The following is a 72,089-nucleotide window of genomic DNA, read 5'->3' as shown; positions in this document are numbered from 1 at the left end:
CGTACCATACAAAGTTAGAAGTAAAATCAAGTTCAACAAAGCCAGGTTGTTTTGAAAATAGGAGACAACTCCTTCAGCAACTAACTTTATACTCCTGGAAGACAAGGGATCTGTTTGATAAATAAAATAGGTACAGAAATATGGGAAGTATTTCTAGGTGATGGCTAGGTGTGGCCATCACCTATCCTTTCAAATTTGGGTATTCCGTTAAAGGAATCCGGCGGTCGTGGATCCTGTCCGATGCCTGTGTGGCGGGGGGCCATGGCACGACCCTCAGTGACATCAGGGGTGAGCTTATAGTTGTATTAGCATCAACAGGCTCCACCTTCTGGTGAATAAACCTCCTTTGGGCTCACCCCTCTCCGAGTGGGTGGAGTCAATCTGTCGTGGTCCAATGCCTAAGCCAATACCTTCTCACTTGCTGTAATCAATAAAGTTGTGGCCTTTTCTTGCCCATTAACCTTATACTCTGTGTCTGTGTGTCTTCATTCCACAAAGCGAGGATCGGGTCCTCGAACCACAATATCTTTGTCCCGATCTGCCGGGAAAAACCTTATTTGGCTTCTTCTTGGAGTTGTGGATGTCCAACATTTTGCTCAGCATCAGTTGGCGAGGTCTGCTGTATAAATCTAAGATACTGTGGTCCATTGAATCAGGCATTTCTTGATTGCAGGCACACAAACGGGCTTGAAATGGAATGTACACACTTCATATTACATCCTATTGTAACATAATGCAACATCGATGTGCCAAAGCTGACATTATGTACAAGGTAATCTATATGGGATGTGGCACATTTTTTTTTAAGAATTACAGGGTCTAGTAAAACAGAAATGCTACATTCTTAGCAAAATGTTTCCACTTCCATCTTCTTCCGTTGTCATAACAATGACGCTGTTTGCAAGGTGGCAGTTATAGAGCTTTGGGGATGGATGCTGAGAAAGCTGTTGTGAGTTTGCTAACAATGGGTAGCTTTCTCTGATTGCCAGGTGATGGTTAGGAGATGCTGGCAATCAGAGAAAGCTACCCATTGTTAGCAAACACAGAATGGCTTGCTAAAGCTATCAACAAGCCTCCTGTCACAGCATTTCGCCAGCTTCCCGATCTATTAGTGAGGGCTGCATTTAAGCCATCTATCAGCCATCCAGGATCTCATCCTTGTTATTCCAAGTGCTGTATCGCCTTTGTCAATCTCGTGGAGACGGCTACCTTCAAAAGCAACGGCTACCTTCAAAAGCACCAGGTTGAGTAGTCCTTTCTTTCTCACTGTACTCAGAACAATGGTAGAATTTTGAGTAAAGCACGGGTAGAGGACACAGAAATTATTAGTTTTTTTAAAGAAGCAAACCAGTTTTAACCGAGAAATAGCAGAGATGGGTATAACACATCCCAACTCCCTCCTCAAACTTTGTTTTAAACTGAAATTTCCTCTCTGCTCACTCTACTGAAACCTCTGTTATTGTTTAAAATCACCAATTTTCCCTTTTCTGTTTTCCTTCTTCTTTATTCAAACTTCTGCTGCTGTTTAAAAGTTCAGTTTTCCTCTCAGTATCTCTCCCTTCTTGCTTTAGTCAGATTTCTGCTGTTGTTTAAAACTGCCGTTTTCCTCTGTGTGTTTCTGCCCATCTACCTCCTCTTTTGCTTCCCTCCCCAAGTTCTCCAATGTGAGATGCACAATGATAGGCTTGCATATAAAAAAGGTAAAGGGACCCCTGACCATTCGGTCCAGTTGTGACCAACTCTGGGGTTGCAGCGATCATCTCGCTTTATTGGCCAAGGGAGCTGGCGTACAGCTTCTGGGTCATGTGGCCAACATGACTAAGCCGCTTCTGGCGAACCAGAGCAGCGCACAGAAATGCTGTTTACCTTCCCTCCGGAGCGGTACCTATTTATCTACTTGCACTTCGATGTGCTTTTGAACTGCTAGGTTGGCAGGAGCAGGGACCGAGCAACGGGAGCTCACCCCGTTGTGGGGATTCGAACTGCCGACCTTCTGATCGGCAAGTCCTAGGCTCTGTGGTTTAACCCGCAGCACCACCTATTAGGCTTACATATTTGTTGTTGTTGTTTAGTCATTTAGTCGTGTCCGACCTTTCGTGACCCCATGGACCAGAGCACGCCAGGCACTCCTGTCTTCCACTGCCTCCCGCAGTTTGGTCAGACTCATGTTTGTAGCTTCGAGAACACCGTCCAACCATCTCGTCCTCTGTCGCCCCCTTCTCCTTGTGTCCTCAATCTTTCCCAACATCAGGGTCTTTTCCAGGGAGTCTTCTCTTGTCATGAGGTGGCCAAAGTATTGGAGCCTCAGCTTCACGATCTGTCCTTCCAGTGAGCACTCAGGGCTGATTTCCTTCGGAATGGATACGTTTGATCTTCTTGCAGTCCATGGGACTCTCAAGAGTCTCCTCCAGCACCATAATTCAAAAGCATCAATTCTTTGGCGATCAGCCTTCTTTATGGTCCAGCTCTCACTTCCATACATCACTACTGGGAAAACCATGGCTTTAACTATACGGACCTTTGTTGGCAAGGTGATGTCTCTGCTTTTTAAGATGCTGTCTAAGTTTGCCCTTGCCGTTCTCCCAAGGAGCAGGCGTCTTTTAATTTCATGACTGCTGTCACCATCTGTAGTGATCATGGAGCCCAAGAAAGTAAAATCTCTCACGACCTCCATTTCTTCCCCTTCTATTTGCCAGGAGGTGATGGGACCAGTGGCCATGAGCTTCGTTTTTTTGATGTTGAGCTTCAGACCATATTTACGTTCTCCTCTTTCACCCTCATTAAAAGGTTCTTTAATTCCTCCTCACTTTCTGCCATCAAGGTTGTGTCATCTGCATATCTGAGGTTGTTGATATTTCTTCCGGTGATCTTAATTCCAGCTTGGGATTCATCCAGCCCAGCCTTTCACATGAAGAATTCTGCATATAAGTTAAATAAGCAGGGGGACAATATACAGCCTTGTCGTACTCCTTTCCCAATTTTGAAACAATCAGTTGTTCCATATCCAGTTCTAACTGTAGCTTCTTGTCCCACATAGAGATTTCTCAGGAGACAGATGAGGTGATCAGGCACTCCCATTTCTTTAAGAACTTGCCATAGTTTGCTGTGGTCGACACAGTCAAAGCCTTTTGCATAGTCAATGAAGCAGAAGTAGATGTCTTTCTGGAACTTTCTAGCTTTCTCCATAATCCAGCGCATGTTTGCAATTTGGTCTCTGGTTCCTCTGCCCCTTCGAAATCCAGCTTGCACTTCTGGGAGTTCTCGATCCACATACTGCTTAAGCCTGCCTTGAATAATTTTAAGCATAACCTTGCTAGCGTGTGAAATGAGTGCAATTGTGCGGTAGTTGGAGCATTCTTTGGCACTGCCCTTCTTTGGAATTGGGATGTAGACTGATCTTCTCCAATCCTCTGGCCACTGCTGAGTTTTCCAAACTTGCTGGCATATTGAGTGTAGCACCTTAACAGCATCATCTTTTAAAATTTTAAATAGTTCAGCTGGAATACCTTCACTTCCACTGGCCTTGTTATTAGCAGTGCTTTCTAAGGCCCATTTGACTTCACTCTCCAGGATGTCTGGCTCAGGGTCAGCAACCACACTACCTGGGGTGTACGAGCCATCCATTTTTTTCTGGTATACTTCCTCTGTGTATTCTTGCCACCTCTTCTTGATGTCTTCTGCTTCTGTTAGGTCCTTTCCACTTTTGTCTTTTATTATGGTAATCTTTGTACGAAATGTTCCTTTCATATCTCCAATTTTCTTGAACAGATCGCTGGTTTTTTCCATTCTATTGTTTTCCTCTATTTCTTTGCATTGCTCGTTTAAGAAGGCCTTCTTGTCTGTCCTTGCTATTCTTTGGAAATCTGCATTCAATTTCCTATATCTTTCACTATCTCCCTCGCACTTTGCTTGCCTTCTCCCCCCCGCTATTTGTAAGGCCTCGTTGGACAGCCACTTTGCTTTCTTGCATTTCCTTTTTGTTGGGATGGTTTTAGTTGCTGCCTCCTGTATAATGTTACGAACCTCCATCCATAGTTCTTCAGGCACTCTGTCCACCAAATCTAAATCCTTAAACCTGTTCCTCACTTCCACTGTGTATTCATAAGGGATTTGACTTAGATTGTATCTTACCGGCCCAGTGGTTTTTCCTACTTTCTTCAGTTTAAGCTTCAATTTTGCTATAAGAAGCTGATGATCTGGACCACAGTCAGCTCCAGGTCTTGTTTTTGCTGACTGTATAGAGCTTCTCTATCTTTGGCTGCAGAGAATATAATCAATCTGATTTCGATGCTGCCCATCTGGTGATGTCCATGTGTAGAGTCGTCTCTTGTGTTGTTGGAAAAGAGTGTTTGTGATGACCAGCTTGTTCTCTTGGCAGAACTCTATTAGCTTTTGCCCTGCTTCATTTTGAACTCCAAGGCCAAACTTGCCAGTTGTTCCTTTTATCTCTTGACTCCCTACTTTAGCATTCCAATCCCCTATAATGAGAAGAACATCCTTCTTTGGTGTCATTTCTATAAGGTGTTGTAAGTCTTCATAGAATTGGTCAATTTCAGTCTCTTCAGCACCAGTGGTTGGTGCATAAACTTGGATTACTGTGATGTTAAAAGGTCTGCCTTGGATTCGTATCGAGATCATTCTATCATTTTTGAGTTTGCATCCCAGTACAGCTTTCGCCACTCTTTTGTTGACTATGAGGGCCACTCCATTTCTTTTACAGGATTCTTGCCCACAGTAGTAGATATGATGGTTATCTGAACTGAATTCGCCGATTCCCGTCCATTTTAGCTCACTGATGCCCAGGATGTCAATATTTATTCTTGCCATCTCATTTTTGACTACATCCAGCTTACCAAGGTTCATGGTTCTTACATTCCAGGTTCCTATGCAATATTTTTCTTTACAGCATTGGACTTTCCTTTCACTTCCAGGCATATCCACAACTGAGCGTCCTTTCGGCTTTGGCCCAGCCGCTTCATCAGCTCTGGATCTACTTGTACTTGTCCTCCACTCTTCCTCAGTAGCATGTTGGACACCTTCCGACCTGAGAGGCTCATCTTCCAGCGTCATAACTTTTATATGCCTGTTGTCTTTGTCCATGGAATTTTCTTGGCAGGGATACTGGAGTGGCTTGCCGGTTCCTGCTCCAGGTGGATCACGTTTGGTCAAAACTCTCCACCATGACCTGTCCATCTTGGGTGGCCTTGCACGGCATAGCTCGTAGCTTCTCTGAGTTATTCAAGCCCCTTCGCCACGGCAAGGCAGTGATCCATGAAGGGGAGGCTTACATATACACTCATATATATTCACTGTTGTTCCAGTAGAAGCTGTTCATTGGTATTTGCATTAATTTAAAATGTGACATGTGCACATAGACTTGGCACCATTAATGTTCTATTCCAAATGAATAAGATTAATAAGGAAACAGAAATAAGATATATGAGCCATCTTGGTGCCCTGAAAGCGGGGACTCGTTCCATTATTTGTTTGGCATCTATTCAGTGCACAACTTTGTTCTGTATTTCTAATGGCCTGCATTAACTTGGCTTTAATCAGCATTAGTTTATACCATTAATCATCTGGTTTGCCTGATTTAATCCAAATTAATTAAATACTTTTCTCTGATGGAGAAGACACTAAGGATGCCAGCCTCAACACTTTCCTCTTGTAAATCTTTCCTGTGTCCTTAAAGAAATTCATTTACATTATTTATCAGCTAAACCTTTGTCACTTTGTACTGAGACCTGATTTTTCTAAAGATAACTTTATTCAATATGCATTCAGCTTGAACAACTTGGGTATTCCAAGAAGGAATAATCTGAAATTGTTTTCATAGTGCCACATAATGGGTTAGCAGGAAAACAGCACTTCTCTCTCTCTCTCTCTCTCTCTCTCTCTCTCTCTCTCTAATTTTACAACTAAAATCAATTGTGTCTGCTGTCTAGATCAGTACTTATTTGAAGGTTACTTTTTGTGTTTCATGAGCAGTGTCACAGAAGAGCATTCAGATGAAAGATTGCAAAATGTCTGGGGGGGAAGCGGGCGCTGTAGATATTTGTTGTTCTGCACAACATGCATAAAAAGTAAGAAAATACTATAATAAGAAACTAGGGGAAATGCAGTGAAACATTGTGATAGCATTCATCTTCTCTGCTAAGTCCCTGTGTGTGGTGTAGTGGTTAAGAGTGGTGGTCTTGTAATCTGGTGAACCGGGTTCGCGTCCCCGCTCCTCCACATGCAGCTGCTGGGTGACCTTGGGCTAGTCACACTTCTCTCTGAAGTCTCTCAGCCCCACTCACCTCACAGAGTGTTTGTTGTGGGGGAGGAAGAGAAAGGAGATTGTTAGCCGCTTTGAGACTCCTTAGGGTAGTGATAAAGTGGGATATCAAACAAACAACACTTCTGCAATGATTTCTGAAACCACTATGTATATCCATCTCCTCCCACTGATCAGAATTGGATAGGAAACCTTCCTTATAGTGGAGCCTTTGGAGAGTTGCTGAAGACTTTGGGGTGTTGCCTTATCACATTTTCCCCTTACTAAGCAGCTGTAGGCTAACACATCCTTTGGCTTTTTGCTTCTGTCTTCCAAATGTGACCTTTATAGGTCTCAGCTAATCCAAGTCACCCCTCATTGACTTTCAATCTCAGAATCATTGGATGATATGAGATTTCTATCTAGGTCTTGGGAGACTGCCAGGTCATAGCATCCCGCATGGGCACATGCTACAAAAGTATAGTGACCTATTAGGTCAGGCATAGCCAACCTTTTGAGGCCTTGGAGCACGTATGTCTTGGAGCATGAAATGCCTTCATGCATTTAGGCTTGAAAAAAAAGAAGCGTGTTCTGTGTATTTCAACTCTAATGGGGGGTGGGAGTGATCTTCATGGAGAATGGGGTGGAGGAGGCAAAAGTTAACGTTCCCTCCCAGCTGTAATCTCCAGGATAACAAATAGGCTTTTAAAAACCTTCTCTTGAAGCCAACAGAAAGGTTTTTCCCAAGCATTTTCCACAACATCTGGAGGTCGCCAGCTTGAGGAACAGTGGTGTCAGGAGTGTGTGCAGGAGCCAGGCCCTGTGACCGGTAGGGCTTCGCAGGACTGGGGCTTTCCTAAGTTTGTTCTGAAGAGGCAAGGCACGGCTGCACAAGTGGTAACTCACAGCACCTGGTGGCAAGAGCCGGGAAGGGACATAAGGTCAGCATTTCCATTTGGCTCTTTGCCACAGCGACACGCTTCCTGCCTTACTGCATTTGGCTTCTTGACTCCTTGCTTCTGGATCCTTGGACCCTTGGCTTCTTGACTCCTTGATTCCTGATCCTCGGACCCTTGGCTTCCTGACTCCTGGCTTCCTGACTCCCGTTCCTGCTCCCACCCCACCATCTTGCCCATGGTCCCGACGTCCTCAGCAGGGACTTCGACCACCCATAAACCTGACAAGTGGTCTAACTGAACTCACCAAGTAGTGGAGGGGTGCTTTGAAGGGTGTGTGTGTCTCAAATCACTTCCATGCCACATGCAGGCTTCAAGAAAGCTTCCTGTGGGCTATGGTGCAAAGGCTTCCTTCAATTCTCCAGGATAGTAATTTGATTGAAGGTGGTTGGGGGGGACCACATTTTTTGCAGAAATGGAAAGGTTTTATTCCGAGCCTTACTGCAGTGGGCTGGTGATTCAAGGTGTGTGTGTCCCAGCTGGGGAGAGAATGGTTAATTGGAAAGCTTTTCTCCCATCTAATTTCAGCTAGGGGAGGAGAGGGAGAATAGGATGGGCCTCAAGTAAGGTCTTGCTACATTGGTCATCCCAATGTTAGACTTCTCCCTGATTTTGTGATTCCTTGGAGGAATCAAGAATCAAGCAGTTGTGGTGGGCTATTGATGTGCATGTCTGTGCATGTTCACTGTGATAGTTCTCAGGCCCTGTGAGCCTGACACAGGTCATCTTCATCTCTTTGTCCTGATTTCCTTCTGATTCCCCTACCCTCGGTCCTCTTGTAGAGCACGGTTTCCCGAGACTGGAACATCTCCAACATTTAATTTCCCTCATTGCATCTGGACTGATTGATAACATTACAAGCTTGAAAGCTGATTTAAGTATTATGGCCTTAAAGTGGAGGATGCTGAGAAACACATAAATGTGCTGGTGCTCCATATGGCAAGCATACAATTTAAAGGGCTCTCTAAATCCACACAGTGCCTGCCTGCAGCATGATGTGGACACCACCTTGAATATAGAGCAATGGCCTCCAGAATCAACTATGCATCAGTGCACAAGATACGTTCAAACACTGCACCTGTAAAAAGTGGGGCAGACATAGGCAAATGCTTTTTTGTGCTTTCCAAACTGAGTATATTTCAGTTGCCCCTGAGATGGAAGAGGAGTGTGATTCAGGTTGCGTTTATAGGAAAACCTACCTTGACTAGTCTTCCCCAAAAGTTGGCCGAAGATGGTAGTAACAAATGACCACTTTTGATGCTAAATTCAAGTTTGTACTTTAGCAAAAGTAAAATTACTTTTTTCAGTGGTGGTGGAAGAATGAATGTGTACCTTATCCTTCTGCCATCAAACAGATTATCAGATACAGGAAGTGAGTGCTCCATCTTAATATTTGATTGTCAATTCTAATTACTCCTGTCTCCTTCATCTAAGTGCTTGAATCAGGTGTTCGCACAGTTAGACATTCATATGGAGTGCCTGTTTCAGATGAGATGTCATGTGCATGATTGACGAGTCAGGATGGATGAATCTGTCAATTTTGGTTTCTCACAGTTACTCATTTTAAATCTTAAGTCCATATCTCTGCATTTCTACATCAGTTAGTGATTTTCTTTTTTAAAAAAAATGTATGAGACTTCACCAGCATTTTAGTGTGCATGTCTAATAATATGCACACTGTGTGTGCAATTGCTCCTAGTATACATATTTCTGCAAGCAGCTTTCCCTAATTAAAAATAGTTTGAATAAGATTTTCACAAATATAGGCATTTTTATACGTACTTTCCATGAATGTACACATTTCTGTACCCACTATGTAGTTGGCGAAATGCACCACAAAATTCAGGGAGGGGTGAATTCCCAAGGGTACTGTATTTCAGTTTGTGTACTGTTTCAAAAGAGCAAATCAGATTGTTTCACATTAAAAGGTGAACTGAAATCAACTTTCTTTCCCGTCCCTAATAATGACTGAGGGTGTGCTTGCATGGAGATGGGCATGTACACACATGGTGAAGAGGAACTCTGTCTTAGCTGGCATATAAGACAGGTTTTTAAAGAAGGGGGGGGGGGGAATGCAATTTTGCAGATGATAAGAACCAAAGACCCTTCCAAATGGATTTGCTTTTTAAAGTGACACACAGCCTGCAATCATCCTTTGTCTTTCTAGGGCTGCATTCATGTATCAACCAAAGGGCTCTGAAGCAAATAATAATTTCAGGGATTACAAAATCCGGCCTCGAACAATTCTGTATAATTACAACGTGGGCTGGTTTTCTGATATATAAAGGTATCTTTAGGGGGGAGGGGGAGAGCTACTATCTCATTTATTATTGGTGTCCTACCTTTTCACAGAATTCACTGAGGCAGAGTGTGGGATGGGTTGCAGGAGGAATGGGGATGTGTGAGAACAATCATCAGGCCTGAAAGGCATCTTCAGTTTTTGATTAAGTGGCAAAGCTATTTCGAAGAAATCTATATGAGGATTTGCCATTAGGAGTCTACCTAGATGCCATTTCAGCTTTTCTGTGAAGCTAGAAATCTGGAAGAGTTCATCACTCTCTCTCTAAATCAGAGGTTCCTCAAAGGGATAACAGAAATATAGACCTCCCCCCTCCTTCCAAAATAAAACTGTGACAGTTCTTGCTATAGTCCTCTAAAGACATGGTGAGCTTTTATTACATTGCCAATAGGAGTTTCATTTCCACATAAATGCCAAAATAAGGATAGAAACGTTTTGTGCAAAGCTCCATCAATCAGTTCAAGGGTGGGGAGGATAAATCGTGTCTGGCCAGATGCTCTGCTCAAATCAAGATGAATTTCAGTAAAAGTAGGAGGCCTTTGGGGGTGATGGAAGAGGGAAATACCAAAAAGATAGTATCTTGGACTGCAAGAGGTATTGACATTTCCCCTCTTTTATTACTTAGTTGCACTTTAGAATTGTCCAGGCTGGAGGCTGATGGTACACTTTTTTATTGGGGTGTGTGTGTGTGTGTGTGTGTGTGTGTGTTTATATCTCATTTTCTTAAGTAATGGCAAGATTCCCCTTGGTACATATCTTTTTATTACTTGAGCCAAAATGTTCCACATTCTTTTCAAAGTCCAGGCTGCCCAATTTGTGGCCTGTCATGCAAAACATAGGACACAACCGTATATAGTAGACCACTAATGCCTAGTTTTTGTTGTCCGCCTGGGACTGCAATGTATGGGTGAATCGTAGGATTGTAGAGTTGGAACGGATCTTGAGAGTCATCTATTCCAATCCCCTACAATGCAAGACACTCAACTAAAGCATCCATGACTATTGGCCGTCCAACTTTTGCTTTGAAACCTCCAGTGAAGGTTCACTGGAGTCCACCAGCTTCTGAGGGAATGTATTCCACTGTCGAACAGCTCTTAGTGTCTGAAAGTTATTACTGATGTTTAGTCAGAATCTCCTTTCTTATAACTTGAATCCATTGGTTTGGGTCCTAGCCTCCAGAGAGAATATTTGCCTCATCTTTCCTGTGACAGCCCTTTAGATATTTGAAAATAGCTATCACATCTCAGTCTCTTCTTATCCATACCCAACTACCCAATTCCTCATAAGGATTGTTTCCACACCTTTGCCACCCTCCTCTGCACGCATTCTACCTTGTCAATATCCTTAAATTGTGGTGCCAAGAACTGAACACAGTACTCATCTGACCAAGGCAGATCATTGCTATAATTTCCCTTGATCAGAAACTATAGCCTCAAATACCATTCACCTTTTTTTGCTGCTGCATCACACTGTTGACTCGTGTAAAGCTTGTGGTCTAAAGAGACCTCTAGATCCTTTTCACATGTGCTGTGAGCCATCTGTTTGTCCTTATATTTGTGCAGTTGGTCCTTCCTGCCTAAGTGCATTTGTCTAAGAGACATTTGTCTCTATTGAAATTCATTTTGTTATTTTGGGCCCAGTTCTCCAATCTGCTAAAGTCATCTTGAATCATGAGTCCTCATTTTGTGTCATTAGCTACCCTTCCCAACTTGATGTTATCTGCAAATTTGATGAGCATCCCTTCAATTTCTTCATCCAAGTTGTTTATAAAGACTTTGAACAACAATGGGCTCAAGACAGAGCCTTGTGGTATGCCATTTGTCACTTTTCCCCCAGGGTGAAGAAGAACAATTAGTGAGCAATCCTTGGATTAAGTCAGCCAACCAGCTACAAATCCACCTAAAAGTACCCTTGTCCTGCCCACATTTTACCAGCTTCTGCCCAATGATATCATGAGGGACTTTGTAAAAAGCTTTACTGAATTCAAGATACACTATGTCCACAGCATACCCCTGATTCACCGGGAGTTGCTGGTGATGTTCTACCATTCACCACTCATCAGCCATTCATGGGAAGTTGTGATTAGGGATAGGTTGATCTATCAGTTTTGGTTCTCTGAGATTTTCATTTTTACCTCTTCAATTTTCCACATTTCCATGTTTGCCATTTTTTTAAAAAATTCCTCATGAAAACCACAGGCATTTTCAATGTGGATTTTTCATAATACACACAGTTTTGTATGAAATTATGTGTAACATACACATCTTTGAAAAGCATATTTTTCCTCATATTTCTATTTTCTTTAATATAATGCATTTCTGTACATTTCATTCACTAATATAAGCATTTTTATGTGCACTTTATCTCAGCATAGGGATTTTTGTACATACTGCTTAGCTGGAGAAAAACACTGCAAATATGGAGAAGTTCAAAAATTTGAAGGACACGTTTCATTTTACATATTGTTTGAGAAAATGTGAATCAGGTATCTTGTTGTTGTTTAATCATTTAGTTGTGTCTGACTCTTCTTGACCCCATGGACCAGAGCACACCAGGCACTCTTGTCTTCCACTGCCTCCCGCAGTTTGGTCAAACTCATGCTAGTAGCTTCGAGAACACTGTCCAATCATCTCGTCCTCTGTCGTCCTCTTCTCCTTTCCCAACATCAGGGTCTTTTCCAGGGAGTCTTCTCTTCTCATGAGGTGGCCAAAGTACTGGAGCCTCAGCTTCACCATTTGTCCTTCCAGTGAGCACTCCGGGCTGATTTCCTTAAGAATGGATAGGTATATTCACCTTTAAATGAATTCAACTGAATTGACTGTCTCCCTCATTCCTAGTCATGACTGCATTCCAACTTCCACTTAGTAGAAGAGGACAACCATTCTAACAGACATTGAGGTACATAAGACACAGCTTAGTATTATATGAGCTTGTGCTTGCTTCCAACATGTGCTCCCTGGTGTTGCCCTTGCTCTGGTGTGAGGATTATAAGATCAGTATGGGGCACATAGATGAGTAATGTGGCTTCTGTAAAGGCTGAAAGAATTTTCAGTAATGCGGGTGTCAAATAAGATGGCTTGCAGTTATTTTTGTCGATGTTAATTGTAACTGATTTGATTTCAGCCTCTCTTGGTAATGAGGGCACAACACACAAATGAGCTGCAGTTCTAGCAATCAAGGATCATCTTTGATTTACATTTGTCTGGGATTTAGCAAAGCTTAAGTAGAGACAACTAGTGCAAAATGTCTTCAAGATGTCATGCTCTGAATCTGAAATCTGCTCCTTTGTAAATTAACTTCGTTTCTTACTAAATCACCATGTGGTTTGTATTTTTATATTTCACAAATATTGAAAGCTTGTAAAATGAGGGAAATCTCATAATGTAACTAATGTGGCAATTCCACCAATATTGTTGTGTTTATTGCCTTCATTTTTATTTAGCTCAACTTTTGTTGGCATAATGGGAAGACAAAAGCGTTCATAAGCAGATGCAATGGTGCAACAATTTTCTTTCCCCGTTCTGGAATCAATTTAGTCATGCAGTTTTGATCATAGTTCATTGGGACAATTTGCTAATGAAGTGGAGAACAGTCGGCTAATGAAGAAATCATGCACTTAGACTTACCATTTCCATAAACACATAATTATTGTGGCAAAAGGAGTGCTGGAAATACGGTGCATAATGTATTATCCCTTCTAAGCATTATGACATATGTTGGATGGTTTTGATTGGACTTTACTTTTCAGAATATCCCCCCCCCCCTTTTGTCAAGCCTACTGTTTCTGGGAGATGTGGGGTCAGCATGTGGGGGAGTCCCTGGTCCTGAATGGAGTAACTGTGCCCCTGAAGGACTAGGTGTGCAGCCTGGGAGTCATTTGGACTCACAGCTGTCTATGGAGGCACAGATTAATTCTGTGTCCAAGGTGGCTGTCTACAAGCTCCATTTGGTACACTGGCTGAGACCCTACCTGTCTGCACACTGTCTCTCCAGAGTGGTATATGCCCTGTTTATCTCCCATGTTCAGACTACTGCAACACACTCTACATGGGGCTACCTTTGAAGGTGACTCAAAAACTACAACTAATCCAGAATGTAGGAGCTAGACTGCTGACTGGGAGCGGCCACTGGGACCGTATAACACCAGTCCTGAAAGACCTACATTGGCTCCCAGTACGTTTCCAAGCACAATTCAAAGTGTTGGTGCTGTCCTTTAAATCAAAAAATGATCTTGGGCCTGTATACCTGATGGAGCGTCTCCACCCCCATCATTCAGCCTGGACATGGAGATTTAGCTCCAAGGGCCTTCTGGAGGTTCCCACAATGTGAAAAGTGAGGTTACAGGGAACCAGGTAGAGGGCCTTCTCAGTACTGGCACCCGACCTGTGGAATGCCCTCTCATCAGATGTCAAGGAGATACAACCTTTAGAAAACATCTGAAGGCAGGTCTGTATAGGAAAGTTATAATAACAATAGCAATTTATTTATACCCTGCCCATCTGGCTGGCTTTCCCCAGCCACTGTGGGAGGCTCCCAACAAAATATTAAAAACATGATAAAATTTTAAACATTAAAAGCTTCCCTAAACTTGGCTGCCTTCAGATGTCTTCTAAAAGTCAGATAGTTGTTTATTTCCTTGACATCTGGTGGGAGGGTTTTTCACATGGTGGGCACCCTGTTTAGTCTTACTGTGTTTTAATTTGTTGGAAGCCATCCAGAGTGGCTGGGGCAACCTAATAAGACAGGCGGGGTACTATTACTACTACTAATAATAATAATAATTACTAAAACACCACTCTATAAACCTTCTAGCTGGAATAGCCCACTAGTTGGAAACCAATTGTCTAGAAGTTACTTTGTAAACAATCCTAACCACATCTACTCAGAATCAAGTCCTATTGAATTGAAAGGTTGAGCATTTTGTTTGGATATATAAGCTATCCAAATTCAGAGATAATTATGAAGTGAGAATGCTTTGCTGTCCTTTTAGCTCATCTATCAAATGCAGGTGTTGAATTCATTCAGAGTACAGTGCTGGAAGGTTCGTCATGTTGCCATAGTCCGATGTGCTATTTGACAAGCAGAGCAGAAGATACTGCAGGAAGGAAAAGCAGTGTCATATATTCAGACTGAGTTCTTGGTAATCTGGAATGCATCTACTCAGTCATTAAAATTCCTTGATTTCTGCAGAGCCACAGCTGAATATTTCACAGCATGCAAATGTTATATTCAGTATTTTATTAGAGACAAGAAGAATGGGACTTGGCTGGCAATTCTCTGTTTTCACTTACCTGGGGCTAAGCCAGGTAACTGACTTACTTATGAGTAAAATTGTGAATGATTGAATGATTGACCATGTTTTGAAACATTTTTAATACTGATATTGACTCTTATTTCTTTGAGTTTGTCAACTCCAGTTACTATGAATCAACCCACCAAGCACGTCCTACTTCACACAGACTGGAGTAATAGTAAAATAATGAAAATAATGAAATATTCACTTTTGAGGTGTCTAGATTTCCATTTGAATTTGTTCCCCTCCTCAGTTGCACATACTAGAAAATATGTTCCTCCTTTAAACGAGACACTATTGGTATCCTAGTTCTAGGCATTAAGAAATTATTAAAATGTCCTTGTTAGTTTGTCTGTTTGTTTATTTGATTAGTTTTCTCCCAAATGGTGCTCAAGGCAGCAAAATAAAAATAAAATTATTCAGTGCATACCACCTGCCCTGAGAATTAGAATTCTCTCTCTTGCAAATGTGAGCCTACAGGATGTTGCATCATGGTGTGTCTTCTGTTCCAGTTTCCATCCAACTACTTTTTTCACTCCCCACCCCCTTGCTACTTGTGCAGGAGTTCCAATCATGCACAACCACAATATGTGAGGATCCAATCTCAGGGATAGGGCTAAAAGTGTGTTCCCACCCCAGTCTGTACTGGAGTATGCCCAACATTAGGGATGTGGGTAGTGCTGTGGTCTAAACCACTGAGCCTCTTGGGCTTGATGATCAGAAGGTCAGCAGTTCAAATTCCCATGATGGGGTGAGCTTCCATTGCTCTGTCCCAACTTCTGCCAACCTAGAAGTTTGAAAGCATGCCAGTGCAAGTAGATAAATAGGTACCACTGTGGCAGGAAGGTAAACTGTGTCTCCATGCGCTCTGCTTTCTATCACAGTGTTCTGTTGCACCAGAAGTGGTTTTGTCATGCTGGCCACATGACCTGGAAAGCTGTCTGTGGACAAACGCCTGCTCCCTTGGTCTGAAAGTGAGATGAGCGCCGCAACCCCATAGTTGCCTTTGACTGAACTTTGCCATCCAAAGGTTATTTACTTTTTAACAGTGCTCCCCCCCCCTTTTAAAAATGTTTAGGGATACTCTCATTTTCCTCATTTCAAACATCTATTGGTAGACATTAGATTTAGTGGAGATTATTTCAACACAATATACTGTGGTTTGGTTGTTGCAAACTCCTATCTGTCTCTGTCCTTCAGTTGGAAAAAAAATAATACATGTCTATGTCTCTGGCTTATACTCTGATTCTCAAAGCATCATGCCAGAGCAAGTAGTACAAGGGTCTGTGCATCCTGCTTGAATGTATTCCCTTAATTGTAATCAGCAATGAAGAAGTATCCTGCATACATCCTGTTTGACAGTATCCCCTTAATGCCTGTAGATTACTGCTGTTACTAACAGGGGATGGCAAAATTAAATCGGAGCAGTCTTTATTCTTGTTTTATACAGTCTCGTGCGGATGGGACTAGGGGGAGAGAAGGCAGATGGTAGAGGTCAACCAAGGTTGAAGAATGAAGGGAAATAGAGAAGAGGGAATTGCCAAAGACTCCAGAGTATAGGCAACTGAGAGAATGAAAGAGGAGTTAATGGAAGAACAAGATGGCAAAGATTACAATCTGATTGCATGCAATTTAGGGTAATGCTAACAAATGTCCCCAAGTACAAGGGGAGAATTAAACATGGCATTAGATATGTTGCCACGGAAATTGGCAACTGCATCAAGTTCTCCTCCCCTCATCTCTCCAGAATATTTAGGCAGGCATGGCAGTTGCAAGCAATAATGGAGAGGAAGTACATGATGATAAGTAGAGTTGGGTAAGTCTACAGAAACATTATGGAGAGAAACAGAAGTATACTCTTTCACCAGTCATGGGCTTCTGAGCAGCCCTCACCCACCGCCACCAACATTATGGAGAAGAACTGACTGCTCTTCAAAAGAACCAACAACGAGAACTGGCCCTCAGGATGTTCTAAGAGTTCCAATTGAATTGTAGAGAAGAAATTGATGACCTTTTGAAATGGGTTAAACCGTGGGTAGGCAAACTAAGGCCTGGGGGCCAGATCCAGCCCAATCACCTTCTAAATCCAGCCCGTGGGCAGTTCGGGAATCAGTGTGTTTTTACATAAGTAGAATGTGTGCTTTTATTTAAAATGCATCTCCGGGTTATTTGTGGGGCATAGGAATTCGTTCATTCCCCCCCGAAATATAGTCAGGCCCCCCTACAAGGTCTGAGGGACAGTGGACCAGCCCCCTGCTGAAAAGGTTTGCTGACCCCTGGGTTAAACAATGAACTTGTGGAGATATGTAGGTTTGGGCATAAAAGGGGTCTATGATTAATAGAATAATTAAAAAATAATTATAAACAGGCAGATCCCTGAAGTGTAGGAAATGCTTTTTGCCTAATAGAATTTGCATATTGCTATTTTAGTATCCCCTTTACTAATTTACTAATTTACTTTACTAGTATCCCCTAGTCCCTTTACTAGGGACGCAGGTGGCACTGTGGGTTAAACCACAGAGCCTAGGACTTGCTGATCAGGAGGTCGGCTGTTCGAATCCCAGCGACGGGGTGAGCTCCCGTTGCTCGGTCCCAGCTCCTGTCAACCTAGCAGTTCGAAAGCACATCAAAGTGCAAGTAGATAAATAGGTACCGTTCTGACGGGAAGGTAAACAACATTTCCGTGCTCTGCTCTGGTTCGCCAGAGGCAGCTTAGTCAGGCTGGCCACATGACCCGGAAGCTGTACGCCAGCTCCCTCGGCCAATAAAGCGAGATGAGCGCCGCAACCCCAGAGTCGACCACGACTGGACCTAGTGGTCAGGGGTCCCTTTACCTTTACCTTACTTTAGTATTGATTTTTTTCCCTTTCTTTCGCTTTTAAATGCCATGTCAATTCCGACTGCCTTTGCAACCAATTACTTTGCCAAGGAAAAGGAAACAGAATTATGACCCAGCAGGATTCTAGATTTGTTCCAGGGAGCTCCAATTGTTGATCTGTTGATCTATACCTGAAATTTTGCAGGGGAAGTAGCAGCTGCCAGCCTCAGCCACTGTGAGCTCAACTCTGAGATAAGGGGAAGATTGTCAAATAAATTGAGAGAAATATCACTGAACCAGCAATGGTAGGCCCTGGAACATTTTGGAAAATATTGTCCCTTCCAAAATCACTCTGCTTCCAGCATATGTGCAAATATAAAGTCATCCCCTTACTTCAAATGGAAAATTCACATTTTAAGAGCTTTCAGCTCAGATCTCTTATGGTGATCACCTTGTGTTCCTGGATGAACAAAAAGGCAGACCATTCATTTTATTTATAAATAAATGAATAAAATATTCACTTACAAGAAATCATGCTAAGAAATGGGGAAGTCCACGAAGACTCAAACTAGGAACTTATTCACATTAACCCTTTCACAAATACCCATCCAAAAGCAAGCCAATAGGAGGATGGTGGGTGTCAGCAATATCACATTTATCACATCAAGAAATGTTCCACATGTGCAGCTATCAAGATGGCTAACTTCCTTTCCTATAAATAATACTAATTTTAATCATAATTTTCTTATTTGTATCCTCCCCTTCTGACTGGGTTGCCAGTCAGAATCAGGAAAGTCTTTATTATTGTCTTTCTCTTGGTAATGGACAAGGAAAGACAAATATCATCTTCCCTAATCTAGTGCTCCTTTCAAATGGTGGAGTTTGTTGGTTGGCTGGCTGGTTTTTTGTGTGTATCCCAGTCCATCCACTTTACATACACAGAGTTAAATGCTCATAGAGGGCCCCATTTGAGCAGGGAGCTTGCTCGCTTCATCCCAGAGTGGTTGGGGCAACCTAGTCAGATGGATGGCATATTATTATTATTATTATTATTATTATCATCATCATCATCATCATCATCATCCTCATCATCAGAAAAGGGGGGGGGGGTTGATAGCTGTAATGGTTCTAGGGGTTGCTCGTGCGTAAGCTTGTCCCAATGTCTGGCTGGGTTGCCTGAGTGAACCTTTCCTGTCCGGGCAGCCACTCACCCATGACCGTCTCAATCGCTGGCAGAATCTGTCAGTGGGCGTTTACTAAACTTCTTCCAGCAAAGAAGTTCTTTGACGCCCAGTCTCCGCCTACCTTCCCTGTGCGGAAGCCTTCTGCGCAAGCAGGGCGTGGGCAGCGGAGGACCCCTTCTCTCCCCGCTGGTCCCCGGCAAGGAGTCATGGGATCGCCTCGCCGATTCCCCCATCTCCCCCCCTTCTCCACTGGAGCTACGCTGATTCCCTCCCCCAGAAGATGGGCTGCCCCTCCCACTCCCAGGACGCTCTTTGGGATCCCTTCAGAGCTTGCTCTCTCCCTCGGACACTGATGGCAGTTCCCTGACAATATATTAGGATGGCTTATCAAAACAGCCATCTATATTTTGCATTCCATTAATCTAGCCTTTAGAAAGTCCAGCAGCACCATTCTCTTTCTGTGATTTGAAAGCCATTTTACATCACTATTAATAAATTGCTCATTTCACAAGACCAGGGCAGTCGTGGCGGGGGGACTGGATGGGACTGTAGAGACAGAGTCATATTGTACAGTGCATGACTAGAAGTTTGAGTGAGAGTGAGATCAGCAAGTGCAGAGCAACTCTGAAAGGAGACAAAAACAAAACAACCCCAAACCAAACCAGAACTAATATCCAACTCCTTGCAGTACCCATGTGGTGTTCTCATGCCACTCACTCTAATAATGTGCCAAGAGAAGGCTCAGATGCACAAAAACGGAGGGGGAAAACTTTCCATATGACTTCTATTTAACTTTTGCAGAAAGTGAATCAAATCCAACTCTTAGATCCTCATGCATGAGGATTCTATTTAAATCGCTGATATCCATTCATGTGTCTCTCGGGGCAGAATTTCCTGTAGTCGCGAGGATTCTGCAATATCCCAGAGGCTTTAAAATGCCTTATTTCCTACCTGCATGCTGGGAGCCTTCAGTCACTTTCAATCTGATCACAGTGTTTCAACTGATATGGCTGTGATGCATAGATATTCCCATTAACTAGGTGAACTACAGCCTGGCTAGAAGCTACGCTGTCCCGGGCATTCACTTTCATTTATTCCTGTTAGGCAGCATCCTTAGTTTCATCTGGAAAAGCTACATTTGTAGGAACGGCAGATTTGGGTACTTTCACATTTCATGAGCTTGGCTCTGTGATTCTCGGTGTCAGCTTAATAAGGAATAAATTCAATAAACAAGAAGTTTGTTTCTAAAAAGGAAAGGAAAACATGAAGCAAAATAAGTGTGTGGTTAGATCCAACCTTAACATGGGGGGGGGGGGTGTCTGATAATATCCCCTGAGTTTGGCTTAGGGCAGGAGGAGATGGAGTTTACTGCTGGCATAAAGGTGGCATCTGACGATAAGGTGACAGACTCCTTTTGTATCACACAGAGCATCTTTCACCATAAAGCCCCAGGCAGGTTTCAGCAATTTAAAAACCCCATATTAAAAACAGTTTAAAAAACAAAAATTACATCATGATTAGGGCGATGAAGACTCATTTTGCGGGAAGCTGTTAAATGTGGGGTTTTCAGTGCCTAACATTGCATTGGGCCTTTCACTGGTGTTTGGTGCCACTTTGGAGTGAATCGGACGGTGTCAGATTTTCGGCAAAATCCTGCAGGGTTAGGGTGCTGAGGGCTCATTTTCTGATTTGCCGTGGGGTTTTCACCACAAACATTGCAGGGAGGCTTCTGCTAGTGTTTGACATCGCTGTAGAGTGAAAGGGATGACGTCAGATTTTCAGCGAAACTGTGACCCTGCAGGTTAGGGCACCCGAGAGTTCATTTTCTTTGGCACCATGAAATGTGGGGTTTTCATGGCCAAATGCTGCATGGGGACTTTTGCTAGTGTTTGGTGCTGCTTTGGAGGGGGGGGGGGAGTATCACCACAACTGGGAACTACAATTAGGGGAAGATGTGGCTATCTTAACAGGCTCAGCTACACTCACCCTTTTTACTAAAGCTCAGCCTACACCTACATCTAGATTGTGCCTCCTCAAAAATTGTGTGCCCAGGGCCATGTTCCTCCTGGCACCCCCATGCCATGCCCCTGCTGCAGATACTCGGATTGTGGCCTCAATTAAGAAAGTTACATGCACACAGAGAGACAAACCATTTTCAGAATTTTCTTTTTCAGCAAATTGTTCCCATGTAGGAGGATTTCAGATTTAGTTGAATCATTTTGTTACAGACATGGAAGGTTTGCAGCATAATAACTCTCTCTCTCTCTCTCTCTCTCTCTCTCTCTCACACACACACACACACACACTTTGAATAATTTTCCATAGGATATAGCAAATTATACCACCCAAGGAATCCTGGGAACTGTATTTTGCTAAGAGTGCTTGGAATTTTAGCTCTGCCAGAACTAAACTGCAGTTCCCAGCCTAGGAGCCAGCTCTGAGGGGCTGGGGTCCCTTTGCCCCCATTAACATAATGAGGGGGCTGGTCCCCCCCCCCAGACTTTGCTATTCAAATGGCATGCCTGCACCGCGTCTTGTGATCAATTATGCTTGGTGCGACTTACATGGTTCCCTCCCAATATTTTATTCAAGCTGGCATGCATGGTTCCCAGCATTCACTGAAGGAAGTCATGTGCTTTAAATATGCTTTAAATTTATGGTGCATACACAGCCGCCATCTGAATTGCATGCTCCGTGGAGAATAGCCTCTGAAAAAGAATTAAAATTACAGACCCTCCAAGTGTCCCTGTTTTCCAGGGACAGTTCCAATTTTACAGAAGCCATCCCAGTTTCTGATTTGATCCCACAATGTCCACTTTTCCTTAGGACATCCCTATTTTCATTGGAGAAATGTTGGAGGGTATGGAGTTATCTGATCCCCGAGACATCTGAAGGCAGCCCTGTGTAGGGAAGTTTTACAAAAAATATTTAATGCTTTGTTGTGTTTTTATGCAGTATATGTTAGAAGCCGTCCAGAGTAGCTGGGGCAACCCAATCAGATGGGTGGGGTAGTAAAATATTACGGAATAGGATGTCCTTATTTTTATCATAGAAATGTTTGAGGGTATGAAATTAGCCACTCCTGATGCTGATGTTTCAGTTATTATTCAGAGTCACTTGCATATTATTAACTGCCAAATTCCTTCCGCACAATTATCTGTGTAAGGTTGTTCTACCATACTGCTGTGTCATAAATGGTAGCTAGGCTTCTTCTGAAGCAGAATCATGCTCAGGCTGGAGCAGAGAACGGAAACAGCAGAACACCAACCGACAACAAAAAGCTGAGCACAGCAGTGTGTTCTAAGTTGAGTGCCGTGTTCAGAGGGAAAGACAAAGTTGTTTGATCCTTCTGTTAAAGGGTGAAAATATAATGGTCTGACAGCACGGGAAAGGTGATAGCCAGGTTTTGCTAACATGCACTTGAACAGCAGGAGCAGCTTTTCCAAACCTTCCTTCTGTAAAGGGTCATTAAGAGAAAGCAGCTTTGATCAGCCACTCAGCAGAGAGGAGCTATTCTGAAATGTATTTTTTTTAATTTTGTGAAGAGGGGAGTTTGAGGCTGTGTATCCATCGAAGTGCCACATTTGATGCAACGTGCAATTGACCAAGGCGTTGAGAGTCGTTCGCTGTTTTTCTTCTCTGAGATGTACAAAAAATGCTTTGTTTTCAAGAGCTTTCCTGGATTTATGCTAGTTAAGCTCCTCAAGATGGGATGAAAGGGGGAAAAAAATACCCTGTTCCAATAGATTTGCAAGGTGAGCCTGACCTAGTACTTTAGAGTGCAGCGTTCAGACAATGCAATTTCAATTTATTCTGCCTAGGGTCCCCTTTCTGGTAGTTTCAAAGAACACATTGATATTCTAGATAAAAAGTCATGGGAATTGCCAATTTTTCTGCTGTTGTACACTGAATGTATCTCTGTTTTCACCACGAATCCCATGTGTGGGAAAGCTGTTGCCAGGAGCTTAAAGCAGTAGTGTAAAATACAGTTCTTTGAGAACACATCCTCTGTATCTGCTTTTCAAAACTTTTTCTGGTGCAGCTAAGAAGTAGAGGATAAGCAAAATATATAATTCAACATGCAGTTCTCCTCTGTATGCCCCAACAGAACTTGTGCAGGTTAATTTGGCTCACGGACATTAATTTTAAAGAAGACTGCTGACTTCTTGTTCTGGGAAGCACCATACCCAATAAAACCATTGGCATGGTAGCTCACAGGGGTTTTTTTTACTCTCCTTTTGCTTTCATACCTCAGGTTTGATTTATTATTTTTATTTTTATTATTTAATTTATATACCACTGAACATATTTAAAATATCTCTAAGAAGTGTACAAAAACTGAAGGCAGAGGATCAGAGCCATGCTGGATTTCTGCTGGAACCCAAGGCTTCAGCTGTGGGAGAAGTAAGACCCTCTTGAGGTGTTAATGCTGTGAACCTCTCCATCATAAGCTCAGGTTGTATATATGCATAAATGAGGCATATATCATAAGTCTCCACAGTACCTCACTCCAAAGGAAATACAAAGCCTGGGTGAGTTTCTGAGACCCCTGGAAACTCATAGCACTCAGAGATTGGTGTGGCATGCAACAGAAGCAACAACAGACAACTGAAACAAAATGTTACAAAAATACTCAGTTACATATAAAAGTGTTGCATTAATACAAAGCTATTAATATACTAAGGAAGTCAGACTATCCTCCACCAGGGCCAGGGCCTTTTCAATGATGGCTCCAACCTGGTGGAATGCTCTGTCCCATGAGATTTTATTGTTATTCATGTTTTTATTCCTTCTTCCCCTGCTGCTGCAGTATATATTTGGAACAGTGGTTTGCAGAGGGGCATAGTTCAGAAGGCAGAAGCTGAGAAATACTGGATGGGGAACAGCTAGCGGAAGAAACACTGGAAGAGATAGAGTTAACAGACTCACAGTCATTGGACAGCATTCCTCCACTCAGCCAAAGGTCAAGAAGGGGGGAGGAGAGAGGGTACAAATTCAGATTACAAGATGCAAGAGTGACGTAGATTAATAGGGACGAAAGGGCACCGCCATTTCTAGGAAATGTGTCATTTGTTTTCTCACTGTGATTATTAAAGATGGTAAGATGTTCCTTTCTTTGATACTGCCACGGGAGGAGGAAGCTGATTCGCCGAAGCCTGACACACACCCTTTCAGCCTCCAACTTCTCTCCAAACAAACTCACAGCTTACCCAGAAAAGTCTCGCAATGAGAAGAGTTCCTGGAATCAGTGGGCATCACCCTAGCACCTCTCTTTAGACTTGCTTTTTGTGGTCAGGCCTCTTCCTCAAATTGCTCTTCCTCATTTGCTGTGTCCCATCAACTGCACTCTCCACACCCAGTTTGAAGTGCATCAGGTTTGTTGAGTTTCCAAGGGCACCCAGAAGATGGGAAAAGGTCCTCCTCTACTCCCAACTCTTTCTTCACCCTCTGTCCTCTCCTCCTCCAGCTGATTTCCATGGAAGGATAGAAGGTAAAAAGAATATTGGAATGGCCATGGTTCAGTGACTGAGCATCTGTTTTGCATGAGAAAGGCACAAGGTTCAATCCTAGCATATCCAAAATAACACTTGGGGAGGGAGGACCCCACATCTGAACCCTGGACAGTAGCTGCCAGCCAGTATTTGCAATACTAAGCAAGATGGTGGTTATATCATCATAATAGTAGTAGCAGTAAAAATAGCAATGTTAGTATAATTGCAGTAGTAGCAGTTATGGGGTGTTGTGAGAGGGGTAGTATTTCAGGTGGGGTACACATCATGCTCTTTGGGGGGTAGTTTGTCACTTTTGGTCCTCACCCTGCGCTCAGCTCTCACAGGTGCCTCCCAGAAGCTATCAGCACGTGGCAGTGGCCCACACTGGGAAATGGCTTCAACTGGCTAGCTAAACAATGGGATTCAAACCCTTGTTGAGCTAGGAACTTCCCTTGAATGGGGAAACAGGCTACAGAAGATTGAGTGGACAAGACCAATAGTGGGTCCAATGGTCAAGAAGACAGTTTCCACATGTGCTGTAGAGGGAAGTGAGGGGAAGACGGGGCCCATCAATCTGGGAAGGTAGCCTATCTAGAAGAAGGAAAACTCTGAACCTAGACCTCTGCTGCCTTCCAGGATATCTTCGGGAGAAGAAAGGTAAACAGATGGATGCCTACAACAGCAAGTGTCCAGCTCAGACACTGAGGTCCAGCTCTGAGGGCCACCGGGCGGTTCCCTCACTGTGAGACGTGAAGCTACAAGGAACCAGACTGAGTGCCTTCTCCGTAGTGGTGCCCACCCAGTGGAATGCCCTCCCATCAGATGACAAACACATAAACAACTATTTGACTTTGAGAAGACATCTGAAGGCAGCCCTTTTAAAGGAAGTTTTCAGTGGTTGATGTTTTACTGTGTTTTGAACATTTCATTGGAAGCTGCCCAGAGTGGCTGGTGCAACCCAGTCCGATGGGCAGAATGATGATGATAATAATAAGAATAATAATAATAATAATAATAATAATAAATGTACTATGTTGCTTATGTGGGCGGTTGAGGATTGCATTCTAAAGGTTTTCCTGTTGCTCTAATCAGAGGTTCACCTTGCATGTTAAATCAACATGCTAGAGGGAGAGGGAGGAAAAGCACGCTACCTATGCCATCCCACTGCCCTCCACAAATTGCATGGCCATCATCTGTAGGAGGACGCCTGCTCTGCTCATGTTGATTTCCTGTGTGATGTAGACCATGAATTGTGTGTGTTTCTTTTAAACAATTCATGCTTTGTTACAGAACACTACATGCAGATAATCTGTGTTTAAGTAGGTGATGAGGTAATTGATTTGAATGGGGTGGGGAGAGGCTTCATTAAGAGAGCTAGGGCTTTATTAACGCTTCATTCAGGGAGGGGGAAAATCTTCATTTGAATTCATTTTCAAACAAAGAATAGATTGGATAATATCTACAGCAACTCTTATCGGTCTTGCTTTAATGCAAGTTAAGCTCTTTGGCAAATGAAACCTTTCCAAGCAAATAGGGCAGAATAACTCTCAATCTTTCTCTCTGCTCAATTCTTCTGAGCCAATGGTTCGAGACAAATGTAGGCAAGCCACAAACTTTGCACGCCTGCTTTACATAATTGACACTCAGAAAGTTTTGTGTTGCCACTTTTGTATGTCGATGGACGAAAGCTCCGAGCAGAGCGGAGCAAATTATCATTTCTGACAGACAATGATTTCTGAGGTTTCTGTTTTCCTGTAATCAAGATGCTGCTGATAAGGAACATGAAAATTATCGTTCCAAACATCACAATGCAGAATTGAACAGTTGGTATTTTCTGGAGAGCATTTAAAAAATTTTCTGTTGCTTTGGCAGGGCATTGTAGCATGAAAGAGAATGAAAGATGGGGGAGGAGGGACTTGTAGGATTTGCACTAGTCTGAATGTGTGCAGAGTTAATGATAATTCTTTGTCAAAAGATTGTCTGTGATTTTGTACACCTGATGTGAAAACCACATCTTTGTCAATACAGGTAAGTGTATGGAATAGGGAGTACATTTGAGAATATTACCATCAGATTGATGGCAAAAGCAGCAAATGGATGTGCAAAGTGACGTGCAGTGAAACTAATTCTGGAAAATGTGGATCTGATGCACAATGATTCACATTTCCCTTGAATTACTTAGAGAGAAATCTCTGCCTTTGATTTGGGACTATGATTAAGCCAATGGTGGATAATTATACATGAACTACACAACATAGTTCAGCTCTTCCTTGTTGAAACCATGTATCTGCTTTTGCAAACATGTGCCTTCAATACGTGACAATATGTGTAGACATAGCATGGCAGGTGCAGGGAGACACATGGTGTGAAGATTCTTACTTATGTGGTTAAGTTTAAACGTCATAGCTAGAAGATGGTTGAGGTGAAGTGATATGCCTCTGGGATTTCCTTTATAATGATCATTATTCCAACACTAAGGCTGAATTCAGACCATGCTTTATTCCATTTTCCTGATATCTCCTTACCTGATAATTTTCACATTTTATGTGGTCCTTCACACAACATAAAAGCCATTTCTGGAAATCTAGTGGAATTTTGTGGAAGTTTAGTGCTCATTTCTGTGTTAACAGCTTCCATAAAAAAGTCTGTTTGCAACCCCACCAACCAGGAAAATGGCGGGACCTTGGTGTTGTAATTTCCCTACCAGTTTAATGGATAATGGCACGTGATGAAATTTAGGGTGCTTTTCCAGCGTCTTGTTCCTTCCCATTATTTTCATGGGTGAGTCATGGGGGAACAGAAGGACATATGAGTATGAAGGGTGGCAAACTGTCTGATATGGTGTGATGTTGTCAGGATGCTGTCAGCAGCTCCCAGCTGGTTGCCCAGGAAAGTATAAAGACAGGGAAGGTTTCTTACCGTCCTTTTTTATTCAGTATTTACAGAGAGAGTTTATAGAACCCAGCCTCTTGGATAATGGCATTGTCCCGAGTAAATCTCCACCCCCGTCTCTCCCACTTCCTCATTCGGCACTTCTATGGGTGCTGCTATGTGCCCTCTGTCTTTGAGCTCTTTGCTCTCCTACTTTCAAGGATCGCCGGGTTCTGGGAGAGGGTGGGTCTGGAATGCTTTCTAAAGGCACTGTGTCCATCAGCTGTCACTCCACTTTTGCCTCCTTCTCCTCCTCTCCCATTATTTCCCAACTTTTCCCCTCTTCTGCCTCTGAGCTGTGACCTCCCTCAAACCCTGTTGTAAATCTGAACTGTCTTCCTCTTCTCTGGAAGCGTTGGGCTGGGGAGGTGGTCTCCACTATTCCTCCTCTGCCCGGTCCATGACAGATGTTGTGTCACACCATACCCATGAGTGTGAATGAAATTCAGTGTGGTGTAGTGGTATATCAATCAAAATGCCACAGTTCAAAAACAAAGCAGATGATGCAGTGTAAAAGGCATGTTAGAACTGGGACAGAAGCCAGGAAAACTAATAATTCCCATGCCTGCATGCAGCCTAAGTTGTGTTTGTGATACATTTGGTTTCTTTCTATTAAATCACAACAAATAAGAATGATAAACAGTGGGGTGGATCCAGAATAACAGAGTAATCCAAACTCCCTCTTCTGCAGTTCTGTGACACTACCACCACATCCACAGCCTAGACACTCACGGTAGCCATGGTGGAAAATGGAGCAGCAGGCAGATTGGAACCAGTGCTGGCTGATGCCACCTGTGAGAATGGCTTGAGATCCAGTGAATCCTGAGGTGGCTCAGTCTCACCTGTTTTGGGACATTCTGTCAGGCTTAGCCGGTAGAGATGCCACTGGTAGACCTTCAACTCATCCACACATTCAGTGGGTAGAAGGAAGAGGTGTGAACCAACAGTGTGGTACTTGTGTCATTGTGTCAGGGACTGGGCAAAGCAGGAATAGTGGAGACCGCCTTCGCAGCCCGACGCTTCCAGAGAAGAGGAAGACCATTCAGATTTACAACAGGGTTTGAGGAAGGTCACAGCTTAGAGGCAGTTGAGCTGGGAAAGTTGGGAAATAATGGGAGAGGAGAAGGAAGAGGAAGCACCGGGGGGGGGGGTGACAGCTGATGGACCCTGTGTCTGTAGAAAGCATTCCAGATGACATCCCCCCAGAACCCAGCGAGCCTTGAAAGTAAGAGAGCAAAGAGCTCAAAGACAGAGGGCACATAGCAGCACCCGTAGGAGAGACAATGCGAATGATGAATGAGGAAGTGGGAGAGACTGCGGGGGGGGGGGGAGAGATTCACTTGGGACAATGGCATTATCCAAGCTGGGTTCTGTGGCTTCTCTCTGTAAATACTTAATAAAAAACGGACAGTAAGAACATTCGTTGTTTTTGTACATTCCTGGGCAACTGGCCATGGGAGTTGCTGGCAGCAGCCTGACACAATGTGACTTAAGTAAGTTATGACTTCTCTGTGAGCTAAGTGGATAAAGTGTTGTCTCAGGATAAGGTAGCCTCCTATGTTTTTATGTCCACCCCTAATCACGACTTATTATAACCACTCTGAATATCTTGGAGAAAGGTCTGTCATGCCTCTTACTGGTGGCACAGAATCCAAAAGAGCTTGTCAAGAATTTTGCAATGGTTGCTTCAGTCAATAATTGCTTCTTTTCAATATTAAGCTAGGTGTCCCCCTTCCAACATGGCCTCTATTTATCTGGGACCATTTCCTTTCCCTTATATTAAATCCATAACTGCTGTTGTTTTCTGCCGTAATGGTTTTCTTGGGACTGTGACAGATTGCCCTGGTGAAGATTGTTCTGCCTACAAGGCTGTCAATTATAGATTTCAAGGAATAAAATAAAATGTTTCCAAAAGCTGAATAGAGCCTGGCTACATTAACAAAGCATTGCTGGGGAACAGTTGCATGCAAAAACAGAGTTTGATATAGAAATAGCCGGTTATAAATCTTTGCCGTGTTATGGGGCCAAGCAGTCTGTTCCTGCTATCTTTAAAGCACTTTAAATTTACAAACATCATTTTTTAGTAAAGTTTGTGATCTTATTTCATGCTTTCCGAACTGTGATTCACACCCCATATGAAATCATGCCTTCAGCATCTAGGTCAAATTCTGAGAAATTCAGCATCAAGATGTACCAGCAGAGGGTGTGGGAAAAGGTTTCAAACTTTCATGCTTTTCTCCCAGACGTTATCTGTTCAAGTCTGTGGGATGAGAGATAAAATAAACAAACAAACTGAACAAGAGTCACGAAAAGGGGGCTTTTAATGTGAATCCAGCTACTGTCTTGACCCAAAGTGAATTGAAATAAGACAGTATTTAAAACCCATGCCAAAGTTAACAGGGTAGGAGTCAAATGTTCTTCTTGTAGGAGGAGGTATCAGAGATATGGGGCCACCACTGTCTTGTGTGCCTGCCTACCTGGTTGAACTTAACTGTGCATTCTGATAGCTTTGAATGAGGGCATTTTTATTGCCAGAAATCTCATTCAGAAAATATAGGAGACTTGGGAAAGGTACTGAAGTATAAGGTTGGATGGCAGGAATTGTCAGTTTGCATTTCTTAGTGCAAGAAGTATTGATCTGGTGTGTAGAGATCTTTCCTATTCTGCTTAATTCAAGAGGTTTCTGGAAGCTTCTCTGTGTGAAAGAAACAAGCAGAAGGTTGATGATGTTTGGGTTATTCCTTCAGAGAAGTTGAGTACAGCTGGCTTAAACTGGTTCTCTTATCTCTTCTGTCAAGGTTATGCTGACTATAATAAGAGGCCAGAAGGAGCCTGGGTTTCACTTTCACTTTCTGTCTCTCTTCCTTCTGGTATGCTTAGTGTTAAGGTTTAGACTTATTATAAGTTACTGCAAGTTTAAGTTAAGTCTGCTGCAACTGAATTTCTTATGGACAGTGCCAATCCTGAATGTATTGGATTTGTGACCATTGTGCTCATTTGCCTTCAGTAGCAGTAAAGCTCTGCTGGATGAAATATAATTGCCTCTGATCTTTTTTTTTGGGGGGGGGGGAATCGTGCAACGTATTTAAGTTTTTACTCTGCAAACTATACATTGGAATCTGCTCTGGATCAATATTGAGTAGAATTTCAATGACAGGTATATGATTAAATATGGTGACATTAAAACTGGTTCTATAACATAAGATAGTCACAGTATCCAAAATATGTTCCATTCTGGTTTTTCATGGGATGGGACAGATGGGACAGAAGCTTAGCCCATCCCACTTCTATGTATTTTGTTTTAAATATGGAAAATCATTTACAAATCAACACTGAAAAAAGGAGAGAGGATGGACTTGTTCCTCCGATCTCTACAGAGCACTTCAGCATTACACAGGCAGCCTTATAGACAGCCACAATTCTTCTGATACCTATTGCGTGGACAGGGGAGTCCCCACAACCCCAAGCGACCCCCGAGTGGAGTAATGACTTGAGACAATGTGCTATGGGATTAAAATTGGCCACAACTTTATTAAGTTTCAGATGTAGGGAGACCTTGGCTCAGGCATTGGGCATTTATCCTTTCCAGTCCCCAGCCGGGAATCTGGGAGACATCAGGGTTATTCAGAATATGTGGGGATTGGGCTGGCTCTGGAAACATATGTTTCACCGCCGTTGCAGGGGAGAGCAATGACAACCTCTTGGCATATGGCCAATGCCTCCCCTTAAGACCCCTTTAACGGGGAACCCTGGGATCACCACCGCAAGGGGGGCATGGGTCACCATTTCATGCCCCCCATTTAGGAATATAGACTAAAGGATTCCGCCCAAGGCCTGAAACCGCCAAAGTTTTTTTTTTTTAAAAAAAACTTTTATTTTGCTTTAAACAGGTACATATAAAACAGGTACATATAAATATAGACAACCAAAATTACAAAGGAAAATTCCTTAATAATAATGGGGGGGAAAACTACAAAAAAAAATTGAATTACATGACACAGAACATAAGCAATTATGGGAAAGATAAAAGAAAAGAAAAAAAAGAAAAAAAGAAAAAGAAAAAGGAAGATGAGCCAAAGCAGGAAAGCTCATCTATTGAAACCGCCAAAGTTGTGACGTTTTGCTAAGGGGAAGGCAAACCTGACAATGCAGGAAAATTCCGGCCCTTCAAAAGTGACTATGACGTAGCAGCGCCCACATACCTGTGGAGAAGAGGTTTACCTGCAAAAAGAAAAGGCTTAACTGAGGGAGGGCAGGGTGGGAGAAGCTCCGGAGCCAATTGACTCTTTGCAGGTAAGATTCACCTTCTGTTGCGTTGGCAGGGCAGTCCCTCCCCCTACCTGGCCAATCCCCTGGCAACGCCTCCCTAGGCGGGTTTGGGCGATTGGCTGAGGTAGGCAGAGACCTCCAAGTATCCAGCCTGGGGTGGGCGAAGCCAGTCCGTATTACCGGGAGCTGCACTGGGATCTGGGGGGCTGCGCGTTACCATGCAAAAGGCGCCCCCCATTTGATGTGGGGAGTGGTCGTTGGAGAACATCTTGATGTGTCCTCCATACAAAATCAGACAATTAAGAAGCTGACTGGTACACAGCTGCTGTGTGTGTGTGTGTGTGTGTGTGTGTGTGTGTGTATTTAATGGTGCAAGCAGGGCTGCATCCCACACAAAGACCTCTTAATTGTTTTAAGGTAAGAGACAACACCCCACTCAAAAAATATTTAAGTGCTTTCCCATCAGTCTCTTTTTACCCTTATGTGACTTCTTTTGCCCATCTCCCACGTGAAAGTTGTTGTTGGGTTTTTTTTAAAAAACAACCCTTAAAAATATTAACACAGTGCTACCTATAATATTCTTGATTTTAATCATTTTTAGGGGCAAGGGAGCAATATATATTTGCATACTGCAAGCTGAGTAATTTAATAAATTTGCACTGCAAGCCTAATACTTTTGGACTTTGGTGACATTGCCAGTGTGTATTATACTATATATGTAGTATAATATGTTTGCTGTTGTTGTTTAGTCTTTTAGTTGTGTCCGACTCTTCGTGACCCCATGGACCAGAGCACGCCAGGCACTCCTGTCTTCCACTGCCTCCCGCAGTTTGGTCAGACTCATGTTTGTAGCTTCGAGAACACTGTCCAACCATCTCGTCCTCTGTTGTCCCCTTCTCCTTGTGCCAGCATCTTTCCCAGCATCAGGGTCTTTTCCAGGGAGTCTTCTCTTCTCATGAGGTGGCCAAAGTATTGGAGCCTCAGCTTCATGATCTGTCCTTCCAAGTGAGCACTCAGGGCTGATTTCCTTCAGAATGGATACGTTTGATCTTCTTGCAGTCCATGGTACTCTCAAGAGTCTCCTCCAGCACCATAATTCAAAAGCATCAATTCTTTGGTGATCAGCCTTCTTTATGGTCCAGCTCTCACTTCCATACATCACCACTGGGAAAACCATGGCTTTAACTATATGGACCTTTGTTGATAAGGTGATGTCTCTGCTTTTTAAGATGCTGTCTAGGTTTGCCATCGCCTTTCTCCCAAGAAGCAGGCGTCTTTTAATTTCGTGACTGCTGTCACCATCTGCAGTGATCATGGAGCCCAAGAAAGTAAAATCTCTCACTGCCTCCATTTCTTCCCCTTCTATTTGCCAGGAGGTGATGGGACCAGTGGCCATGATCTTTGTTTTTTTGATGTTGAGCTTCAGACCATATTTTGAACTCTCCTCTTTCACCTTCATTAAAAGGTTCTTTAATTCCTCCTCACTTTCTACCATCAAGGTTGTGCCATCATCTGCATATCTGAGGTTGTTGATATTTCTTCCGGCGATCTTAATTCCGGCTTTGGATTCATCCAGCACAGCCTTTCGCATGAAGAATTCTGCATATAAGTTGAATAAGCAGGGGGACAATATACAGCCTTGCCGTACTCCTTTCCCAATTTTGAATCAATCAGTTGTTCCATATCCAGTTCTAACTGTAGCTTCTTGTCCCACATAGAGATTTCTCAGGTTTCTCATGTTTAGCAAGCGTATATTGTCAGTCCTCCTGGCAATGTCTGTCCTCCTGGCAAAAGCTCTACCACTTTCCTTGACTGCTTCTCTCTGCCTCGAAAGGAATTTGTGTGTTCCAAGTGTGTTCTGAAGGCAGATTCAGACAGCTCCTGGCTTTCATATATTATATACAGCCAATGTACTTCTTTATATGGTCCAGGTGGCTGCTCCCAGTCACCAGTCTAGCTGCCACGTTCTGGATTAGTTGGGCCATAGCCCATCTCCAATTTCAGGGAACATCAGCTGTAGTTTGTCTGAGGCAGTGTAGTCCAGTTTTATTTTGAGACGTGCGTAGATCCAGCCTGAGTGGTGCCATGCAAGGTGAGTTCCCTGAAAAACATTCGTTTCATTTGAATGATTTGCCAACCCCATTTCTATGAATTGGAAGAGCACATCCTCTGGGCAAGCTGAATAGTGCCAATATGCAAAAAAAGAAGCATGTGGAGACTTCAACTGTCCTACAAAGTGGTGTTAAGGGAAGACCTTGAGGGAAGAGAGAAGCTGACAGAAGGTAACAGCTTCGAGAACCACATTACCCTGGACACATTCAAATTGTCAGCACATCTGTTGTATGCAGTTGATTTGCTATGATAATGTTATGCTTTTAATCCTCTCTCTCTCTCTCTCTCTCTCTCTCTGTAAATATGCCCAGAAGCAGTGCAATAGGAACACAGTTGCAAATGCATATATAAATAAATGAGAATAAAAGCACCCCCTTTTTGGTGTGTTTGTGTGTGGGGAGGTGTCAGAGAAATCTAGGTTTTTTGTTTTTTTTTCCCTGCACCACTCAGATTACCTCCAATTCCTCCAGCAGCCAAAATCCCCAGTGAAAAATATTTCCTGGCTCTCCATGTTGACTTCTCAGGTACTAAATATATGGAGAACAGATTAACATTTCATCATTACTAAATCATTTATTCGCATATCCGAGTCAAACATATTAAACACACAAACACATACCCAGTCCAGATTTTTCACACTAAAATAGTTGCCGTTTCTGAAGTGACAAAAGCTCTTATGTTCACTTCTGCAGCCGACGCAAGTTATGCTAATATGCTTCAATTCAGGGTTACTTAAAAGCAAAGAGAGAGGGAGAGTTTGTCCTAGTTTATTTCACTTTGAACTACAGTGGTACCTCGGGTTAAGTACTTAATTCGTTCCGGAGGTCCGTTCTTAACCTGAAACTGTATTTAACCTGAAGCACCACTTTAGCTCCTACTGCTGTCGCGCTGCCGGCGCACGATTTCTGTTCTCATCCTGAAGCAAAGTTCTTAACCTGATGTACTATTTCTGGGTTAGCGGAGTCTGTTACCTGAAGCGTATGTAACCTGAAGCGTATGTAACCTGAGGTACCATTGTATATGTGGTTACAGATAGGCATGGAGGCTTGTTTGGAACATGTCTGGAAGCTGCTGGTGTTTCCAAAAGGTAGGGATTCTGCAGGTGCCACCCATACTTCTAAACCACTACCATGACATTTTCACTTACCTCTACTTACCCAAAGCTCACCTTACCTCCTCCATTGCATCTATGCCCATCATTATGTCTTGAGGAATGGATGAATCCCATCAGTTTTGCTTTCTCATTTTCCCCATCTGTAATTCAGTTCTTTTCATTTCCACAACAGTGTGCGGTGGTGACGATGATGATCTACAAGTTCTCATGAAAATTTATATGAATCTCTGTGTGCATTTCATTTAATATATGCATTTTTGTACACAGTTTTGCCTGTTTGAATGTATATCTGCACATTATTTCCACTGATGTAAGCATTTCTGTGTACACTTTCCCCTAGCACTCGCTTTTCATACCACTGTTTCCGCTGGATTTTTTGCTTCACAAAATTTGGAGAAGTGTGAATTGTGGAGAGTAGCTGTCTTTCTGTTTGCATAGGGGTTTAAGAAGTACAAATTAACTACAGTTGTACCTCAGGTTAAGTACTTAATTCGTTCCGGAGGTCCGTTAACCTGAAACTGTTCTTAACCTGAAGCACCACTTTAGCTAATGGGGCCTCCTGCTGCCGCCGCGCCGCCAAAGCCCAATCTCTGTTCTTATCCTGAAGCAAAGTTCTTAACCTGAAGCACTATTTCTGGGTTAGCGGAGTGTGTAACCTGAAGCATATATAACCTGAAGCATATGTAACCTGAGGTATCACACTAAAATCTGAATGAACAAATCACCCCAGCCCTACCTATGAAAGCAATGAAAGCAAAAACAGCTATGTTGGCTAAATTAGGGTTGCCATATTTTGAAGAGCAAAAAGGAGGACACTATGAAGACTCTCATTTTAAATACTCCTACTATATGTCAGCTATAGAAGCTGTGATATATTGCGGGGGGGGGGGGGGGCAGGAGAAGAGAAGAGGAAAGCAAATCTTCAAGCACCAGTTACATCTATGTCTCATCCAGAAAGTATAGCCAGAGACATTTTGGCAAATTTTAAAAATCCACCCAGACAGAAATTTTAAGCCCTGGAAAAGAGGACATGTCCTGGAAAAAGAGGACACATGGCAACCCTAGGATATCAATCTCCTTCATAGTCAGTGAAGGACAGCTATGTCATTTTGGTCATGTCCAACCCCACACTACCCATACATTTAGTGAAATGTGTAAAAGGGGCTCCTACATACACACTGCTTCTTGTACACAGGGGTTGTAGTCTGATCAGGAACCTTGGAACAAATATGGTTCCTGATCTCACGATAGTCTTGATATGACTTCAGATTCACCTGTATAAGGGTTCCATTCATATACTCAACAAAATGTGAAGACCTCTACTGAAAGGAATGCCAGCATTGGCAGTATGGCTAGCAGGCATAGCTCTGCTCATGGCTCTTGCATGCATCTGTCACTCAACTAGATAATTTTAAACCCTGAACTTAATGCTCTTATTTGGAGCAGGTGGGCTTTTTCGATAGCTGTACCGCTTTCTTCACTCATTCCAAAGTGTTCAGCTTTGCTACATTCAGAAGCTGACTGTGCCCCTAGATTTATGCCCCAAAGTTCTGCCTTGATGACACCACTGTATTCACTGAGCAATACTTCTAAGAGGGCTACAGAGGGCAGCTTATGCTGGAGGAGAATGCTTTGGGCTCATATTATTGTGGTACACAGAGAGTTCTCTTGCAGCATGCCAATGAGCCCCAGGGCATATTTCAGAAAGGAGGCGCTCTGGAAAGGGAGCTCAGCAGCATGAGGACCAAGGAAATTACTATGATACAAGAATCAGGTGGAAAGAGAACTGATTATTTAGTCGGGGGGGGAGTACCATATTTAATTTTTATACCTTAATTAAGGGCAGATTAGAATTCAACATGAAAAAATGCATTTGCATTCACACTCAGAAGCACAGGTCAAATGCAAATTATCTGGCAATTCTGAGGAAGAATGTAGAAAAGTGCTTCTGTTTGGGTGCCTGGAGAATATTTATTGTTGCCCTTGTTAGGCATATTTTTAAACTAATGCATATAATCATGAAGAGAATGGAAATCTGCTTTGTTTAAAAATTTAGAATGCTATTTAATAAATACTGTTTAGAATCTCCCACTAATAAAAGAGGTCAAACACATTTAAAATTATACAAGCAGTGGGGACCACGAAGACAACCAGAGGCATTATGAATAAAGTATTTATTAGACACAAGAAAATGAAATAAAAATGCAAAATTAAGTTGACAATCCTATATTCGGTTACATGGATGTAAGCCCCACTGAGGGAATGGAAGTTTCCAAGAGGAGACTATTAAATTTATTTTCCTCATAGTTTAGCTTGAAAGTATAATGTAATGTGAATCTGGCCATATTGTGACAACTTGGTTTTAACAAAGAAAAAAGAAAATCTCAGAGCATTACCAAGTCAATCCAAGGAGCATGTGGAAATGGCTGATCCAGTAGAAACTGTGAAGTTGGTCAAATTGTTAGCAAATTGTGAAAGAACAGGAAGCAAAGAGTAGGAATAAGTGGAGATTCCTCTCAGTGGAGAGATGTTAGAAGCAGTCACTCAAGGATCTGTGTAAATGCTGGTGCTTTATCTTGCTCATAAATGGTATGGAGTAAGGAATGAGAAGTGTGGTGGCCCACCCAGATTGCCAATGACACCAAATTCTTAGGGACGTGGGTGGCGCTGTGGGTAAAACCTCAGTGCCTAGGACTTGCTGATCATATGGTCGGCGGTTCGAATCCCCGCGGCGGGGTGAGCTCTCGTCGTTCGGTCCCAGCTCCTAGCAGTTCGAAAGCACTCTTAAGTGCAAGTAGATAAATAGGTACCGCTTTATAGTGGGAAGGTAAACGGCATTTCCGTGTGCTGCGCTGGTGCTGGCTCGCCAGCTGCAGCTTCGTCACGCTGGCCATGTGACCCAGAAGTGTCTTCGGACGGCGCCGGCTCACGGCCTCTAGAGCGAGATGAGCACGCAACCCTAGAGTCGGACACGACTGGCCCGTGGGGGCAGGGGTACCTTTACCTTTTAAGGAATGAGAAGTGTGGTGGCCCACCCAGATTGCCAATGACACCAAATTCTTAAGTGTGGGTAAAACTAAAACTAAAAAGGATTGCAAGGAGCTCTAAAATTGGCTGCTCCCAAAGTATCTCTCCAAACTGGGTATTGAGCATCAAAAAGGCAAATGCAGTTCAATGTTAGCTTATAAAAAGAGATGGGAGCAATACATAAATAAATAAATAAAAATCCTGGACCCCCCCCCCCATATGCACTAATATGGGCTGAACTGACAATGTGCAACCAGGAAAGAGATGTGGGGTTGTTGTGAAAATGTTGACCCAATCAGCAGCAGCCATAATGATTGCAGCCGTGCAGTCACAACCCTCTCAATCACCTTGCTGAAGCAAGGAGATGTCAGTGACCGGACAGTAGTTATCTACTGGGGTTCCCCCAGCCTCAATGAGTTGTCACACTATTACCTCCTTCAGGGAAGCAGGCATGTCTTGCCTGCATTAAAACCCATTCATTCAATACCCTCTGGCCCTGGCTAGCTTTCGTCAGTCAAGAAGAACAAGAGTCTAGATGGCACATGGTTAACCTCATTCTTGCAAGCGCCTTGTTCATGGCACCAGGCTCCATCAATTGAAACTGATCCCACTGGACATAGTGTTGGATACCAATTGGATTCACATTTGAAGAAAGCAGGAAGGCCTCCATGGAAAGAAGTAATTTTATTCTCAATGTATTTTGCAAACAGAATTAGAGAAGGATGCATACTGTACTGAATGATCATATATAGTCTTTTAGTTTGCTCTGCTAAATAAATCTTTCAGTATAAATCTGAAGTGCTCACACAATCACTTTCTCTACAGTTTCTCATACTCTCACCACAATGTGGCTTGATCTCCCAACCTCTGATAGTTAATTCAATTTATTCCACTGCCTGTGCTTGCTATACAATGCATCATGCTGGCCACAAATGCTCTTCTTCTGTGTTCCATCATGATCCAAACATGCACAGTGAGGGCATTTCACTTACCACCTCCTGCCCATAATTTCAACCTGCAGGGAACCCTTGGAAGAAACAGCAGTGAAGCTTTCTGCTGGAGCTTGGGCATAGGCAAGAGAAGGATGCTGAATGCATATTGTGAAGCACAGAAGAGCATCTCCTTGCTTGGTCTGAAAGTTGGAGTTATGAAGGGACATATATATGGAGTTATGGTAGCAGGGCACCAAGACAGCAAGGGAGGAGAGAGTTATGCCAGCCTCTAATGTAATATGCATCCCTCAATATATTGGACTACAACTTCCATCATCCCTGACCATTGGAAAGCGGGATGATGATGATGATGATGATGAGAGTTGTGAGTCCAACTACCTGCGAGTCATTTTGGACTCACGGCTGTCCATGGAGGCGCAGGTTAATTCTGTGTCCAGGGCAGCTGTCTACCAGCTCCACCTGGTATGCAAGATAAGACCCTACCTGCCCACGGACAGTCTCACCAGAGTGGTGCATGCTCTACTTATCTCCCGCTTGGACTACTGCAATGCGCTCTACGTGGGGCTACCTTTGAAGATGACCCAGAAACTGCAATTAATCCAGAATGCGGCAGCTAGACTGGTGACTGGGAGTGGCCGCCGGAACCACATAACACTGGTTCGGGGGGGGCACTAGGGGCGCATTGGAAGATGGCTGACAATACCATCTCTCCGACCCACACGGGGTAATTAAGAGGCTGTTATGGGAGTAGGCAGCCTCCCTTGTTGCCCCAAGGAAATAGGGAACAATGCCGTTGCCTGCTGTGCCCATAAATCACCCCCTAATTCGAAAGAAGGGGGTGAGGGCCCTAGGCAGAATGCCCCCGTGTGGACCTCGGCTCTCCTGGACGCTGTCTCTGATCGCGCACTAGCTGCAGCAATTTGGAGTAATTAATTACAAAAGAAGCAAATGCACATATTTCAAGTGAAAAAGGGGAGTGAAGTCTGCTAATTTAAGTGACCTCTGCGAAAGAAGACGACGAGTTGGAGAAACAGGAATATTTTTACGATGAAGATACACCAAAGGCTGGGTATGTTGGCAACGGGACTGAATGGGGGGGGAACCTTTTTTACTTTCCTTCTATGGGATTTACAAGAACCCCTCCTCATTAGAATCGTGGGTTGAACTGACCCAAGCAGGATGATTAAGGTCTGTGTGGAGATAAACTTTAACCAAAAGTATGCTTTATGGAGATCAAGAAGCAATAAGAGCTTTTGGAATGGGACAGCAATTAATTCGGAGTCGCCATCTTGCCAAAGGATTTATAGTCGGGAGGAGGAACGGACTTGTTTTCAGACTGCATTTCTGGTGAATCTCCTCAGAGGTTTTGAGAAAGGAGGCAGATTGGTGAAGATTAATGACGCTAAGACTGTTTTGATGTATGGAAGTGATGTTATATGGAAAACGTCTGGATATGGCTACTGGATAATATATATATATATATCCACGCAGGATTACAAACTGTTCTAACCAGCTTGTGGAGACTATCAGAGGTCACAAAGAGAAAGGAAAAATATATGAAAATCACAATAAGAGATGTGGAAAAACAATAAGAAAGGACTGGACATTACTGTGAACATCATAAGGTTAGATTTGTGGACATTAAAACAGCAGCAAGAAGCAAGAAGTTGATTGGAGCCCCTTCAGAACTTGAAATATGGGTACCCCCAACAAAAATTTAAAATTCGGCTGTGTAATTTGGAATTTATGTAATTTGGTTTGATTTGATGTGATTGGTCAGTTAATAAAAAATTATTCTTAAAAAAAATAAATAACACTGGTTCTGAGAGATCTGCATTGGCTCCCAGTATGTTTCCAAGAACAATTCAGAGTGTTGGTGCTGACCTTTAAAGCCCTAAACGGCCTTGGTCCTGTATACCTGAAGGAGCGTCTCCACCCCCATCGTTCAGCCCGGACACTGAGATCCAGCGCTGAGGGCCTTGTGGCGGTTCCCTCATTGAGAGAAGTAAGGTTACAGGGAACCAGACAGAGGGCCTTCTCGGTAGTGGCGCCCACCCTGTGGAACACCCTCCCTTCAGATGTGAAGGAAATAAGTAGCTATCCTATCTTTAAAAGACATCTGAAGGCATCCCTGTTCAGGGAAGTTTTTAATATTTAATGCTGTATTGTTTTTAATACTTGATTGGGAGCCACCCAGAGTGGCTGGGGAAACTCAGCCAGATGGGCGGGGTATAAATAATAATTTATTATTATTACTTTTTGAAGGCACCACATAGTTTACACATACTGTAATAGAACTGCTATAAGTCTGCTTTGGGGGCACAGGACAAAGTAGGATGGCTTCACCAGCCTCCTGCTTCTGCATGTTTTTGAATCTGATTTTAGGACTTCCAGTCCTGTCTTCTCAATAAGATTCATTAGCATGAATCCTTTCTCCATCCATTACACGTAGCATATGCAGGTGATGCATATTTTGTAGAGACAGGAAATCTCTTCTACTAGACTTCATCACCATGTTCAAAGTAATGCATGAATTAGGGCCTTGTTAAAATAAATGATTATATTAATGAGAACTTTAACTAAGACAGGACTGGGAATCAAGTCAGCATCTACAGATCCTATTATGTAGTGGTTAGCAAATATGAACAACTCACTTTGGACGTTGATTAAATGAAGGTTTAATTTGCCTCATTCAAATTATGCTATAGTGTTATACCTCTCTGAGGAACTCATCATGCAGGTTACAATTCACTGGGGCAGTCTGGTCAAAGATAATTGGATGGGAATAGCTAAAGGAGAAGAAAGGGAAGCCTCTTGCAGATATTTTCCCCATGATATTCAATACATAAAGTAAGGATTGCCCATAAATGAGGCTGGGTTATTCCACAGAAAATAGCAGAGATGGCAGAATATTCCTCCATTCAAACAGATGGTTGAATTGAAGTTGACAGCGAAGTATGCAGAAGGGAAAAAGTTTTATCTTTACATCAACCTAAACTTCCCCCACATATAGGATTGCTGTACATCCAGAATTTCCTGGACAAATCTGGAATACTGCATTTGGAAGCATTGTCTGAATGGGAATCGGTGAAATGTCCAGATGTATGGCTGCCAATGTCATCAGTGTCGCTTTTGCCAAAACGGAATTTTTGCAATTTTGCAATTTTGGTCAACAAATTTGCAATCCCCCCCCCCCCAATAACTTTTTCCTTCATTGAGTTAATTCTATGGAGGCTTACATTTGGTGTGGAAAGTCCACACTGGCCACCCAGAAATATATATGGGATCACTATGTTCCGTGAAGCCAGCATTGCCTACAAAATTGAGTCCTATATAGTGTCAAATTAATTACAATCCTAAAACCACTTCTGTTAATACTTTCATGAGCTACCTGAGAGAAATTCATGTGTTTTACTTCATTTTCATTCCAGAATTTTTGTTATTTTGATAGTTAGAAAGATACCTAAATGTGAGAGCTTGATTTTCTTTGTTGAAACTAACACATTATTTGAAATATCACTAGATTAGTCTTCTGCCACAAAAGAAATATAGGTGCATCACAGCATTCATGAAAACAAGGACTTGAGTACACATTGATACCCAATTCCCCCCAAGACAAAATTAAGCTAGAAAATACACAGAAAATATCAACCAAATTGATTAAGGTGTCAGAGCAGATTCTGTAAGCAGAAAAGCCAAAGCAATTGGAGAATTTTATTACTTAGAGTGAGGGGGGTATGCCTAAGGGAAGCATAATAAAAAATTATGAAATTAAGAAGTGTCCCGGTCCTCACTGCTAGGTGAAGAACTCAAACTCCCAGTTCTGTTTGTGCCAAAGGTTTTAATGCATAAATCAGATTGGTATATTGACAAGGCACATGTAATGGGATGCAGCAGGTACATAAAATGTATTGACACATGGTTAAGGGCAAGCTAAGATGTTGATTGAACAAGTGGCACTCGCTCTGTAGCTTCATTTGGACAAAGTAGGCACACTCTTTGCATGGCATGGCAAGTGACCATGGTCCTGGGACTGGGAAAGCAAATGGGCATTCCTTTGAGCAGGCTGGGTCTGCAAGGTTTGTTCATACCAGTGCTAGCGTCTCTGCATCCTTGGAGATGGAGGCAGAATCAGCACTGGGTCATTTTCCAATTGACTTCCAGTCGCCGTCCCAGAAGGAAGAGGCTCCTCACTGACAGGAGGAGGCCTTAGGGTGGTTCGATTTTACAGGAGCAGAACACTGCTCAATCAACCTGCTTGCTCTCTTCCCTAGATCTAGTTCTCCACTCCCTAGCCTGCTGGTTCTTTGCCTGGGCTCAGATACTTCTTGGCATCCAAATGCCACCTCTCACAGACAACTAGGACTATCCCCAGAGTTGTCCAGCTCCAACTGCTTGAGCTCCTCCTATTCCTCCTTAGGACTATCTCCCTCCATGATCTCTTCCAAGGGACTCATGAGATGAAGAAAACTGATAGATAAACACATTTTTTTCTCTGTTAATAGTAGAATATCACCTATTCCAGGCACCCCCAAACTCAGCCCTCCAGCTGTTTTGGGACTACAATTCCCATCATCCCTAACCACTGGTCCTGTTAGCTAGGGATGATGGGAGTTGTAGTCCCAAAGCAGCTGGAGGGCCAAGTTTGGGGATGCCTGACCTATTCAAACTTATTGGTGGTACTAGATTGAGGGCAAATGGAGTACTTCTTCATAGAATGCATAATTAAACTATGGAATTTGCTTCAAGAATATTGACTTTTTAGAGATTACACAAATTCTCGGATAGGTACTTGCAAGAGAGATTTACTAGTCCAGGAATTCTCCTCTGGCTCAGCTCAAAATCTAAGTCGGGGAAGAATTCTTAGCTCTCATCCTGTCATAGCTGTCAACACTTCCCTTTTTTAAGGGAAATTCCCTTATTCCGAATAGGATTCCTCGCAAGAAAAGGGAAAAGTTGACAGCTATGCATCCTGTCCATCCATGCCATTCCTCACTGTATCAGCAAATTCTTCCCTCGGCCCTCATCCTACAAAACCTACCCCACCCCTCCACTTAACTCTCCCAAGAGCTACTCCAGTTGTCAAGTTAGAAGAGACTAATATTAGGGTCTGAGTTGGATACCAATCACTTTCTCTGCTTACTGCAAGATGCTGCTATTACACTCCTAAATTTGATGCAGCTTTCCCAGGATGGTGTAGCTCAAAGTTCATTTTCATATATCTAATTGTTTGCTGTGATGAACCATTTAATGTCAAATCATGCATCCCATTCCTGCTTTAAATAGTGCTTCTTTGGAATTTCCAGTCCTTAGCTGTCTAATTACACATTTCCCATTTGTTTACTATGCCTTTTTAAACTTTAATTAATCACATTTCAAAACATCTTTATCAAAGCTGAAAGGGAAATGAGCAAAAACAAATCACTTTGCAGAACCATTGTATAGTTACCTTTTTTGCCATAGTTCTCCTAGATTATGAAAATATAGCGTCTTGCCTCGCTAAATTCATAACCTAAGATTATCTGCTTTTAAATTCTGTGCAATTGTGACAAAATAATATGCATTGCTAAACTGTCCATCTCATTCTGCTTAACTCTTGGACTTTTGGAAGACGTTTTGAACAAGTATTTTTAAATACTTGCATTCTTCTCTTTATTTTTGGCTTCTCCACAGTTTAATTGATATGGGGTTCACCAGATTCTCTCCCAGAACTTGTTTTCATTCCTACAGTCTAGCCATGGAGCATATAACCTAGCAATATTCATTTTATTTTGCTTTTAGCATTTTCATTGTGAAGTGCATATTGATGGGTGGTTCTCAGCTATAATGAATACAGCAGAAATAAAGAAATAACAAATAATTGAAACAGAAAGCTAGCCCCAAGTTCCTGCTTCCAGCTGACAAACAGGCAGATGGAAGTATCTCCTCTAGGTGAAAGGAGAGAAATGAGCTGACACAGCCCATGATCTGTTGGATCCCAAGCCAGTCCCACTGCTGTCATGTGATGGCATCACCCCTGAGATGATCCCAAGCTATATGTCCTCCCACCTTCCACCTTCCAGCATCACCACCATGTTCGGTGGCGCTGCAGATACAGCAGTAGCCCTGCCACTACATGAAGCCGCCAAAGGCAGTGACCAGGGTTAGGGTTGCACCCTAAATCATTTGGGAAGCCTGAGAGTGCAGAGCACTCCGAATCTTAACCTGGACAGAAGCAGTGGCCCACCAGGTGGGGCAGAGTGGCTATACTAGTGTCCTGGCAGGTGGGTTGCTGGGGGTTACTAGGAGGGAGAGGGGTGAGGTCTGTGTAGTGCAAATGCACCAGCAGAACCAACCTGGCACTCCATGTATCTGCATGGTTGCAATAGCCTCGGCTTTGTTTTTAAATTACCCTCTGCTAACAAACCAACCTAAAATCCCCCCGCCTAGATTCTCAGTCTCTGCAACTGTAACCTCCATCTGAACCGCTCCCCCCATTTCTGCTCCTACACTTGCCAGCAGACCCAATTCAGAGGCATTACTTAGAAGGTTGCTAAGTTTAAAAATCATTCAAGGTTTCACAGGAAATATAGGAAGCACAGCACAGATGTCCATTCACAGGTTCAGTATATTTTATTCCTGGAACATTTTAAAGCATTTAAGTGGATGTATTTTGAGGAGGGGATTAAAGTTCAGAGGGGGAAACAAGCCTTCCTTCTTGAGAGTGCTTGCTGCTCCATTTGCTGCTCACGTGTGTGACATAAACTTCAAAGTGCTGCCTTAGCATAAAAGCTAGTGCCAAAACTCTTTGGACTGCCTTGGCCTGGAAAGGGAAATTCCCATACAAGAACCGTCTTTTCTTTAAAACCAAGCACAGAAGGACCTAAACTTCATGATATGGGGAAGTGAATATTCATTGGCTCTTGGTGATTAATGTCTCCAGCAGCAGTCAGCTGGCTGGTGCAGACTTCCTAATGTTAAATATTTCTGCTGGTTCCTGAGACAAGGAGGTATGACGTGGGTGGGTGGGGGGGAGCTCAGCACAGTGGGGCAGAGCTGTGAGGGGGGACATTTAAGACCACAGTTTTGGTGAAAGGGTTTTTTTCTATATATAAAAGAAACCCATTTGTTATGCACCACAGTCCTGATCCTAATTGGGCCATCTTGGAGGTGCTATTTTAAGGTTAAGAAGAGTTACACATTACCTGACTGAATTAATGGAGCATGTAGGCCTAAATGGCACTAGTTAAATCTTTATTTAGGGTATCTGAGGGTCATTCTAAAATCTCTGCTGCCTGGGTTGCCTTTGGCTGCAGAGACAATAGACAAAGTTGGTGCCTTTCATTTGCCAATTACACTACCTTTGAGCTAGGGCCTCTCTCCTGTTATAGCATCTTAGAGGAAGAGGAGGAGGAGGAGGAGGAGGAGGAGGAGGAGGAGGAGGAGGAGGAAGAAGAAGAAGAAGAAGAAGAAGAAGAAGAAGAAGAAGAAGAAGAAGAAGAAGAAGTGTAGTAGTTTGGATTTGATATCCCGCTTTATCACTACCCTAAGGAGTCTCAAAGTGGCTAACAATCTCCTTTCCCTTCCTCCCCCACATCAAACACTCTGTGCGGTGAGTGAGGCTGAGAGACTTCAAAGAAGTGTGACTAGCCCAAGGTCACCCAGCAGCTACATGTGGAGGAGTGGGGACACGAACCCAGTTCACCAGATTACAAGTCTACCACTCTTAACCACTACACCACATTGGCTCTCACCCCCCTTTCTTTATCTGGTATGTTGTTTTCTGGAGACAATCCTCAGAGTAACGTGCTGTTGAAGAAGCTGTTGAATGCTGGCTGACACCATGATTTTTGTGGTTGTCTCCTTGGATCAGGATGTCCCTATTTTCACTGGAGAAATGTTGGTGGGAATGGAATAGAAAGTCCCTACTTTCATTATAGAAAAGTTTGAGGGTATGATGTTTCAATTCGCACAAAACATTATGCAGCATACTGTAATGTGCTAGCAATATTAAATGTTGCTAGAGTTATCTCTTTAGAATTGTTTTCTTATGTATTTGCATTATAAATATTAATTTCTGCCAGACTGATGCTTTGGAACACAGGACGTTACCATATACCAAGTCCAACATTGGTCCATCTGGGTCAGTGTTTTCTACACTGATGGACAGTCAATTTTCAGGATTTCAGATGTGAGTCTTTCCCAGCACTGAATATATATATATATGTCTAGGATTGAACCTGGTACCTTCTGATTGCAAAGCAAACACTGTCACTGAGCTACAGCCTTCCCCCTGCTGGCTATCATTTCATGTATGAGGCAATACCAAGGGTGAAAAGCATGAATGTATTGTATTGTTGTTTATCTCTATGTTCCTAGCAGATCCCTGTGGGGATGGCTTCTCTTTGTGCCTTCTTTTTACTCAGGATCACATGCTATAATACTTGCTGTCTTTTGTTCAGTATATAAACTCTGGTGCAGTTTTTGTTACTCATAAAGTTGTACAGTGGTACCTCGCAAGACGAATGGCTCGCAAGACGAAAAACTCGCAAGACGAAAGAGTTTTTTGTTTTTTGAGTTGCTTCACAAGACGAATTTCCCTATGGGCTTGCTTCGCAAGATGAAAACGTCTTGTGCCTTTTTCTTAAAACCGTCAATGCATTCCTATGGGAAACCGTCAATGAATTTCCTATGGGAAACCGTGCTTCGCAAGACGAAAAATTCACAAGACGAAAAAACTCGCAGAACGAATTAATTTCGTCTTGCGAGGCACCACTGTATGTAATCTTGCTCTTTCAAAAGTCAACTCTGTTGTTTACAAAAAGTTTATTTTGACCTGGATAACAGATACACCATGAATAATGCAATTGCCAAAAAGACTGAGTATTGAAAGGTTGACGTTTGCAGCCTTAGCTATTTTACTGGCTGACTAAAGTGTAATTAGTATGTCAACCAGCACCTTCCCTTGCTAGCGTAATTAATCCGATTCCAAGAGTGCTGCGCAGCAGATAGGGAAGGATGATGAAAGAAAAGAAATAGGCAGGAGAGAAAACCCTATTGTTTCCTCATGCATTTGAGCAATCTAAAAAGGCAACAATTATATTACTATGCCACAGTCATGTGATTCCCAGCTTACTGCTGATTCGCTCCAGCTGTTTGGGCCATACTTCTTTGCTATGAGCAGCCAGTTCTCTGGTTAGTTAGTAACCACAATTCTAGACCTAATGAGACGCTTGACATTTCTGGCTTGTGACCATGGCTCCTTTGCTCTGTCTCCTTGATTCCTCTGGCAGCTTGCCATGGCTACAAGCTTGTCCAAGTTTGACTTTCGATGACCTTTTCATTTGAAAGCAGGTTTGCAGGTAAGAGGAGAAGAAAAACTTCTAGGCTGTCACTGTGCATCACCAGTTTTAAAAAGTGTGTTGCTCACTTATATAAGAAAACTTTAGCATTTATTCTCTGTTACGTTTGATTTTTCTGGCAGTTGTGGATTTTCACGAAACTCAATGGGAGTTAGAACAAATTACACACCTTGGTATGGATGGTTCCATGAATGATCTGGTTCACCTGTTTTGTGAAAGGGTAGTTTGCCAAAGTCTTTTTGAGATCAAATCCAATCTCCCATCTTAATTAATTCAATTTTTTAAATATCCTTCTCAAACAAATAATCATGCATTCTTAATACTCTGCTTAAAGCTGAAAATATCAGCATATATAATACGCTTGGAAGGTCAAATTCCATTTAATCCTGAAAGGAAAGATGTCATCACATGCTGATGCTTAGCAATGTTGTACAAGTTCAAAGAGATTTCGCAGATATTAATAATAACGTTGACTTTTAAGACATTGACATTGCATTTAATAACTGAGGTCTTATAAATACATTTGAAGACCTGATTATAAAAAAAATGTGAGAAATTCATGTAATAGTAATGATTTGCAGATCTGAAGAGCTGAAAGTTACAAGAAATATGATCTAGTCCAACCCCCCTCCTGGGAAATAGTCATGTAATCCCTTTTAGTCTTACCTGTGTCCTATATTTTAAAAAAGAAACACAGAACTGGTAGAGGGACTCACCTATAATTATTCCCTTCCTATGATGGAGGAGTGGCTGTAACATGAGGCAAGTCATATGGATACCATCACAGATAGAAAACTGGTTTTTCCCTTTTGAAAAACAAGAACAAAATGGCAGGGGATTGCTATGAATATGATGCACATGAAAACCTGCCTCATGCCTTAACATTATGTAGGTGTTTGAAGAAGGTGCATCCATCCATCTGCCGACCACAAATAAGAACTTTGAAAAGGAAATGCGAACCAGTCTATAGCCCACACAATATATCCATAACCTTGAACAGTACAAGCAGATTAGTATATGTGAAAGATTTATATGTGTGAATTCCATTATGAACTGACCTTATCTGCACCTCCTGGAATAATGTGTGGATCAGAATATAATTCTTCACCAGATTCCTGAATGTTCTGACACAGGTCTTTGGCTCAAAAACTGCTGCATATACATTTCAAGATGCATATCTGAGAGAGATGGTGTATAGTAATGTGTATTTTGAGACCAAAATGGTTTGAAATATTTAAATGAAAATTGTCATGAGTAGATATGGTGGCCCATTCTAGCCAGTGGGTGCAGCTAATTTGACGATAAATAGTAAATACTGAGCTATTTGATTGCAGGTAACAGTAGTGAACTATACTATAGAACTGTGTATACAGTGGAATCTTGCTTCTTGAACTTAATCCATTCCAGAAGTCCGTTCAACTCCCGAAACTGTTTGAAAACCAAGGCACGGCTTCCAATTGGCTGCAGGAGCTTCCTGCACTCAAGCAGAAGCCACATTGGACGTTCGGCTTCCAAAAAATGTTCAAAAACTGGAACACTTACTTTCAGGTTTTTGGAGTTTGGGAGCCAATTTGTTCATCAACTAAGGTGTTCAAGAACCAAGGTATATACTTCATACCAATATGTTTTTAACAGTGCAGTGAAAAATGTTGATTAATATAGGATGGCTGTATGAATTGTACCTTGCTTCAAAATCTCAATTTTCTTCCTGAACTGTCGTGCCCCCAAATTTGCATGTTCACGTTTATATTTATTTACTGCATTTATACCACACCGTTCCTCCAAGAAACTAATGATTCCTCCCTTCTCATTCTATCTTCACAAAAAATACCCTGTCACGTAGGTTAAGCTGAGAGACAATGACTCATCCACGGCCACACAGGGAGCTTCATAGCTGGGAAGAGATTGGAACCTTGATCTCCCATATCCAAGTTTGACACTCTAACCACTACACCACACTGCTGGTTTTCAACATATGTGTTTTGTTTGTTTCTTCTATTATCTAATGAACTGCCCGGGACAGGTTTGACAATATGCTACTGCTAAAATCCAGAAGAAATGAGTCAACCTGTTTGTTGCATGTGTAGGTCCCCAGGCCACCCCTCAAATAACTTCACACATAACACGTAATTTAGTTTTGGTTTTGGGGCACTATTTTGGCCACAACTTTATTAAAATACAAAATCAGTGAGTGGTTGTTTAGACATTGGTTATGACTATCTGTCCCCCCCGCCTGGGACAGAACTGGCATCCCGAGGTCCGATCGGTAGCCAGTAGAAGAGAAAGTCAAACTGGGGGGTCATCTGAGCTAAGCGTCAGACCCACGCCACTCTCCCCAGCAGCTCCCCGAAAGCTTGCCGGCCCGGTCCTATGACAAGGATTCCCATGACAGGGATTGGGCAGCCCTGGTCCCATGACAGGGATTGGACGAAATCATGGCAAGCCCCAGGATTCCTTTATTGGAATTCCCTTCAGCGCAATAGGAGGGGCAGGCACCGCCTGTCCTGACCCCTCCACCACCAGCATATTATAACCAATGCCTAACCGCAACCTTACAAGTTGTGACGAATTGCTGAGTAGTAGGCAAAAACCAAATGGCACAGCCAATCACCAAATGGCAAAATTCCTACTAGGCCCCTGCGCCAAGGCAGACGACCCCATGACAGGCAAAGCAAGGTCAACTGGAAAAGAGGGCGGGTGGGTGGGTGATCCGATGCACTCTGCAAAGAGAAAGAGAAACCAGAGTGCACCAATATTTAAAGACTATGGTCCCACCCACCCAATTTGCCACATACAATTTGCCCCAGCAACCTGGTTATCCAATCACAAATGCCAGGCAATAACTATTAACCAGCCTGGCAACAAGAGGCCTGGCCCGGTGGCCCACACCGCAACACGTGCTCTCATTTTATTGGAGAACACGCTAAATATGAAAGGTGGCAGGTGCATGCATTACTATCAAAGAAAACATTATGACAATGTTTTACAGGTGGTATTTAACCCCTGTAAAACTGGCTAAAATATATAAACTCACATCAAATCTGTGTTGGAGATGTAAGGTATCAGAGGGATCCTTATATCATGTCTGGTGGGGATGTGATAAAATTAAAAATGAATAAATGAGGAAATATACATGAGGAAATGGAAAAAAAAGTTTAAAACAACAATTGGTAAGAAGCCAGAATCTTTCCTTTTAGGAATTATAACAAATGACATCCCCAAAGACATGAAGAGAATCTTTTTATATGCAACAACCTCCGCAAGGTTACTGATTGCAAAAAATTGGAAATCAGAAGTACCAACAGTGAAAGACTGGCAACACAATTTTTTTGAAATGATTGTATTAACAAAAATGACGGCAACAATTAGAATGTTATCTAATAAAAATCTCAAAGAGGAATGGAAAAGATGCTCCAACGAGAATTTATTGACATTTATAGACTGATTTCACAAAGTTAAGTTAAGCAGATATATAAGATTTAATGTTTAATTATTAAGATACAAAAATACAATCTCAATAATAAAGTTACAAAATAATAACAAGGAAGTCAGACATGGGTAGAGGGAAGACACAGGGTAAGAAATAAGAAATGGATAAATGTTGGCACATAATGAAATGTGAAAATGCGAATTTACAAATATAATGTATATGTATCATTATGTAAAGATTTAATATATGTATTGCAACATTAATAATAAATGAATGAATTAGAAAGGAAGGAAGGTGGTGGAAATTGATTGGAATGGATCAAACTAGGATGTAGAAAATGAAACATTTCTGCCTCTTCATTTTTCTAAGATGTCTCCAATTAGAAAATTTAAGAGATAATAAGCACCAGATTCATCCCTCTGCTATGCTGATTAAGCACCATTCCCTTCATATAGTGATTTCTAGGCTGGTTCTTGCAGTTTAAAATAAGAACAGAAGATAAGGGCAGGGGAAATTGGAGTCCTACAATTAGTTATGCAGCCATTGATTTCACTGAGATTCAAACATGGTTGCCTAAAGTCTAGGTTCTGGAGAGAAGAACGCAGCCACTTTGTTTTACTAGCACCATTTTTAGACATGCAGCTGTGACGTGGATTTAAGGTACAATTGTCTCATAAATTCTGAAGAACATCATGCATCATTTTGCTAGATCTGACTATCAATCAAAGGTAACTGGTGAGGGTGCTCAGCAAGATGTTTCCATTGATGGGACAATGAATCAAAGCTGTCACCCATCATGGTGAACAATCTGAACTTTTGATCTTGTCTGATCATTATCTGTCTCCTGGAGCAATGAAGTTATTGAGTATGACTTGCGGACCAGAATTTTCTGTTTAAGTTAAAAAAGGGTGGATGTTGACCAGTTTAGGGAAGTTTTTAATGTTTGATGCTGTATTGTGTTTTTAATATTTGGTTGGAAGCCACCCAGAGTGGCTAGGGAAACCCAGCAAGATGGATGGGGTATAAACAATATTATTATTATTATTATTATTATTATCATTATTATTATTATTATCATTATCATTATGGTAGTAGTACTCCATTTATGGGGATGCGAGTGGTGCTGTGGTCCAAACCACTGAGCCTTTGGGGCTTGCCGATCAGAAGGTTGGTGGTTCGAATCCCCACGATGGACTGAGCACCTGTTGTTCTGTCCCAACTCCTGCCAGCCTAGTAGTTTGAAAGCACACCAGTGCAAGTAGATAAATAGGCACCACTGTGGCGGGAAGGTAAACAGCATTTCCTTGCACTCTGGGCTTCCGTCATGGTGTTCCAAGGCACCAGAAGTGGTTTAGTCATACTGGCCACATGACCCAGAAAGCTGTCTGTGGACAAACACCAGCGCCCTCGGCCTGAAGTGAGATGCGTGCCACAACCCCATAGTTGCCTTTGATTGGACTTAACCATCCAGGGGTCCTTTACCTTTTTACCTTTACTCCATTTATGCTTCCTTCTGCAGTACTTGAGTAGTAATAGAGAACTGCACCAATCTTTAGCTCTCCTTTTCAACTGTCTTCTTCCATCCAGATATACGTATCTGCTTCTGATCCATATGCCAATATTTGTTTGATCCCATGGTTAACATGCCTGGTGAAAACATGGCTAATCTCTTCCACCTCTCCCAATTGTAAAGCATTCTTTATTTCCTTCTCAACGTAAGAATTAAATGTTGCATTTCCTCTTTGCTTACAACAGGTTTCTGTGATACTCTCTTCTCGATGCTATCTGTGTATTGAGCAACAGAATCTCTCTCTCTCTCTCTCTCTCTCTCTCTCTAATTTTAAGTAAAGCATATCATTATTTTTTGTAGTTAATGGTCTCCTAGCAACAGAGCTGTTCACAATTGACTCCTGTCATTTCAGTGTAACTGCAATGGAACTACCTTCAATAGCTATAATTACTGCTCTGCTGTAGTTTCCAAAAATGAATTCTTTTCATTATGTAAATTCTGAAGACATTTGCTCACGTTATCGCTATAAATTCAATGCCATCAATTATAGACCTGTGGACTATTCAATATTTAGAAGAGTAACATAAGAGAAGGTGTAGAATCAAAGCAACATTTTTGTAAACTGTTATGGGAATATAAAGGATGCAGTAAATAAAAATACTTGTAAATGATGAATCCTCCTCCTCCTCCTCCTCCTCTTCCTCCTCTTCCTCTTCTTCCTTCTCCTCCAGATTATAGGCATTTAAACTATTCCTTATGTCTGATTTAATAAATTTGCATCCCACCCTTTCTTGGCAGCAGAAGGCAGCTAGAAAGAATAATAAAATACTTTGAAAACTCATGGTACTATTAATTATATAATTATTGCACATTTATTCATTAAATTCACAAATATATACAGTGGTACCTCGGGTTACAGACGCTTCAGGTTACAGACTCCACCAACCCAGAAATAGTACCTCAGGTTAAGAACTTTGCTTCAGGATGAGAATAGAAATCATGTTCCGGCAGCACGGCAGCAGCAGGAGGCCCCATTAGCTAAAGTAGTACCTCAGGTTAAGAACAGTATCAGGTTAAGAACGGACCTCCAGAACAAATTAAGTTCTTAACCCGAGGTACCACTGTATATAATCCCCAATAAACACTAGTGGTAAAATAACAATCAAATAAAAACAAAGTAGACCATTTCTCTGAAACAAATCTGGACAGTGATGAGGAATCAATAAACAGAAAGTCAAGGGCTCTTAACATTGGTCTTCACCATCCAGCAGAAAGCTAATAAACAGTGATATGAGTATCCTTCGGGAATGTGAATAACAAGCTAGCGTGACTCTGGTCCCAGATGCATGGCTAGCAGGGATAGAACAGACAAGAGGAGTCCCCATGCTTATCCTAGTAAGTGGGCAGTTTTCTATGGAAGAAGGTGGTCTTTCAGATATTCTGGCCCCAAGTTGTAAAGGACTTTAAAGATCATGACCAACATATTGCATTGGGCCCAGAATCAATTCAGAAGCCAGCATAGCTGCTACAGTAAGAAAGTTGCATGTTATCCATAGGCACTCTAGTGCACTTGTAATTGCAAAGATCAAAAATCTTGCAGTTGGATAGACATGGTGTACTATAAAGGTAAAGGTAAAGGTACCCCTGCCCGTACGGGCCAGTCTTGACAGACTCTAGGGTTGTGCGCCCATCTCACTCAAAGAGGCCAGGGGCCAGCGCTGTCCGAAGACACTTCCGGGTCACGTGGCCAGCGTGACATCGCTGCTCTGGCGAGCCAGAGCCACACACGGAAACGCTGTTTACCTTCCCGCTAGTAAGCGGTCCCTATTTATCTACTTGCACCTGAGAGTGCTTTCGAACTGCTAGGTTGGCAGGCGCTGGGACCGAGCAACGGGAGCGCACCCCGCCGCGGGGATTCGAACCGCCGACCTTTCGATCAGCAAGCCCTAGGCGCTGAGGCTTTAACCCACAGCGCCATCCACGTCCCTTATATGGTGTACTATAGCCAAATCTAAATATTCCAAGATTGGGTATCTTTGGCATGCTAGGCTAAGCTATGCAAAAGCAGTCCTAGTGACAGCCATTACCTGTACACATAAAGTTAAGACTGGGTCTAGTGGGTGCCCCCCCCCCAAACTATAAACCTATGACTTCAGTGGGAGTAGAGATGGAAGAGAAATTCGATTTGGTCTCATTCACATTTTCTGAAACAATACATGGACCAAAAATATAGCTATCCTTCAAAAGTTGGCCTTGACTAAAAATGTGAATCATAGATATAATGCTCCAACATCTCAGATTTATAGGAGCCCATCCTCTGTTAATAAAGTTTGTATAGCTGCTCTAACATGCTTTTTTTAAAAAAGTTGACCCCCAACGTGCTTCCATGTCTCATCTTTTGCAAAGGTCTAGGCCAGGGCTGGCCAGCTCCAAAGAGACTGCAATCTACTCACAGAATTAAAAACTGGCAGTGATCTACCCCCTTGAGCTTTTTGTTGTTAAGCTTTCTTTAGGAAGGGAAGCCCTGTTTTTTTTGGTAGATCAGCTGTGATCTACCAGTTGGACATCCCTGGTCTAGGCCAAGGTCTCCCAAACTTAGATCTCCAGCTGTTTTTGGACTCCAACTATCATTCAGGGATAATGGGAATTGTGGTCCAACAATGGCTGGAGACCCAAGTTTGGGAAACCCTGGTCAAAGGCAATGACTATGCCTCTTCTTTACTTGTCTTAAGACAAAATGAAAGTTAGTCCACAACACCCCATATTGTTCAGGGGATCAGTTTTCATTTGTTTTGGCTCCTAATTGTGCATTAAAACCAATGGACGATGCAAATGGAAAGGATATTATTTAAGATGAACTGGTGTTTAAAAAGACAGAGATGGATAATTTGTAATACTGGCTCATTGCCTGCTTAGAAGTGGTTCAAGTAAAGAAAGAGTTTTTTATTTATATCATGGCATTCATCAGAGGATTGAGAGTCTTGTCATTTAATTTATTCAATTACCCTGGAGCTGAAATTCTCTTGTTCCAGTTAATTAATAAAATGCCACATCCAAGATTTGAATCAGCATCTTTCGTTGCATGGGGGGAATGTATGGTATGTTGTAAGGAGAACAGAAATAACTGCGCCTAAAAGATTACGTCTCTTGTGGGAGATCTTTCAATTAGCAGGAAGGCACAGATGAGGAAATGTGATTCTTTGCCAAAGTCAGAAAACAGTGAAGCAACTGCAACTACCACAAGTTCTGGAAAGCAAAATAGAAGGAGAAAATATTGCTGGGGTGATCCTGTGTCTTGGGTGTTGTTGTAACAGAAGTTGGAAGTTGTGATTGACAAGCCTATATTATACAAGAGGATTAAAACAAAAACAGAAAAGCAACAGAGCCTGTAATAGGATGAAGGTTGCTATATCAGTTAACTAGTAGACCTGAAGCTCTGTAGTACAGTGTCTGCTCTGCATGTAGAAGGTTCTAAGTTCAATCCCTAGCACCTTCAGATAGGGCTGGGAAATAATACTGCCCAAAACCATGGAAGGCCACTGCAAGTCAGTGTAAACAATACTTAGTTAGATGGTTTGAATCAATATAAGATATTTTCCTATGGTCCAGAAGCATCACTTCTGCTCAGAAAGTTTGGTCCCATCCCAGAGTTCTCATTGAATAGAGGGGAGAAAGATGGGATGCTACTAGGGCATGGCTAATGGGGCGATTTGGTGGCTTCAAGAGCAATGCCTAACATTTGACTCCAGATTTAATCCAGGAAAAAAAATCTGTTTTGCAGGTATCAGCCATTGCAATAGGGGAGGGTCCTCCTTTCCATTGGACCTGAGCTATTGCCCTTTTTACTGTATTGGATCCAGAGAAGAATGAGCAGGATACTGCTCGTGGAACAGGGGTTTTTTGGCTTCTTGTCCAACTACACTCTAGAGATAGATAGAGCACTAGAGTACTACAGCAGGACATGAAAATGGGAAATTCATCCAGGCTGCCATGCCAAGTTGAGGTGCTTTTCCACTCCTATGAGACATGTCGATCCAAGCCATGGGGTATTCATTCTGTTAAGCTTTACTAAGAATACACCGCTTAACATTAAAGAACCTGACTAAGTTAGGTCCATTAATTTCAATAGGCGTACTCTGAGGGGGAGGGAATTGAATACCACCCATTATATTTGTTTACAAAGATGTAAACCACTTCAGCCATGTGTGACAGAAAGTAAAATAAAGTCAATGACATGTTTCTCCAGTGAAGAATTTAAATTTAAAATGAGTGATTTTATTCTCAAACAACTGGTAGCTGAAACAAGCATTCGGTGCCTGTTGGCATGTCCAGAGACAATTGTTTAATTTGTGTTTCTTTGTGAGCAAGAGGGTTTAATTCTTCTCAACAGCATATGGAGAAATGTTCAATGGAACCTCTGTGGTTGAGCTTCCTGGCATAACACCTCGCCATCAGCATTGCCAGAGAGACAGAAAAGACAATCATCTCCAATTGCACATAAATGGCCGCAAAGAGAACGAACTCCCAGCCAACCCGAATCCTTCCAAGCTCTTTAGATGGGCAATCCTCTCCACAATGCACACTGCATAGGAGGACAAAAGGGAAAGAGGTGCAAGAGAGAGGCGTGAAATCAAATGAGCAAGCTAGAAAAGGTTCGAGGTCTTTATCTGATAACAAAAGGCATTCAAAATGTTATGATCACCCACACTGGCCAAAATGAGCTATTCTTTTCCACCTGTCATCTGCCTCCTTATTTTCAACAGCCCACTGTCTTTCAGAGGCATCCATCGCAACAGCACATTCTACTTTGTACTCTGCATGATTTCATTATTTTGCTATGGGGAAAAAATATTTTGATCTATCATGAACAGTACCATAAATAATGTTATCTGTGCCTCCCAAACTCCATCCCTTTGTAATTAACACTTGTGGGGCAATTCTATAGCAAGATTCACTGGGAAGATACAATGGCTCCCTGGCTCAACTGGCTGAGTCTAGGCTCAATCACGGTCAGCTGGAGTTAAATCTTCAACATCGGCTGAGCTTGAAGATACAGCAATGTAACTGCCTCATTGTGGTTCAGCTGGGAATCAGTCAAAGTTGGCTGAGCCAAGGCCATTGAGACCCACCCCCAAGGGGCATTGTGGGGGCAGAACCAGAGAGGGGAGCTTTAGACTGGATGCAAAGTCCATTCAGGTGGATCACATGACCTGACAACATGACACACAACAGTGTTTAAAGGTTTGTTTTCCCTCTGCCTTGCATAGGCCACCTCAGCTAACAGTGAATGGGTTTTGGATCTGGTGTAACTTCACACCAGTTTGAATTACACCGACTTGCTTTACACCAGTTTCCTGTGTGTAGGATTGCTCCCATAATTGACAATTTAGAAACATACAAGGTCAATAGAACACTACTCAGAAAACCACAGCCAGCTGTTAATTTAGTGTATATACACAATTTGTTGCTGCTAAATGGCAATCAAATCATTCAATTTATAACAAATTGGTTAAATTAGTGTCATCTGTGACTTCATTGGATTTATATTAGAGATGAGTGTGGCTTCTTTTTTCTGAGCCCAGAAATATATTGATTAAACAATGTCAATAATGGATTAGGAAGTCAGGTCATATCATCATTATTATGGTATAAAAACCAAACAAATACTCATATGGAAAATAAAAAGCTACCTTAATCTTTCAGACCAGAAAGAGGCTTTAATGTCAATTGGATTTGCCATCTGGGAATTAAATGAAAAATAAAGAAAAGGATAATGTTTTAAATTAAGTGCTTCCAAATAAGGATTTAATTTAGATTTAATAAGGGACTGAAAGCTGGAGACAAAAGAATAAATGCATAAAATTGAAGATCTAATCAACTTGATTTCATTTTAATATTGTGGAATCAACAGAAAGGAAAAAGAAGAAAACCCAGCTGCTCACATCTTAATCTCTTTTCTATGTATTCCAAGAGGAAGCGTATCCAAATATTTTAAAATAACTATTGTCCCACTCATTCATCCACAACCAAACACAGAAAGAGAAATTGTCTAGTAAATAATGGAGATGATTATAGAACTAATAAGATGTAAATAAATGTTCTCTGCCTGACCTCCTTAAGATTGGGTAGGAGGAGAGTGACAGGTAAAAGTCTAAAGGGCATATCTCATTAGGTATTCAAATATTCACAGAATGATGCTTTTTCTTTTTCTTTTTTTCTTTAATTAATTTCAGGGCACCTACCAGAAGGGTAATTTGTGAGACTCATGAAAGCAATGTTCATTTATTAAAAGTGTTTTCTGCAAGCACCATGCCATGCTTTGGGGAGTTTGTTTCATTCTGAACCAGCTTTTCCTGACCTGCTTCCTTCCAGATGTGGTTGATCAACAGTGATGTGTGAGTGCCTGGAGGTGACTGGAGGATGGATGGTGGCTACATGGGGCTACCTTTGAAGGTGACCCGGAAACTGCAATTAATCCAGAATGCGGCAGCTAGACTGGTGACTGGGAGTGGCCACTGGGACCACATAACACTGGTCCTGCATTGGCTCCCAGTATGTTTCCGAGCACAATTCAAAGTGTTGGTTCAGACCTTTAAAGCCCTAAACGGCCTCGGTCCTGTATACCTGATGGAGCGTCTCCACCCCCGTCATTCAGCCCGGACACTGATATCCAGCACCAAGGGCCTTCTGGTGGTTCCCCATTGTGAGAAGTGAGGTTACAGAGGGCCTTCTCGGTAGTGGTGCCCACCTTGTGGAATGCCCTCTCATCAGATGTCAAGGAAATAAGCAGCTATCATATTTTTAAAAGACATCTGAAGGCAGCCCTGTTTAGGGAAGTTTTTAATATTTAATTGTTTTTAACACTCGATTGGGAGCTGCCCAGAGTGGCGGGGGGGGGGGGGGCTCAGCCAGATGGGTGGGTTATAAATAATAAATTATTATTATTATTGTAACATCTGAAGGATATCAAGTCAGGGAACACTGTTTTGGAAGGTTGTTTTCCTTTGTTCCAAGCAGGATGGGTGAATCTCTCAACTTCAGTTTATCTCATTCTCCCCCTTCCCAGCCTTGGTTTGTGAATTTATTGAAGTCTCCATGAAAATTATTTAGTATTTGGGTGTGAGTTTCTTCACATATACACATTTCTGTATGCCATTTCCTGTAATATGTGCATTTTTGCGCAACAATTTCCCTCATACCATGCATTTATCTACATCATTTTAAATAATATATGCATTTATATGCATGGTATACCTTAGTATGTGCATTTTTGTATACACTACCTGACTGGAAAACTGCATTGCAAAATTCAGAGAAGTGTGAATTTCAAAGGACAGCTGTTTTTCAGTTCACGTATCATTTTAGAAAGTGTGAATTAGGTAAGTTTCACTTTAAATGTGAACGGAATTAAATTTCTCCCCATTCCTAATTTTAAAGTGACGTAAAACATGGACTGGACTCAAACACTACACACACTCCAGATTCACCCTGCCCTCTAATTCAGTATTTGCTTGGGAAGAAACACATTTGATGCAGCTGACTAGATAGCCAAAAGTGACAACAACAACAACAACATCCTGCACATCTGACTGGGTTTCCCCAGCCACTCTGTCTGGCTTACAATATATATATAAACAGCAAAATATCAAGCATTAAAAACTTCCTGATACAGGGCTGCCTTCAGATGTCTTCTAAAAGTTGTGTAGTTCTTTAGCTCTTTGACTTCTAAAGGGAGGGTGTTCCACAGGGAGGGTGTCACTACTGTGAAGGCCCTCTGCTCACCTCGCTCTAATGTCAGTATGTTTCACTGCCCCTTAGTGCTATTTGCCTTCCTCTTTTTAACCCACATTCTTAGACATCTCCTCACACTGCCTCACCCTGTAATATACTTTGATACGCTGTGGAAAGCCCTCATGATCCCCCCCCCCCACAATCTCCATGGTTTTTAAATGTTGGGTGCTTTGTTCGCAGCAGAAACAAACAGGCAGTTAGTGGATGTGCTGTGTGCTATCCCCTCCTCCAATGTGGGGAATTGCCATTGTCCTTTCAGCCAGCCCTAGGGTCTGTGGCGGCTGTTGCTGAATGCCAGGTTGGCTGAGAGTAAGACCTTCCTCATCCATGTTATGATTGTGGATAAGGCGACCGATCTGGTCTGTATCATTGAGACCTGGGTTGGTGAGTTGGTCTCAACCAGCTGTGCCCACCTGGATACTCAGTGCAGAACCAGGATAGACTTTAGAGTTGGGGAGGAGGACTTGCTGTGGTCTATAAAGGTTCTCTCCCTACCCCCAATGCTCTTTGTCCAGTTGAGGGGAGGATCTAAAGTGGGCAATCAAAGATTACGGATTCTTCTGGTTTACTGCCTGCCTCACTGCTGAGAAATCTTCCTGCCTGAGCTGCCAGAGCTGGTCTCAAAGGTGATGTTGAGGGCTCCCTGACTGATGGTTCTGGAGGACTTCAACATTCATACTGAGGAGATTGGTTCTGGGGTGTCAGGGCTGGTTCAGATGCAGGTCAGCACTCAAATATCTCCCCCTATGAACCTATCCGAACCTTGCAATCATCACCAGATGATTCGTGTGCCTCCTCCATGAGAGGTCCACAGGGTGGCAACATAAGAACAGACCTTTTCTGCAGTGGCTCCCTGTTTGTGAAATGTTCTCCCCAGGGAGTCTGGCATTGCACTTTTATTATGCACATTTAGGTGCCAAGCAAAAACATTATTCTTCAACAAAGTCTTTGACTGATTAATATCATATATCCTTTTAAATGTGGTATGTTAAATGTTGTTTGGTTCTTAGTCTGGTTTCTATTATGTATTTTTTTTATCTTGTACTTTTAACCTGTGAACCACTCTGAGATCTTTGGACGAAGCGTGGTGCACAATTTAAATGAATAAATGGCAGATTTAGGAAATCAGTAACCACATCAACCTGTTTTGCTGCAGCCAATAGAATTCAACAACAGCAATTTGAAGTTGGAGGTCATTCTGTGCATGATCTGTCCGTTGACTTTATCACATCCCGGCATGTAAATGGTTTTCAGACTCTAACCATAGGTTGCATGCAACCTACTCCCACTCATTTCATTTCCTAACTTGTTCCCAGGATTTCAGCCTCAGGCTACAATCATAAGCACGCTTCATTGGAAGTACAGGCCATTGAAATCAATTAGACACACTGTCAAGTAAATGTGTTTTGGACTCGGGTGTTAGGCTGTAATTTTCACACCATTCACTCAGAGGTTGTTTCGTTGGCTTTGATGAGAGAATGTTGAAATAAATCATGTGAGCAATATACATGGGCATCGGTGAGTAGTAAACATGTATGTGTTTTCAGGGTCATGTGTTGGCCATGATCTTCCTAATTTATACCTTAATTATTATTGGCATATCACAATGAAATATTTTTCCTTCAAAAAAAAAGGAGGGGGAAAGAAAAAAAATTACAACTGCAATTCTATACTATCTTACTTGAGGCTAAGTGTCAGTGAACTTCCTCTCTCTACCTTTCGATAGATACTGTGTTTCACTGCACAGTATTCTGTCACTCTTTAGAATTACAGTGGTACCTTGGGTTACAGATGCTTCAAGTTACATACGCTTCAGGTTACAGACTCCGCTAACCCAGAAATAGTACCTTGGGTTAAGAACTTTGCTTCAGGATGAGAACAGAAATCGTGTAGCAGCGGTGTGGCAGCAGTGGGAGGCCCCATTAGCTAAAGTGGTACCCCAGGTTAAGAACAGTTTCAGGTTAAGAACGGACCTCCAGAACGAGTTAAGTTCTTAACCCGAGGTACCACTGTCCTCAGAAGCAGAATTCAGAATAATACTATGCAGAGTGGAGCAACAAACTTGATTTTCAGTGGCTGTGATCAACAGTGGCTTTAAAGCCACATTATCTTTAACCTATAAAAATAGGTTGGAGGGCAGGAGGTGAATAGTTTTAGAATCAGTTAGCTCTCTTGTGTGTTGAAAAGTTATTTAATTTGCAGTCAGCACAATGATTTTTCCCTTTTACTGTAAACACAGAATATGGCACTGTCTAGAACCCCCCCCCCCAAACCCTCTAAGTTGCCTTAATTTTGACAGGAGAAGTGAAGCATATGTTTAAATTTCTCCCATTGAAATAATGAGACTTTAAAATGCAACAGTTGGATTCATTTGTGTTCATAGCCATTGTTTGTTTATTTATTGTTTCCTATGGCTGCTTGGCCGCCTTATGCTTCCTCCAAGCTTCCACAGTCTACTAAAACAGTATTCAAAAGATAGCATGCTGTCAATTATTATTATTTTAAGTCACAGATTGTACACGTTCTAAATCTGAAAGCACTGATTAATAGATTTTGTTTTTAATCGAAACACAATTGGACATGCAGATTCGAGAGCTGAGAGCTGACTTACGATCACTGCTGAAGGCTGCAATTTCCATTCCTGTTACTATGGAAACAGATTTTGAATTTCCCCCAAAAATATGATAAAGAGCATAAAGGTCACCAGTGTTTCAGCTGAGGTATTATGAGGAATGCCATTATCTGGCTATCTATATTATCTCAGTGCCAACTGACCACTTTTTCTCTCCATGCATTTCTTTCTCTGTACCCAGGTAGGGGATCACGTCGCAGACATGCCAGGATGCATCGGGACGTGTGCGGGGATACAACTAACAGTGACCAGCTAATAATAGCAACTGGGGGAAAGCACTGCCACCGTTGCAAAAATTGCTGCAGGGTCTTGCCTGCTTTTATTATTTGTATATTATCATTCGTTTACAGAACGCCATTGGTGCAAGCAGCACCTTACAGAGTTCTACAGGTAAAAAGCAGACCGGTCCTGGAGGCACTGAGAAAACAGACTAAAAGAGGGGCAGAATGGCAGGATATAAATGAAGGGGAAAGGCAGAAATATAGAATGCATCTTTGGAAGCCTGTGGGAGCACGAACTTGGAGGGTAACTTGGAAGGGTGATTCTACAGAAAGGGGAAAGGGTTTGGCACTCTCTGCCATCACTTATCTGCCCACATCTGCACATTTGTCAGAGAAAAATAGATATCAGGGATAAGTTGCATGCACTTGCTTCGGCCGCCAAAGAATGCTTTAACTGGCAGATGGGTACTTTTCTACAAAGCAGAGAAGAGTAGATTATATAGATGGGCAAGAGCAATTTATGAGCCCATGTCCCGTGTTTCCTGATATGATCGTACAACGATGGATGGTACCCATGTAATCTACGGCTCTCCATCCCATAATACAGCTACTCCCAATTGCACTAATTAATCTTTGCTTGGAACACGCGGTGACTGAAACCTTGACTGACATTTTGATTTGGATTCCTAATGGGCTACACAATTTCCTGCCATCCTAGACAAATGGTGACACTAGACTCAAGTGCAATAAAGAGATATCGGTGCACATGGAAGGGCGGGGGAGCGACAGAGTAGGCCAGGATATTTCTAAATGTGTTGCAGATTCGTCTTCTTCTTTCATCTGCTTTGCCATTCTTGCTCCCTCTTCCCCCTTTGAGATCTGTTCTCCATATGTGCTGTTTCGTATTTCTGAATTATACTAACAGCTGAATTCCCTCAGAGTCCCCAGTAGGATATTCTTCCTTAAAATAGAAATGCGCTGTGTGGCATTGTACTTATTTTAAAATATGCATTGACTTCTAACAGGAGTCTGCTTTGAAATGTGTGAGCATACTGAATAGCATTTCAGGCAGATCACTGGAGACTCAAGCGACAATGAAAGCAATTGTCCACACTGGCAGGAGCTCTTCAGAGCTTCAGAAAGGGGACATTCCCAGCCTTGCCTGAAGATGTTGGGGACTGATGATAAAGTTTCTACATGCAAACTTTATGTACGGCCACCGAGCTATGGCCTCATTCTCCACACAGCAGTGGCCATGGGAAATCTCTGCGTGGGGCAACTTTAGCAGAAAAGGATTGGGCCTGTGACTCACACCTGTTCCCGTTCTGTCATTGCACCCTTCACAAACAACTAGCAGGAAGTCTTGCAGTCTTGATGACTTCCAACCATCTTCTACAGGTACATAGGCACCCCCTGCCGGAGAGATATTAAACACGATAAATTGCTGTAATTGTGGTGGTCATAGATAGTTCATGTCTGGTGGTGACAAAAAGTGGAAGTTATGCTATTTTCTGAAAGACTTAGATTATTGGTAGCAGCTACTGATGCTTCTGCAGCCACGGAAGCCAGAATATGAATATCACCCAAGGCATAAGTATCTCCTCACTGCTTCCTAGCAGTCCTGGGCACAACTAGAATGAAGCAGTATTGATCATGCCTTCTCCTCCCCAGTTGTCACTGTTAAATCACAGGATTTACCACAAGGTACAACCACAGTACGCGGGTGGTGCTGTGGTTTAAACCACAGAGCCTAGGACTTGCCAATCAGTAGGTCGATCAGAAGGTTGGCGGTTCGAATCCCTGTGATGGGGTGACCTCCCATTGCTTGGTCCCAGCTGCTGCCAACCTAGCAGTTCGAAAGCACGTCAAAGTGGAAGTAGGTAAATAGGCACCACTCCGGCAGGAAGGTAAACAGAATTTCTGTGTGCTGCTCTGATTTTGCCAGAAGCGGCTTAGTCATGCTGGCCACATGACTTGGAAAAACTCTCTGCGGACAAACGTCGGCTCCCTCAGCCAGTAAAGCGAGATGAGCGCCACAACCCCAGATTCGTTCGCGACTGGACTTAACTGTCAGGGGTCCTTTACCTTTACCTTTAGGATGTAAATCAGATCAACCAAAGGCCTGGTTAAAAAGGAACATTTTTGCCTGGCACCTAAAGGTATATAATGAAGGCGCCAGCTGAACTTCCCTGAGGAGAGCATTCCACAGACGGGGAGCCACTGCAGAGAAGGCCTGTTTTTGTGTTGCCACCCTCCAGACCTCTTGAGGAAGAGACACACAAAGAAGGGCCTCAGAAGATGATCTCAGGGTCATCTATCACACACATCTATCTATTATCTATCTATCTGCCATCAAGCAATCAAACACTTTACCTACCTACTTGTCTAAGGCAGGGGTGGGGAACATGATGGGCTCCTCCAGACAATGTTGAACTACAACTCCCATCATCCCTACTGTGTTGATGGAAGCTGGAGGGACATGGTTTCTCCTTCTCTGGTCTAGGATTTCAAGCCACACAGATCTCAGTAGGAGGTCTGGGAAGTACAAAGTAAGGGTTTGCATCAATATTTCCAATGTTTCCAATGCATTCACTAGTGAAATACGCCTCATATGCATCTTTTATATAAACAATGTAAGATACTGAACACCTTTTTGTGCCCAATTTATGTGCTCAAAATTGCACTGCAAAATCCAGAGGAGTGTTTAAACTCACTGGGAATTGTGTTCTGAGCCACAAGCAAGCTCAGGAGTGCTGGAGCAGATGGGTCTACTCTGTAAAACACAACACACCAAGTAAACTCTTTTCTCTAACTGTGTCAGATTTGTTGATTTTACATCATCATTTCTCTCATAGCTGCTTTAATCAGAGGAAGAAATTGCTACATCTTTGTCGGCAGGTCAGGTTTCCTAGGTTTTTTAACTGTCTGTGTAGTTACTTGTAGCAATGTTTCCATAGAATTAAAATAGGTGTTCTTATGGAATCCTGCTTATCCAAATCATACCCTGAATTTTGAGGTTTCTATTTGCAGGTTTATCTGAGTGCTAAAATCTTTCAAAATTGCAGTGGGGTGGGGAATACAGACGACAGCATTTAAAATTTAAAAGATATACTCTGGGCACTTTTTTCTTTCAATATCAGTTTAGTTCATTTCAGATTTATTGTATGTAACTATAGGTCATAGCAATCTGAAATAGGAACGGTAGATATATAATGAATGGAATGAGAAATAAAACAAACATAATAAAGCAGAAATCAATTTTTTAAAGGCTCAGTTAAATTCTGGCAGTCAACCCAATGAATAAAATAATTACAAAGTCCAGTTCCAGATTTGGTAAATTTAGCTACATGCCTGCATTTAAATTTGCACTATAGCAGTTTCCACTTTTCGTTTTTATAGGCAACTATGAACCACTAACCCACAAATAAAACCTACAAAAATAAAATAAAAAGACATAATTGAGCTTCTGCAGTAAAGTCTTTGACATTGGAGTTAAAAAGTTGGCTCAGGTCTGGACAAGTGCAATTGAGAATGCAGCAGGAGCCAGTGTGGTGTAGAGGTTAAGAGAGGTGGGCTCGTAATCTGGTGAACCGGGTTCGCTTCCCTGCTCCTCCACATGCAGCTGCTGGGTGACCTAAAATAAATAAAAACATATTCTGAGGCAATTTAACATAACATCACCAAAGAAAGAAAGAAAGAAAGAAAGAAAGAAAGAAAGAAAGGAAAGAAAGAAAGAAAGAAAGAAAGAAAGAAAGAAAGAAAGGAAGAAAGGGAAATAGAGCCTAAATACTTTCACATTTTCAGCAAAGGTTAGTAATACATGTGACTGAAAAAGCAGAAAAGAAATAAAATAAACATAAATCTATCTTTGGACACACTGACCCATTGGTACCATTTTTCAAACAGATGAGCAATGTATTGTCCTCCAATAACTCAGGTCAATGACAAACAGCTGAACAGATAGTGGGGGAGATCATCAGCCTTGTCTAATGGCCAGGTTTGGTGACATGGTACCTTTGTTAATCTGCCTCATGCATTGAATTATTTAGAAGACAAAGAAAATCCACTGCTCTCGATTAATAAATCAAGCCAAGGGAGTATGAGATCTAGAGGTTCCTCTGCCTCCTGATTCAGTTTGGGAAGCAGAGAAGATTACAAACTCTATGCTCACTGGAAGAAAGTACTGTTCCTGAACATTCTCAGGATCATCATTCCTAATTAAGAAGGGGCTAGAAAGGCATCTCCTGTCTCTAGCTAAGCATCCCAGCCACCGGTAAGATTATATATATATATATATATACATATATATATATATATATTCCTTTGTTTGGGAGGGGAGTGAAGAAGCTGGCATGCTTTGTCTTTCAGCTTGCTTCAAGAAAACTTGAAAACATCCTGAAAAAAGCAACCTTTGCATGCATGTGCGTGTGATTGTGTGCGTGCAGACTGCCTGAAGGAATCTCATCCATATTCAGTAAACAACTTCCCCATTTTTAATCCCCAACCTTTCCTACGAATAAAATATGTTAATACACAGCCCTCCCTAAAGATGGTCTTGTAAGATCTCTCCATGAAATTCCGTGCAAGATCTCTCCATGCACTCCTGTGGCCCTTCAAGGGCCTTCGTTCTCAACGGAACAAGTTGGAACATTTTCCCCCTTGATGCTATTTGCCTTGAGCCTACCTGAGGAGCCTTGCTTGTGGTTCATATTTCCATTAGCCTGCCTCTCTACTGAGATAGCCTTCCCTTGCTCGATGTGGCAAGACTAATCATTCACAATTTTTCTCAGAAGCATGGGTGTAGCCAGGGGTGGGCAGGGGGGCAACTGCCCCTCTAAATCAAGTAAATAAATAAAAACACTTAACTAAAATTAGAAATAATCAGAATATTGGAAATGTTTTGACAGATTTATCTGAGCCCTTGGGGTCAAAAGAAAGTAAATTAAAGCAACTGTTGTCATGACATTTCATTCCGAATATGCTAGACAAAGCCAGACCGAGGATGATCACAGGTGGGTATCTTGCCCGTGTGAGATAAATCATGGCTACATCCATGCTCAGAAGCTTTTTAAAAGCATGTTAGAAAATCAAAAGTTGTTTCAAAGTATAAACTTCCATCTTGGAGCAGTGCCAGATTAAACCCTGTGGAGGCCCCTAGACAGTCAAAATCGAGGGGCGTGCATCACAAATGATCTCCTAATATATTTTTGATTTTGTTGTTGTTCAGTCATTTAGTCGTGTCCGACTCTTCATGACCCCATGGACCAGAGCACGCCAGGGACTTCTGTCTTCCACTGCCTCCCGCAGTTTGGTCAAACTCATGCTGGTAGCTTCGAGAACACTATCCAACCATCTCATCCTCTGTTGTCCCCTTTTCTATGTGCCCTCCATCTTTCCCAACATCAGGGTCTTTTCCAGGGAGTCTTCTCTTCTCATGAGGTGGCCAAAGTATTGGAGTCTCAGCTTCAGAATCTGTCCTTCCAGTGAGCACTCAGGGCTGATTTCCTTCAGAATGGAGAGGTTTGATCTTCTTGCAGTCCATGGGACTCTCAAGAGTCTCCTCCAGAACCATAATTCAAAAGCATCAATTCTTTGGCAGTCAGCCTTCTTTATGGTCCAGCTCTCGCTTCCATACATCACAACTGGGAAAACCATAGCTCTAACTATACGGACCTTTGTTGGCAAGGTGATGTCTCTGCTTTTTAAGATGCTGTCTTTTTGATTTTACCAACCAACAATTTTAATAAACCAAATTCAATGTCAAATCAATATTATTTTGATCTGCTACTGTTGGGTCCCTAAAAAGCATGGGGCCCAGAACCCAGTGTCTGTTTGGTAATCCGGCACTGCCTTGGACACTGGCAGAACAATCTTATGTGAGCTTGCTCAGAAGTAAATTCCACGGTGTAACTCATTCTCAGTGAAGTGCTCATAGGATTCTGAAGCCAGAATCAAACATAATTGCTAGGGTTAACCACTTGTGCTCTTTATTAAAAGGACAATGCTCCCATGACTGCAGAATGCACATTATAAGCACAGATAACAGAAAATGAATAACTAAACTGGCCAATGACTTTGAGGAGGGGAGAAGGAATTGCATTACATAATTTGCCCATGACTCATGAGTGAGAGTCAGCTGCATTGCTCATTAATATACATTAACTAATATTGCTGTGTGAGGTTGTTGCGCTGTAATATAAGACTACTGTGGCCTGTTTGTGAGCATGATTAAGGCAGTGCGCTGAGCAAAGAATTTGCATAATACAAGTGTAAGCATATGGTGTCCCAGAGAAAGGAAAAGTTAATCACTTCTCCTAAATGAGAAAGCAAGTTTGTGTTTATTAGTCAAAGATTATGAAAAATGTGGCTTCTGTTTTGCTGTGTCGGTTTCAGTTTCTGTCAGAAGACATATGCTTCTGTTTGCGAGAGCAAGAATACCAGCACAGTATATTCCTTGTGCCTCCTGCTTCTCTCTTTAGTGATTTTGTAGCCAGTAGATTGAGATTCAGTTGGTTTTTTTACAGCAATTCTGAAAAATCTGACAGAGATTTGTATCATTTCTTTTGGCAAGTTTTTCTCTTGTTTATTCTTGTATTTCTTTGTCTCCAACAGAATAGCAGTAATGCCTTTGCATGTAATTGAAGGAGAGTACTAAAAGCAGAGTGTTCTCCCTTTTTGCATTAGGATGGGAATCAATAGCTATTAGCTGTTCGTTCATTTGTCTTCCTTTCTGACGGCATCTTTCTCCTCTTCATTTCTCATTTATGTACCCACATCATATGCAGAAATACTGTCTCCAAATGATTGCAAATATGCCTTCTAAGCTGTCCCTCTTTATTGCGCTTAAAACAAGCTTGCTCTGTTTTTAGCTCAACATATCCATGCTCTGATTTTAGCTCAACATATACAGTCCAACTGTAGCATAACTCTAGAATAAGAATGGGCAAATCTGTCAATTTCAGTTTTCCTCAATTTCTCTTTTATTCAGTATTCTCTTTTCCCCTCTCTTCAGTTCTCCACATTTTCATATTCGCTTGCATTATATAAAAACAGTCCTCACAATAATTCATCAGCATTTGAGTGTGAGCTTCTCCTAATGTAGATGGTTTTTGCAAAACAAATTTCTCTAAATTTATGCACTTCTGAGTAATTTTCACTAAGATGTGCATTTTTGATGCATACCTTATGCTAGTGTTTGCATTTTGTACACATTACATGGCTGAAAAACAGCACTGCAAATTCCACAGAAATGTGAATTTTGAAGGATGGCTGTGTTTCTGTTCACATGTTATTTCAAAAGTGGGAATTATGCAGGTTCACCTTTAAATGTGAACCAAATCAAATTTCTCCCTAATCTCTGCTCTAGTGCAATGACTGCCAATAAGATGAGCAAAGGGGAACCTATATATTTTATATGTATTGTATCTTTCTTTCTTTTTTTACTTTGCCTCATAGAACCCTGTGAGACATTGAGAACTGAGCCCTCTCCCCTGACATAGCTGTTCTTTAAATCTTCTTGTCACACTAGAGTGTGACAAAGTAATGATAGCCAAGAACTAGTGTATTTAAGTCATGGGTTGGCAAACTAAGGCCCGGGAGCTAGATCCAGCCCAATTGCCTTCTTGATCTGGCCTGTGTGGATCTGATTCTGACCATTTGGGCTGTGCCATCCCCCTCCCTCCCTCACACACACACACACTGCGGAGGTGCCTTCTCCTTCCCTTCTCCTGGCTTCTCCCCGCCCTATCGGAGGAAGGGGGCTGGGCTTTGAATGGTGCCAGCAGCAGCACTGTGAATGCTCAAGCAGCCTCCATTTAAAGCAGCCCCTCTCCAGAGCCCTTTCGTGCGCCGCTCATTGTCCCTCCGCCACTGCTGTCTTCCAGCCGTCCACAAGGTCTGAGGGACAGTGGACTGGCCCTCTGCTGAAATTTTTTGCCGACCCCTTATTTAAGTTAAGAAAAAAGTTTGCTGGTAGTCCTATTTGGGTGTTCAGCGCACTCTCATGTAAATGACCATGCAAAGTGGAGAGGGGTGTGATCTTCTGAGCTCTGTTCCCTCAAGAGCATCATCTTTATTCTGTTTCCTGGCATTCGTGAACAGGAAACAGGATAAAGATGATGCTCTTGAGGGAAGAAGCAGGAACCTCCTATGTGTGTAGGGGCCTCCTGAAGTAGCTCAGGAGGCCAGAGATGGATTGTTCCCATTTGGGCTGATGAAGAAAAAGACAGTGACGCCAGCAGTAGACAGAACTAATGTCAAGCAGAGTCAACTGATTCTAGTTTTGTTGCCATTCTCTTCCTTGCTGAGTTCTACAACCAGGGTCAACCCAGTCTGGTTGTAAGAAGGCAGGCAAGAAGGGAAGGTTGGCTGAAGGCAGACAGAGGTTGGTAGGGCAGAAACTTTAGAAACTTATGGAGGGCTGCAAATGGGGGGAAAGTGATGTTCCAGGGTATATAAGAT

Source organism: Podarcis tiliguerta (assembly GCF_965153285.1).
Source record: "Podarcis tiliguerta genome assembly, chromosome: 4".
Lineage (NCBI taxonomy): Eukaryota > Metazoa > Chordata > Lepidosauria > Squamata > Lacertidae > Podarcis > Podarcis tiliguerta.
Note: the sequence above shows the minus strand (reverse complement) of the source record.